Source organism: Cajanus cajan, chromosome 2, assembly GCF_000230855.2.
Source record: "Cajanus cajan strain Asha chromosome 2, NIPB_CcT2T_4, whole genome shotgun sequence".
NCBI classification, from domain to species: domain Eukaryota; kingdom Viridiplantae; phylum Streptophyta; class Magnoliopsida; order Fabales; family Fabaceae; genus Cajanus; species Cajanus cajan.
The window spans coordinates 69,541,456-69,613,544 of record NC_138518.1 but is presented as its reverse complement, the minus strand read 5'-3'; the positions used below and the strand labels follow the sequence as shown (position 1 = coordinate 69,613,544).

Below are 72,089 nucleotides of genomic sequence, written 5' to 3'. Positions count from 1 at the left end.
ATTCAAATCTTATTTTAAATTTAAATTTTTCTATCTTATTTAAAATTATTTTTATTTTTATTTTGTAAAAAAATACATAAAAAAATTACATGTTAAATGGTATATTAATACAAATTAAAAATATAAATAATATGTACATATATAATATGCTTGCAATTAATATCACAAAATAATATATGTAATATTTACATAGATATTGAATTATTAAATATATAATTTAAAAGTAATAATATACTATAAAAATTATTTAACCCCAAGCGTGTGGTTCAGCGGTAGGGGTTGATCCACGCTTAAGCAAGGTCAGGAGTTCGAATCCTGCCTTGTGTATGCAGCCGTGTTAAATCTTGGGGCCAGCTATCCCACCCTTTGAGGTGCCTCCAACGTAGCGAGGAGATTAGTCACTGCTGTCGGCGGTGGATACTCCAGGAACGAACCTAAAAATACTATAAAAATTATTTAAGTTGTATATATTGCAAACAAATATATTAGAACAAGTAGTCATTGTTATATTTAATAAGACTCCTTGCTTTTTCATTAAGAGATTTAATTTTCATTATTATTTTTGTGATTTATGGTCCCTTAAAAATTAAAAAAAAAAAAAAAAGTGGTTGAACCGGTTTGACCCACCGGTTCACCGGTTGAACCGGAAAATTGACCGGTTCAATCCGGTTTGAAACGGGTTGACTGCATAACCGATCCAACTTCAGATTCGGACCGGCTGGACCACTGGTTCCCGGTCCAACCGGTCCGACCGGCCGGTCGGTCCGGGTTTTAAAACACTGCTATTTACTGTTCACGTTCAGAATAAGTTGTTCCAGATTAAAAAATAACACATGGAGAATGGATTAAAACGAGCTGTTTCGGATTCAAAATTAGCACATAAAAAGTGGAACCAGAACGAGCCATTCTAAATCCGGAACGGGCCGTTCTGACCTATAGATTCAGACTTTTTTTTTTCGATTTTCACTTATCAAATATCAAAACTCAGATACTACCATCAAGTGATTAAATTTATTGAATATTAACATTATAAATATAACTAAATAAATTTATTGAAATTCATTACAACAATAAAGATCAATGGTGGCGGAAACCGAATTCATGACCAATATTTGGATATGTCTTCCTATTATGTTGTTCTCTAATGTCCATCTCTGTTCTAATCCTGCTGGACTTTGACCGACCCTTGAAAGTTCTCGAGTTTTGGATTTGGAAGAAACGCAACATATGAGAGAAGTTTGACCCGCCGGGAGATTTACAGTAAGGCTAAATGAAATGTGGTATCATTGCGGCAAGTTCTAGAAAGTTCATATCCCTTGCTCGCATGACCCGCTGGGATATTTATAGAGATAGACATTAGAGAACAACATAATCAGTTTCCGCCACCATTGATCTTTATTGTTGTATTAAATTTTAATAAATTTATTTAGTTATATTTATAATATTAATATTCAATAAATTTAATTATTTGATGTTAGTTTTTGAGTTTTGATATTTGATAAGTAAAAATCGAGAATTTTTTTTTTATTTATAGGCCAGAACGACTCATTCCGGATTCAGAACGACCTGTTCTGGTTTCATTTTTTATGTGCTAATTTTGAATTCGGAATAGTTTGTTCTGATCCATTCGTCATGTGTTATTTTTTAATTTGGAACGACCGGTTCTGAAATTAGAACGACCCATTCTGAACGTGAACAATAAACGGTACTAGTTGGAGAAATAAATTTGCACAGTTGCTATTTAGGTAAATTTTTTTAAAAATAATATTATTTGAGTAAATAACTCGATAATTTCATACAAAAACTTTATTTTTAATTACTTCGTTTGAAGCTCAATTTTAATTAAAATTAATTTTTTTATAGTTAAAAATATATAATTAAATTTATAAATAATCAACACAAGTATTATAACTCAAAGACAGCTGGATATTTAAACGGACTATGTCCACTCACATCACATCATTCATATATCTTAAATTGCACCTGCGACATTTCCAACAACTATTGTTGATAAAAACAAAATCAAAATCCACTAATAAAAATATTTGTTCACACGAAAGATATCAAACAAGTCTTGTATTCATTAATCAGAATGTTTAGGTTGAAATTTTGATCTTAGGTATAATAGATTGGGTTGGAAGAAAAATATTAATTTTGTATATCCTCACGGTCTCTTATAAACATTAATTATTATTTATAATTGGTATTAATATTATAATTACTCAAAAAAATCAACTCTGATTAATGAAAAAAAAAACTTTATTAGAAAAATAGACTTCACTAAAATTAATCGGTCAATATTTTTAATTAAACTTAAAAATTAATTATTAATAACATTGACAGATATTTCGCATCACTTAAAAAAAAATAATTTTAGGCATGTATATTTTATCTGGTTAAATTGAAAATGAGCAAAAACAAAATGAGCCAAGTAAAAAAAAAAAAAACTACTACTGTCTAATTCAGAAGAAAAATGAAAAAAAAAATTGAGTCATTTTTTCTCATATGAAATATAAAGAAAGTGAAAGAAGAAAAAAATTGTTGAAACAATAAATTTGTTCATCATTTCAAAATTTCAATTATTTGACATTGACAAAAGTTCTTAAGCATAATTATATTTTGTTCGCAACCAAGAGAAAAGAAAAATGATGGATTTCTTACCTTTTTATATTTTTCTTGATTCAAACAATAAACAGAACCATTTATTGATTTATTTCGATACATCCAAATATTGCAACAATGTAAAATGTCCATATCTGACGAGTGTCACGAAGTGTTTGGTAATTGACACCTTTACTACTGTTTTGTTGAAGAAGAAAAAAAAAACTCTCAATAAGTTTTAGAAAGAAAAAAAAACAATTATTTTGTTTCTTTGAACATATCCCCAACCAATTAGACGCTCAATTCCTGTGTTTCTGGACCCTCGGAGTCATAAAATAATTCATTGTTTCCTCTGCCTCAAAAGTCAAGAGAGAACACATCAATAACTGTATATATATGAAAAAAATCTTTCTTCTGTAACTATATCTTTTTAAAAGAAAATTTTAAATTAGAACGAAACATGTCGCATGTAAAATTAAAATTAACCATCAAATTCTTCCTTTAAAGATTTTCAGTGACATTAGATATAATCTATTACATCTTATACATAACTTCTCGTGAAAGGTCAAATTCCATCTCAAATTTTAAATTATAAGATTAAAAATATTTAACTAATTGTGTTACCTTAGTACACACTGTACGAAATTCTTTATAATTTTACAACGAAAAAGAATACACTGTCGTGATCATTCTTGATTCACCGACACTAAATTAATTTGTGTACTAAGTTGTGTTTGTAACTTGGCCCAGTGAAGAATTACATTCACTTATTCAATTTTATTTTGTCTTCTCTATCTCAAAATTGCATTTTATAATGTATTAAAAAAATTATTAGAGTTTGTTTACTCTCACTGCGCCAAAATTGCCGAGGATTAAAGAGTAAAGATGTTCCTGTATTAGGATACACACTCCAATTATCCTTGTTGTAACGGGTCGGGTCCGGGGTCTAGGTCTTATCGTCCTTCTCCGAGTAGTCCGAAATGAGGGGGGTGCCTGCAAAGACACTTCAACGCTCAAGTAAGTGCTCGGCGTATTAAATGCGGTAGTTGAAAAGTTAGTTACGTACCTCGTTGGGGTCTTATTTATAGTGATTCTTATTGGGCCGTAATTAAGGACTGGGCCCCGGGAAATTAGGGGGCTAATCCGGTGCATTACATAAATTAACCTCTCCATAATTATCCTGGCGTAAATCCGTGACTTGGCCGAGCACACCGACACGTTCCGTTCAGATTATGAGTGGTCGGTGGGCTCGGGTATTCGACCTGGTCGTCCACGAACTCGGGTATTCGGCCTAGTCGGCCACAAGCTCGGGTATTCGGCCTAGTCGACCACGAACTCGGGTATTCGGTCTAGTCGGCCACGAACTCGGGTATTCGGCCTATTCAGCTACCATACAGTATACAACCCCCGCAGCGTCGAGGATGGGAAAAACGAAGACGTTTTAATTGTATAGGGTTGTGGTTCTCGGCGTGGAATGGCAGATGTTGCTTCCGACCGCTAGTAATAGTGTGCATGTTCCTAGTGTAGTCGGTTTTGCTAACCTCGGTGGTCGTGGCCGGTTCGAATTTTCTTGTGCCAAACGTCCTCCCTAATTGCTAAGCATGTTATGATGAGGTCGGCTGTTTTCGAGGAGAGGTTGCAGGGGCGGCTTAAGGAGGCTGAGGCGACGTTGAAGGAGACATTGACCGCCAATGCAAAGGTCACCGAGTCGGTTGAAGAACTAAAGAGGGCAGCCGACGCCCATAGGAGAGAGGCCGACGACTTGAAGTTGACAGTCCAGAAAATGAAAGTCGAGGCCACCGCTGCAGCTGCCGAGATTGCTCGGCTAAATGAGGCCGCTACCAAGTTCGAAGCCGAGGCCACCGAGAAAATTCTCGACCAGCACGATGCCGGCTTCCAACATGCTATGCGACATGCCTTCTACTTTTGTGAGGTCCCGGCTAACTTCAATTTTGATGTTAGTCGGGATTTCTACGGTGAAAAGTTCATAAGTTACGCCAAGTCCCCTCAGGGTGCTCAGCCTGACAAAGAGGCCCCACCGACAAGGGAGGAGGAGCCGATCATTGATGTGGTCGGTGATGAGAATCCGGAGGACTCGGCCGCGGTGTAAGAGGTTGACTCTAGTGGTAGTAGGTTAGGGTTAGGATTTTTTGCTTGCTTGTAATCAGGCCATTAGTGCCTTTTGTGATCGGTCATTAGCGTCGTGGATAAAGATGATTTTTTGTGTATGTAGCCGTACTGATCGGCCATACTTTAATGAAATATTTTACTTTCCAATTTTTTTCCATATTCATTAACGCCTAGTAATATAAACACAACCGAATGGTATGCTCAGCCGAAGGGGGGTTAAATTCATGTTTGTCGCGAATTAATGCTTGGTGTGAGTTCGGCTCAGGAGTGCTCCGCCTAGGCGTGCTCGGCCTCAAAATGCTGGAGTACGTGAGAGTGCTCGGCTTGAGAGTGTTCGGCCGAAGCGTGCTCGACCTTGGAGTCAGATCATGCGATTTGATACGCGGAAGTGTATTTGATCCGCGAGAGTGCTCGTCTTGAGAGTGTTTGGCCGAAGCGTGCTCGGCCTCGGAGTCGGATCATGCAATTTGATACGCGGGTGTATTTGATCCGCGAGAGTGCTCGGCTGAAGCGTGTTCGGCCGAAGCGTGCTCGGCCTCGGAGTCGGATCATGCAATTTGATATGCGATGTATTTGATCCGCGAGAGTGCTCGGCTTGAGAGTGTTCGGCTGATAGGTGCTCGGCCTCGGAGTCGGATAACGCGATTTGATACATGGTGTATTTAATCCGTGAGAGTGCTCGGCTTGAGTGTGTTCGGCCTAAGCGTGGTCGGCCCCGGAATGTTGGGTTACGCGATTTGATACGCGATGTATTTAATCCGCGAGAGTGCTCAGCTTGAGCGTGTTCGACCGAAGCGTGCTCAGAGTCGGAGTCGAAGTCGGAGTCAGATCATGCGATTTGATATGCGATGTATTTGATCCGCGAGAGTGCTCGGCTCGAGAGTGTTTGGCCGAAGCGTGCTCGGCCTCGGAGTCGGATCACACGATTTGATACGCGATGTATTTAATCCGCGAGAGTGCTCGGCCCCGGAATGTTGGGTCACGCGATTTGATACGCGGTGTATTTAACCCGCGAGAGTGCTCGGCTTGAGCGTGTTCTGCCTAAGCGTGGTCGGCACCGGATTGTTGGGTCACGCAATTTGATTCGCGAAGTGTCTTGGAGCACGCGAGAGTGCTCGACTTGAGAGTGTTCGGCCGAAACGTGCTCGGCCTCGGAGTCGGATCATACGATTTGATACGCGAAGTGTATTTGATCCGCGAGAGTGCTCGTCTTGAGAGTGTTTGGCCAAGCGTGCTCGGCCTCGGAGTCAGATCATGTGATTTGATACGCGATGTATTTGATCCGCGAGAGTGCTCGTCTTGAGAGTGTTCGACCGAAGCGTGCTCAGCCTCGGAGTCGGATCACGCGATTTGATACGCGGGTGTATTTGATCCGCGAGAGTGCTCGGCTGGAGCGTGTTCGGCCGAAGCGTGCTCGGCCTCGGAGTCAGATCATGCAATTTGATATGCGATGTATTTGATCCGCGAGAGTGCTCGACTTGAAAGTGTTCGGCCGAAGCGTGCTCGGCCTCGGAGTCGGATCACGCTATTTGATACGTGGTGTATTTAATCCGTGAGAGTGCTCGGCTTGAGCGTGTTCGGCCTAAGCGTGGTCGGCCCCGAAATGTTGGGTTACGCGATTTGATACGCGGTGTATTTAATCTGCGAGAGTGCTCGGCTTGAGCTTGTTCGATCGAAGCGTGCTCGGAGTCGAAGTCAGATCATGCGATTTGATATGTGATGTATTTGATCCGCGAGAGTGCTCGGCTTGAGAGTATTCGGTCGAAGCGTGCTCGGCCTCGGAGTCGGATCACGCGATTTTATACGCGGTGTATTTAATCCGCGAGAGTGCTCAGCTTGAGCCTGTTCGGCCTAAGCGTGGTCGGCCCCGGAATGTTGGGTCACGGGATTTGATATGCAGTGTATTTAATCCACGAGAGTGCTCGGCTTGAGCGTGTTCGGCCTAAGCGTGGTCGGCACCGGAATGTTGGGTCACGCGATTTGATGCGCGAAGTGTGTTGGAGCACGCGAGAGTGCTCGACTTGAGAGTGTTCGGTCGAAACGTGCTCGGCCTCGGAGTCGGATCATGCGATTTGATACGCGAAATGTATTTGATTCGCGAGAGTGCTCGGCTTGAGCGTGTTCGGCCGAAGCGTGCTCGGCCTCGGAGTCGGATCATGCGATTTGATACGCGAAGTGTAGTTGATCCGCGAGAGTGCTCGTCTTGAGAGTGTTCGGCCAAGCGTGCTCGGCCTCGGCGCGTGTCGTAGTGCTCGGCCTAGGTACATCCTTAGCCGAGGAGGGTACTCGGGAGGGAAACTTGTCGGGCTAGAATGTATGATTTGAGTGATCGGTCGAGGATTGCTCGGCGTCGACGCATGTTCGTGCGTAGTGCTCGGTTAGGTACATCTTTAGCCGAGGAGGGTAGTCGAGAGGGAAACCTGTCAGGCTCGAGCACACTTTTTGAGTGATCGACCGAGGATTGCTTGGCGTCGGCGTATGTGCGTAATGCTCAACCTAGGTACATCCTTAGCCGATGAGGTTACTCGGGAGGGAAACCTGTCGGGCTCGAGCGCACTTTTTGAGTGATCAGTCGAGGATTGCTCGGTGTCGGCGTGTGCGTTATTCGAGATTGGACCTGCATGAGCGCGACCTAAACATATATATATATATATATATATATATATATTAAAATAAGGAACGGCATGACAAATATTTAAAAATTTCTTGTATACATTGTGTAATGTGGTCCTCTCGGGGGACGAGCATTTGAGGGCTCGGCATTCGCCTTTTTCATCGGGTCTCGACTCGGTTCTTTTCGTCCATATCCATCCTCGGCTCTGGCCTGATTTCTAGTCTTCGCCAATTCTTCCATTTGCATGTACTTCTCAGCTCGGTGTCGGAGATCGTTCATATCATCGGGCGGTTTCTTACACAAGCTATTCACAAATGGCCCCGGCCTGAGGGCAGTGCTCAGCCGATCCATTGCCACGGCTGGGTTAAGGTCGTCGATCTCCATGGCGATCTTATTGAATCGGTCCATGAAGCTTCTCAAACTTTCCTTCTTCTCCTGACGAACCCCCGCCAATGCTAGTGAGGTCGTCCTGTACGGTTTGCTCGTCGCGAACTGAAGAGCGAATTGGGACGACAGCTCGCTAAACGAGTCAATGGAAGCTCTCGACAATCGCGTGAACCAGCTCAGAGCCCTCCCTTTCAATGATGTGGGGAATATCCGACACAAGGCCGAGTCATCTTGAGTAGAGAGGGTCGCTTGTGTCAGGAAAACGTTCAAGTGCTCCTCGGGGTCGGTGGACCCGTCATAGTTCTCGATCGGCATGCTCTTCCAATGGTCTAACAGGGTTGCCTCCATTATCCTTCGGGAGAAGGGGTGTCTCATCCAGTGGGTGGTGGTGTCGATCTTGCCACCAATCAAAGAAGTAACCGGTGTTCGGGTTACATGGTCGGTGGGGGCATGATAGGCCGACTCCTCTGGGAGTGTGGGAGTTGACGGCACGTAGGTTTGGTTCAGACTTCGGAGCTCAGCGTTTTGTCGGCGCAGTTCGGCCAACTCCCTGGAATCGGCTTCTCTCTGTCTTCGGAAGGCTGCCATTTCCTCGCGCAATGCGCGCAAGTCACCGTGGAGGTCGGGCTGGGCTCCGTCGGCGTTCGGCCGGACCTCTTGTATCACAAGCTCCGGTTGTGTCTGAGGCATTCCATATGGGTATCGTTCTTGGCCGGTCATGACGGGATTGGGGATCGGTTGAGTCGATGTCGATGGTCCTTTGCGTGTTACTACCATATCTCGGTCTCAGTTGTAGAGTTAAAAGGGGCTGAAAACGTCTCTTCGGCCCCACGGTGGGCGCCAAATGTTCTTGTGTTAGGATACACACTCCAATTATCCTTGTTGTAGCGGGTCGGGTCCGGGGTCTAGGTCTTCTCGTCCTTCTCCGAGTAGTCCGAAATGAGGGGGGGTGCCTGCAAAGACACTCCAACGCTCAAGTAAGTGCTCGGCGTATTAAATGCGGTAGTTGAAAAGTTAGTTACGTACCTCGTTGGGGTCCTATTTATAGTGATTCTTATTGAACCGTAATTAAGGACTGAGCCCCGGGAAATTAGGGGGCTAATCCGGTGGATTACATAAATTAACCTCTCCATAATTATCCTGCCGTAAATCCGTGACTTGGCCGAGCACACCGACACGTTCCGTTCAGATTGTGAGTGGTCGGTGGGCTCGGGTATTCGACCTGGTCGTCCACGAACTCGGGTATTCGGCCTAGTCGGCCACGAACTCGGGTATTCGGCCTTGTCGACCACGAACTCGAGTATTCGATCTAGTCGGCCACAAACTCAGGTATTCGGCCTAGTCAACTACCATACAGTATAAAAGACAAGACAAGATTCTCCCACATTTTTTCTACATATGGTCGTTTGACTAGTTTCAAAAGTAGGGGTGTCCCACCTTAATTTAGATATGAACTCGCTTCTATAGTTTGACTTGTATACGCTTACCCGCAGGACTTGTATGAATGGATGCATGTTTTGTTGCCATGTGATGTAAGACTCTGTATAAACTTTAGTGTACTTTGTCATTAAATTTTTAAAAACTTATTTTAATTAAATCGGTCAAGCTAACACCATGTGGATGCATTCATACACATGTTAAGAGTTTTATTTGTTTCACATACATTGATAATTTTTTTTATATAAATTGTTAAATTTGGTAGAATAAGCAGGTATAGAAGTACTTAAGCAACCTTGTTGCCAGACGCAGGTCATAAAAGAAAAAGTTATTGATTTGTTAAATAAAACAATTAAGGTGAAAGGGAAAAAGTAGAAAGGAATTTGGAGGTTGTCCTTTTGGTTAGTGGACAAATTAACAAAAGACAAGGTGTTGGGGAAAATGTGAGTGTCCCTGCGATTGATGGATGATGCTTAAATGCATGTTTATCGCAAAACTGGACCTCTCAACTATTGGTTTGGAATTAGCGTAACATCAAGGGCACTCCTCGAGTCCTGAAGACCAGAACACTTCTCTTCTATGATTCTTTTTTTTTATTTAAATTTTTAAATTTCAACAGCAAATATGATTCGGGCAGTTACCTTTAGGTCAAATTGGTCGTCGCTATAGAATATTTTTAAAATATAAAAGTAAGATATTATAACAATATGATAACATAAAAAATTATCAAATATTTATTACAACAAATTAATTATATTATTATTATTACTATTACCTGTTTCTTAACGTCACTTCATCGTTTTTTTATTAAAATTTTGCATTGGAGATGATTCAAGTGATAAAGTGAGTTCCTTAAATCTTAACCACGTTTCTTGTAGAAGTTCCCTTGCTTAAGAAAAAATGAAGAAAAATTCATTTTCAAAATAGGTTCATTGAGGAGAAAAATGAATATTTCATCTCCCATAAAGAAAAGAAAATTATCAAATGAAAATGAAGATAAGAAGGAATCAACGAGCCTTTGTCCACCTCCGCGCACCTCTCTGTGTGTCGTCGGTCCCTGAGTCTGCCTCAATGTGTGCCTCTCCGTGCGTCGCCGGTCCTTGAGCCAGCCTCTGCCAGCCTCCACGCATGCCTCTCCCTGATTTCCCTCCTCCCTCACGCAACTTGAATGAAAGTGGTGAAAGTGGAGAATGAAAGAGAAAGAAGAGACGTTAAAGAAGGAGAAAGTAGAGAATGAAAGTGGAGTCTGAAAATGAAAATGAAAATGGAGACAAATAGAAGAGACATTGAAGTGATCGTTAATAATTTTATTAAAAATTACATTAATTGAATGTTGCAATATGAACGTTGGAAAATAATTGTTGCAATACGTTGAAAATTAACGTTGCAATATGAACACCGGATCCAACGACACCAAAGAACAATCTTCTCAATAAAAAGGTCACTATTCATTGAATTTTTTACACAATTTAGTACTCAAAATTGTCCCTCTTCTATTATTATCTTATCTCTAATTTTTTTTAGTGTTCCTGAACATGGATCCAAATCGATATAATTTACAAATTTACATTAACTATTTGTAAAATCAACCACTACCTCTGTCCATTTCTAGTGAAAATTCTCAAAATCCTTATATTTTTATGTATCCACCACTATCTTTATCAATGATAATTATCCAAATCCTCATTATTTTATATATCCACCACCACCAAACAATCCAGCTAGTTGGTATATAGGCCTCCAATATTTAGCAAAAAAGGAGTGGAGCAAGTAGATAAAGAAACAAAATCACCAATCGGTTTGATATCTGTGTAACATCCTAAAATTTTATTTTTATGTATTGGGATTGTTAAAAGGATTATCATATTTTTTTTATATGTATTTTACTATTTATGTATACGTATTTTACTATTCACGTATACGTATTTTTGAATAGTAATATATGTATTTTTGAACAGTAAATCCGTGGACGAACAGTAATCTCGTGAATGCACAGTATTTTACTATTAATATTATTTTAATGAATAGTGCATAGTAAATATAATATTATTTTAATCTGCATAGTAATTCCAGAATTTCTATAAATAGAGGCTAGGGGTTGAAGGAAATTCATAACTTGAGATAAGGAAATTCTGGAGGAAGAAAGAGAGAGAGAGAGAAGAATCTAGAAAGAGAGGAGGTTCTACTCTAGTTCCGGTCCTAGTTAATAAAAAAGAAGAGGAAGTTCTACTCAAATTTCTATTTAATCAGGTACGGGGGAAAAGAGGGTTATTTATATGTAAAATACATGAGGGTATTGGGTAGAATTTCTTAGAATAACGTTTGATTTATGTGAATGGACGGCCAAGCCTCCTATTGATTTAAAATTTGGAATTTATGTGAATGGACGGCCAAGCCTCCTATTAATTTCTAATTTGGAATAATTAGGAATTTTACTGTTATTCTATTAACTTTTATGTTAATGAAAGTTAATTGCTATATTACTTGTAAGAATGAAGAATATTGATATAATATGCTTGAGGGGTATGTAGATCTTACTTTGTTAAGTTTATTTGTTATATGGAATTATACATGTGTTATAAATTTGATGAGATGTTGTATGGTTGTGATATGATTGTGATTGTGATGTCTCACATCGATGGCTAGTATGGCACGGCTCTGTATAAGTGGTGTTACAGGGAAGGCGTGACCCTAGCATGGTGTGAGATGAGAAAAACAGTTAACACCACCACTTATGTCAGTTATGGCAGCCCTGACATAGGGTTAATTGCAAGAGATTGTATTGATTGTAATGTGATTGTTGTTACTCACACTAAAGGATTAAGGATGATACGAACCCTGTGTGGTGGATACTTCAGGGACGAGCGTACTCCTCGTAAATCAGGGATGATACGAACCTTGGGTAGGTGATGCTTCAGGGACGAGCGTACCCCTGGTATGGTGTGAGTAAGGGAGGCAATTAACCTGTATCACTTGTGTCAGATGTGGCGAGGTCTTGGCATAGTGTTAATTGTGATATTGATGGACATGAAAATGATTTTATGATTGTGAAAGTGACATGTATAATGGTTTGTGAAATGGTTGAATATTTGATAATTAAATCTATATACATTTATATGAAATAAACAAGTTGTTATAATAAATTATACTGTGATGTGTTTGTATGTGTTTTGCATATAGATAATTTTTCTTTTCTCACCGTATAAATTGTGGATATTTTTAGGTGGAGAGGATCCAGCTGCAATTGGTATATAGTATGTCAGCAGTTTTAATTGGGAAAATGCTCTGATAGTGTGACATCGGGGCAGAGGATTTCTAGTTTAAGATATTTATGAAAATTCTGTAATATTATTTTGAAAACAATTTTAGAAACTCTTGTATTTTAGGTTTGATATTTCTATTAATGTGGTGTATTGAATTTTTGTTATGTGAACCCTTTTACCAATTTCAAAAGTTTATTTTCTTTAATTTTGTTACATTATTTCGATATATGTTTTGGGGTAGTAAGGGTGTCACATTTAGTGGTATCAAAGCAGGTCGATTCAATCGGCCGTGAGTTATGAGTCTATTGTGCTTGTTTGATAAATGAATGTTGTAGTAAATTGATTGTTGAACATATTGATTTGTTAAAACGACAATTGATTAAAATTGTTGTTTTTAAAGCATAATTGTTAATTTTTCTGGGAGGACAGAAAAACAATGGCAGGAGGTAGAAATGATCTTGCAATCGCCGACGCTCTGCAAGCAATGGCTCAGGCTCTTGGTAATTTGAACCAACGACCAGAAGTTGATTGGCTAGAAAGATTCCAGCGAAACAATCCACCAAGTTTTCGTGGAGGCTATAATCCTGACGGAGCTGCTGACTGGATATTTGAAATTGAAAAGATATTCCAAGTCATGGGATGTCCTGTGACGCAGAAGGTGACTTTGGCTACCTTCATGCTCTCTGGAGAAGCTGGTATCTGGTGGCAAAGTACTTGGCAAAGAATAATAGCCATAGGAACCCAAGTAAGTTGGGATTCTTTCAAGCGGTTATTCTTGGAAAAATATTTTCCCCGAGATGTAAGACACAAGAAACAGGTAGAATTTCTTGAGTTAAAACAAGGAAAAGATTCGGTGGCCGAGTACGTGACTAAGTTTGAAGATTTGGTGAGATTCTGCCCTATGTACGACGGTGTGGGCAATGAGGAGGACAAATGCGTAAAGTTTGTGAGCGGTCTTCGCCCAGAGATTAAACAAGTGTTCAATTATCAAGGGATCACGCACTACCATGAATTGGTAAACAAGTGTAGAGTTTATGATGAGGACAACCAAGCTAGGGTAACTCATTATAAAAGTGGAGGACCAATGAGAAATAATAAGTTTGGTTCATCCAATAAAGGTAAACCTTATAACAAGCCTGCTGGAAATGCGAATACTAAAGTGAATAATCAGGACTTTGTGCAAGGAAACCAAGCTAGCCAACTTTCTGGAGGTGGAAATCGGAGTATTGTTCCACACAAAAACTGCTATAACTGTGGAAAGCCAGGTCATAGAGCAGCTGAGTGTCGGATGCAAAAGGTACTGATATGCTTCAAATGCAAAGCAGAAGGACACAAGGCTAGTGAATGTCCTCAGAATAGGAAAGAAACAACAGAGATTGAAGGGAACGCTAACAAACCTCGAACCACAGGAAGAGTATTTGCTTTGAGTGGTGCTGAAGCTACTCAATCCGAGGACTTAATTCAGGGTATGTGTTTCATTAATGGAACTCCTTTAACCGTTTTATATGATTCTGGTGCAACTCACTCTTTTATATCACACGCATGTGTGTCTAAGTTAAAATTACCTGTCTCTTCCTTATCTTTTGAGTTAATTGTCGAAACACCCACTAATGGTTCTGTAATTACTTCTGATGTCTGTCCAAAATGTCCTCTAACTATTGAAGGTAGAGATTTCCTGGTTGACTTAATTTGTTTACCTCTAAGTCAACTAGATGTTATTCTGGGTATGGACTGGTTATCTTCCAATCATGTCCTTTTGAACTGTGCTTGTAAATCTATTGTTTTTGGTGAACCTGTTGAAAAAGTGAGTAAGGATTATTTGACTGCCAACCAAGTTAAGGTGTCTATGCAAGCGGATGCCCAAGTGTACATGTTGTTAGCTTCTTTAAATTCTGAGAAAAATGTTTCAGTAAATGAACTGCCTGTTGTATGTGACTTTTCGGATGTCTTCTCTGAGGTGTCTAGCTTACCACCTAGAAGAGAAGTAGAATTTTCCATAGATTTAGTTCCAGGAGCAGGACCTATTTCTATTGCACCTTATAGGATGTCACCCATAGAGTTAGTGGAACTGAAAAAGCAAATAGAAGAATTGTTGGAGAAGGGGTTTGTGAGACCTAGTGTATCACCTTGGGGAGCACCCGTACTCTTAGTCAAAAAGAAAGACGGTAGCATGAGATTGTGTGTGGATTATCGCCAGTTGAACAAAGTGACCATTAAGAACAAATATCCATTGCCTAGGATAGATGATCTTATGGATCAGTTGGTAGGTGCTTGTGTGTTTAGTAAGATTGATCTTAGATCAGGATACCACCAGATTAGGGTTAAGGAAGAAGATGTACCTAAGACAGCCTTTAGAACTCGCTATGGACACTATGAGTATCTAGTAATGCCTTTCGGTGTGACAAATGCTCCTGCAATTTTTATGGACTACATGAACCGGATTCTTCATCCATACTTGGATAAATTTGTAGTTGTCTTTATAGATGACATACTAGTTTATTCCAAGACTAAAGAGGAGCATGAGGAACACTTAAGGGTAGTACTACAAACTCTCAGGGAGAAACAACTTTATGCTAAGTTGTCCAAGTGTGATTTTTGGCTAGAGGAGGTGAGTTTCTTAGGACATGTAATTTCAAGTGGGGGAATAGCAGTGGATCCATCTAAGGTTGAGGCTGTGCTTAATTGGGAGACACCTAAGTCAGTTAGTGAGATTAGGAGTTTCCTTGGATTAGCTGGATATTATAGGAGATTCATAGAGGGATTCTCTAAGTTAGCATTACCTTTGACAAATTTGACTAGGAAAGGGGTTGTGTTTGTTTGGGATAGTAAATGTGAAGATAGTTTCCGAACCCTTAAGGAAAAATTGACTAGTGCACCTGTTTTAGTATTGCCTGATCTTAGTAAGACTTTTGTGGTTTACTGTGACGCTTCTAAGATGGGTTTGGGTGGTGTATTAATGCAAGAGGGTAGGGTTGTATCTTATGCATCCAGACAATTGAAGGTACATGAGAGGAATTACCCCACCCATGATCTTGAATTAGCAGCTGTGGTATTCACACTTAAGATTTGGAGACATTATTTGTATGGTTCAAAATTTGAGGTGTTTAGTGATCATAAGAGTCTTAGGTATTTATTTGACCAAAAAGAATTAAATATGAGGCAAAGGAGATGGTTGGAATTCCTTAAAGACTATGATTTTGATCTTAATTATCATCCAGGAAAAGCTAATGTGGTAGCTGATGCCTTGAGTAGAAAATCTTTGCATTTGTCTTCTCTTATGATTAGAGAGATGGATCTTTTGACACAATTTAGAGACTTGAGTCTGACTTGTGAAGTGAACCATAATAGTGTAAGACTAGGTATGACTCGGGTGACTAGTGAGTTGTTGGGGGAAATTAGAGAAGCACAGTTAATGGATTCATTTCTAGAGGCTAGACGAAAGGATATAGGACAAGAGATTGGAGAAGAATTTACCTTGGGTGCAGATGGAGTGGTAAGATTTAAAGATCGAGTATGTGTGCCTAGTAACCCTACACTTAAACGACTGATACTAGAGGAAGGTCATAAGAGCAAGCTTAGTTTTCATCCAGGAGCAACTAAGATGTATCAAGACCTAAGGAAGATATTCTGGTGGCCTAGGATGAAGAAAGATATAGCTGAATTTGTGAGTGCCTGTCTAGTATGTCAGAAGGCTAAGATAGAGCATCAAAAACCTTCAGGACTACTTCAGCCTTTGAGTATACCCGAGTGGAAGTGGGATAGCATTTCTATGGACTTTGTAGTTGCTTTGCCTAGGACTAGGAAAGGGCATGATTCCATTTGGGTTATAGTTGATAGGTTGACCAAGAGTGCACATTTTCTACCTATTAACATTAGGCATTCTCTAGAGAAATTGGCTAGATTGTACATTGATGAAATTGTGAGATTGCATGGGATACCATCTAGCATAATTTCAGACAGAGACCCTAGATTCACCTCTAGATTTTGGGAGAGCCTACAACAAGCCTTGGGAACCCAACTGAGACTTAGTTCAGCATATCATCCTCAAACTGATGGTCAGACTGAGAGGACTATTCAGTCTTTAGAGGATTTGCTTAGAGCCTGTGTTTTGGAACAAGGAGGAAGTTGGGATAGCCTTTTACCTTTGATAGAGTTTACCTATAATAATAGTTACCACTCTAGCATAGGTATGGCACCCTATGAAGCCTTGTATGGTAGGAAGTGTAGAACTCCTTTGTGTTGGAGTGAGCCTGGAGACAATGTCATCTTAGGACCTGAGATTGTGCAACAAACTACTGAAAAAGTTAAATTGATACAGGATAGGATGAGGACAGCTCAGAGTAGACAGAAAAGTTATGCTGACAGAAGAAGAAAGGATTTAGAATTTCAAGAAGGTGACCATGTATTCTTGAAAGTCACTCCGTGGACTGGGGTTGGCAGAGCATTAAAATCCAGAAAACTTACTCCTCGATTTATTGGTCCTTTTCAAATTCTTAAAAGAGTCGGCAATGTTGCCTACCAAATTGCTTTGCCTCCTAATTTGTCAAATCTTCATGATGTCTTTCACATTTCTCAACTTCGAAAATATATCCACGATCCTTCGCATGTGATTGAGTCGGATCATATTGAGGTTAAGGAGAACTTGACGGTGGAAGCTACCCCGATAAGAGTCGAGGATCGAATGGTAAAGCAACTTAGGGGTAAAGAAATTCCTTTGGTAAAGGTTATTTGGGGAGGAGCTATACCTGAAAGTGCTACTTGGGAATTAGAGGAAAAGATGAAAGCTTCATATCCATTTTTATTTGCATCAGGTAATTTCGGGGACGAAATTTCTAAAAGGAGGGGAGTAATGTAACATCCTAAAATTTTATTTTTATGTATTGGGATTGTTAAAAGGATTATCATATTTTTTTTATATGTATTTTACTATTTATGTATACGTATTTTACTATTCACGTATACGTATTTTTGAATAGTAATATATGTATTTTTGAACAGTAAATCCGTGGACGAACAGTAATCTCGTGAATGCACAGTATTTTACTATTAATATTATTTTAATGAATAGTGCATAGTAAATATAATATTATTTTAATCTGCATAGTAATTCCAGAATTTCTATAAATAGAGGCTAGGGGTTGAAGGAAATTCATAACTTGAGATAAGGAAATTCTGGAGGAAGAAAGAGAGAGAGAGAGAAGAATCTAGAAAGAGAGGAGGTTCTACTCTAGTTCCGGTCCTAGTTAATAAAAAAGAAGAGGAAGTTCTACTCAAATTTCTATTTAATCAGGTACGGGGGAAAAGAGGGTTATTTATATGTAAAATACATGAGGGTATTGGGTAGAATTTCTTAGAATAACGTTTGATTTATGTGAATGGACGGCCAAGCCTCCTATTGATTTAAAATTTGGAATTTATGTGAATGGACGGCCAAGCCTCCTATTAATTTCTAATTTGGAATAATTAGGAATTTTACTGTTATTCTATTAACTTTTATGTTAATGAAAGTTAATTGCTATATTACTTGTAAGAATGAAGAATATTGATATAATATGCTTGAGGGGTATGTAGATCTTACTTTGTTAAGTTTATTTGTTATATGGAATTATACATGTGTTATAAATTTGATGAGATGTTGTATGGTTGTGATATGATTGTGATTGTGATGTCTCACATCGATGGCTAGTATGGCACGGCTCTGTATAAGTGGTGTTACAGGGAAGGCGTGACCCTAGCATGGTGTGAGATGAGAAAAACAGTTAACACCACCACTTATGTCAGTTATGGCAGCCCTGACATAGGGTTAATTGCAAGAGATTGTATTGATTGTAATGTGATTGTTGTTACTCACACTAAAGGATTAAGGATGATACGAACCCTGTGTGGTGGATACTTCAGGGACGAGCGTACTCCTCGTAAATCAGGGATGATACGAACCTTGGGTAGGTGATGCTTCAGGGACGAGCGTACCCCTGGTATGGTGTGAGTAAGGGAGGCAATTAACCTGTATCACTTGTGTCAGATGTGGCGAGGTCTTGGCATAGTGTTAATTGTGATATTGATGGACATGAAAATGATTTTATGATTGTGAAAGTGACATGTATAATGGTTTGTGAAATGGTTGAATATTTGATAATTAAATCTATATACATTTATATGAAATAAACAAGTTGTTATAATAAATTATACTGTGATGTGTTTGTATGTGTTTTGCATATAGATAATTTTTCTTTTCTCACCGTATAAATTGTGGATATTTTTAGGTGGAGAGGATCCAGCTGCAATTGGTATATAGTATGTCAGCAGTTTTAATTGGGAAAATGCTCTGATAGTGTGACATCGGGGCAGAGGATTTCTAGTTTAAGATATTTATGAAAATTCTGTAATATTATTTTGAAAACAATTTTAGAAACTCTTGTATTTTAGGTTTGATATTTCTATTAATGTGGTGTATTGAATTTTTGTTATGTGAACCCTTTTACCAATTTCAAAAGTTTATTTTCTTTAATTTTGTTACATTATTTCGATATATGTTTTGGGGTAGTAAGGGTGTCACAATCTGAATCTCAAGTTGGGCTAGACAACGTCACATTTGATGTAGAAGGTTTACAAGGATAATGGTGGTAACATGATTGTTGAAGATGAGAGACACACATACAACATTAATTTGGATTATGATAATGGTGGTAACAAAGTCTCTACTACCAATGAAACTTAAGGTCCCCATCCTATTTTTACTACAACATACTTACAAAGAAGGACACATCTTTGCGACAGACAACAACACTAACAACTTCAAAATGACTTGGTGGAGCATATTTGGAAACGTTTTGTATATGAGAATAATGAAAATTAGTGCATACTTATTATTGTTACATTTTATAATTTATTATGTTTTGTTTCTAATTAGTTTGTGTGTATTTCTCTTAAATATGTAATTTGTTTATTTTTTAATATATAATGTTTCTATATGCATTAAAATAAATGTGTGAAATTTTTAATTTTTTTTATCCATATTCGAATATTATATTTTACTAAATTAGTATTTAATTATAATAATTAAATTATTATTAAATTATAAGAGGTGATATGTAAATAAAAAATTATAAAAGTGCGGATGCTTATAAGAACCGCCATTGGAGCAAAATTTATAAAAATTTAGTATGAATTACTTAAATTGATGTGACATAGTGAACCCTACATAAAATGATGTAAGAACTCTAGTGTGGTTCTTATAAGAACCCACGTTGGAGATGCTCTTATTCCTCTTAGTAACCTTGAAACTTATATATGTTAATCACTCTTTCACTATTTTGATTATGATTAAATTTATTCAATAAAAATTTCTTGATAAAAAGATTCTAAGATTTCTCTATTAAATACCAATTTCTTGCATATTCAAGAGAGAAATTTGTATTAAACTACGGATCTAAGTTCTAATTCCTCCCATGTTGTATGTTGATATATGATCTTAATTTCTAATACATTGATTTAGGATAATCTATATTGATGACTAAATTGTTGAAAGTTGTACGTAGAATGAAAGTTGAGTTATATGTTTTGTAGAATTGAGGTGGTTGTGTTGAAGATGCTTAAGGAATTATGTTAAGCTGTGTTGATTGATATAAGATTAGAGAAGATGTGTTATTTTAAAAATTGAATATCTCATTATGAGGATATTGTGTTGAGTTGTTCAAAACTTGTTTTTAAATTCTATAAAAATTTTGACAAAGCCTGCTTTGTATTTGAATCTCTCTTAAAGATCAAATAAAGAAAGACAAGGAAAATAATAAACATGGATGCAAGATCTCCTCAATAGATTTCATCAAACAAAATTTCTAGCAAGATTTCAACACATGCATGACACATACAATGAAGAAACACATGCAATAAAGGCAGCCAACATTCCCATGGTTGAACCTTCCACAGACAACCATGGTTTTGAGTCCACCACAGAGGACACCCTTTACCTTAATAACTAAGCTTTTTAACAACCAAGCTTCACAAAATGTTTAGGAGAATGAGATATGGAGATGGAGTGGTGACTATTTTTCCTTTGCATGCACCAAAGAGAGGTGAGAATGAAGGTGATGTCTTGATGAGTTTCCAAGCTTGCATGCAACCACCTCTTCCTTCTCCTCCAAGCTCAAGACCATCAACTAACAATGAAGAGAAAATCTCTCCTAACTTGCATGCATCAAAGAATAACTTGCATGCATCAAAGAAAGTACAACAATTTTCTTCCTTCACTAGTATGTCTTGGCCAAGTGAAGTAAATTTGAAAGAGAAGGTGTTTTTAATTTGCTAGAGTTAGAGGGAATGAGAGAGTGTGCTAGTTTTTTCAGAAAAAAAGAGTAAGGGAGAGAATGAAAGTGTGAGTTGGTTATGGGTTTTTGGTCTTTGAGGAGGTTGGTTTTAAAGAGTAAAAAGTGTTGATTTTGGTGAGACGGTTCTGCATAATATTTTGAGAAGTTGAGTTGGTGACTATTGTACTAGGGATGTATCACATGATAATACTTTTTTTTAATTATTTAATAACGAGAATGATAACAATTCTTAAATTCAAACAAATAGAAAGTTGAGTTGAAAGAATAATTTAATTAAACAACTCATTTTTATTTTAATAAAATACCAAACTAAAATTAGTTTGGCCTTTCATTGACTATAATATAACTAACATGAGGGAATGAGTAATTACAAACATATATATTATTTTCTTAATTATAAAAATAAAGAATCAAATATTAATATTAAAGAGTTGAAACATTAACCATTAATAATTTTATAAATACTATTAAAAAATAATTATAAATTACTTACTATATTTAATTATTTAAAACACATATTATTCTATTTTATAATAATTAAATTCTAATTAAATTATAAGCGAATCACTCACATTTGTATTTATTGGATTATGATTTTGAGGTGTTACAACTCTCTACCCTTTTAGGAATTTCGTTTCTGAAATTTATTGAGTGGTAGGTAAACTAAGCTAAGACTATAATCTTCTTTGTCCATTCTTAGACTAATCTATCACTCCATAACTAGTCAGATAAAATTCTTATAAGGGTGTTTACGGTGAAATTCGTTTGTGGACTCTTTATATTCGAACTAGCACCAAAACAGTTTCAATTTAGGTATTTAATTTAAGGACAGAAAACGTAGGAGGAAGATTTAGTAGTTACTGGTTTTCAAATATTCGTCAATGATTACCAAGAAATAATGTTCATGCACGTAAACACTCAAATAAACAGAATGAACAATAGATATACTTCCTATACAAATATTGTTTGTGCATTATTTATTGACTATTCGTGACTATTGGAATATCCTAGAAGGTAATATAAGCATTTATTGACTATTCGTGACTAAAGAATAATTCCAATTTCATAGTTTGTGCAGTGAATGCAAAGTTGTGACTATTGGAATGAAAGCTGTAAATAAATATTGTTTTGTGAGTGGAAAAGGTAAGGAATGGTATTGTGGTATTGTGAGGTTGTGGGGGTCAGATTTCACCAAACGTAACACTAATGTATCCTTAATCTCTTGTTGAATTTATTGCTTAGTCAACCCATAAGTTTACTCAAACCTAATCCCTTAGAGCAAGAGCCTAGATGTGGATATTGAATATCAATCCCTTGAGTACCCAATATCTACATCCGCATTACGGGCTAGGGTTTAAGACTACTAATGGGCTAAGCTCCATTCCTAGATACATTTCCCACTAGGCATTTGTTTCAGAGCTAGTTTCAAGGGTTATTTTCCAATACCCAATGGAACCTATATCATGCAATGAGATTAAATCCAAAGCAAGCATTAAGAATAGAAACAAACACAACAACGAATAAAACAACATGTATATATATCATTAAAACCGTAAAGATTACAATAGAGTACGTTGGTTACATCTAACCCCACAAAATGGGTGAAACCACTCAACAAAGAGGGCAAATACAAAATAGAGATGGAAGAGGAAGTGAAGAACCGAAGGAAAGATCCGCACACGGACGATCCCAAGCCCTGGGAATCCCTTCCGCAGCTCCTGGAGGCGCCCAATGTGTGAATGGGGAGAAAGATCCCCGAAAATGGCTTCAAATACGAGCCTGGGAGATCAGATTAGGGTTCCGCGCCCGGCGCACAATTCTTCGCGCCCGGCGCAAGTTCTTCCAGAGAAGTCAAGCACTCTCTGTCTCAACACAAGCCCGGCGCAATTCCTTTTGCGCCCGACTTAATTCTTTTTGCGCCCGGCTTAATTCCTTTTGCGCCCGGCTTAATATAACTGGCAGAGATGAAATACTCTGTTTTTGTCACGCCCAGCGCAGGTTATATTGAGCCCGGCGCAGAACCTCTTCTCTGCTCCTTAGCTTCTTAGGTTTCCAATCCTAAGAGTCTTCAACTTTCCACTCTTCCTCAATACTTGCACAAAAAATGAGGTGGATTAAGGTATTGTTAGATGAATTTGGGTTAGTTATATCTGCACACAAAATGAACCAAAAAGAGAACAATTATATTGCAATGGTTCAAAGGATGAGTGGAATTTGTTCAATAAGCCTCATCCAAAAAGAGGTAAAATTGAGACTTAACAGTAGGTAAACTAAGCTAAGACTATAATCTTCTTTGTCCATTCTTAGACTAATCTATCACTCCATAACTAGTCAGATAAAATTCTTATAAGGGTGTTTACGGTGAAATTCGTTTGTGGACTCTTTATATTCGAACTAGCACCAAAACAGTTTCAATTTAGGTATTTAATTTAAGGACAGAAAACGTAGGAGGAAGATTTAGTAGTTACTGGTTTTCAAATATTCGTCAATGATTACCAAGAAATAATGTTCATGCACGTAAACACTCAAATAAACAGAATGAACAATAGATATACTTCCTATACAAATCATGGTTCATAATGTTCAAGCATTACAACATCATCAGAGTTTATGTAATTTAAAACTACGTGGTTACAAGAAGGAACAAGACTAAATTAATCCTAATCTAAAAAGAGAAAAGTAATGTGGTCAAGAAGCAACCATACCCAAAAACGATTCCTTGCACGAAAGCCATATGCGTAGGTGGAGAGTGCTTGAGAGCTCTATTCAAGTATGAGTTTTTCCGACCTTCGTAAATGACTACCTTTCGCAGATTTATAGCACCATTCAAGAGCAGTTAACTTCATGCATGTGTCATTATGGGGAATAACCGCTATCCACTATGTGGGTTTGAGGCATAACTTCTCGTAACCGTTTCTTCCCACGTGTCTTGTTGTTTTTTTTATCTGCAGTTTAATAACTACCTTGATGCAACTACGAGCAACCTCCAATAACTTCTCTGTTTTTCGAGCTCATCATTGTTCGACTCGAACCACTTCCCTTCGATTTCGAGCATGAACGAATAAGATTTCTACCATGTTCATAGTAGGTGTTTGACCATTTACCTACTTTTCGAGCAGTGTCATGCACGTAAATTTTGACTTATGCATTTTTCGAGTAAGCCTAACAAATGCCCCCTAGGAATTCAATCTGGTGAGTATTGCGATGAGAGATTTGAATTCTTATCGAAAACTATTTTCCGAACTTCGGTCGACTTGTTTAACTAGTGAATGACGTTATATTTCTTCAATGAAAACCTACATTCTGATCTGTATTAAATGCAAGTGATCGTTTTGATGGGACATTGATTTTTTCAATTTTTCTTTGGCTTGTACTGAACAACTATTTAATATTCTGCTCTCTCATGAAAGTGTTTCAAATATTTTCCATTTATAACTTTGTTCACATTTGAATCGATTTCTTTAATCACGTATGCGTTTTTCAAATATGTTTGCTCGATTATAAAGGGACCTTCCCAATTAGGAGACCACTTTCCAAAGTGTCGAGATTTTTGATCCATGGGAAGAATCACTTTTAATACTAAGTCACCAACTCGAAAACTACGTGCTTTGACTCTCTTATTGTATGTTTTTTTCGATTCTTTCCTTTTGTTGAACCATATTTTGTAATGCCAACAACCTTTCTTCCTCCAACGATATTAACTCGTCATACATTAAATTCCAATAATCCTCAATGGGCAAATCATTCTGTTTTTGCATATGAATTGATTGTAAATTAATATCTATAGGAAGAATAGTTTCATGCCCATACACTAATTTGTATGGAGTAGTCTTCGTGACATCTCTAGGTGAATTTCTATAAGCCCATAATACTTGAACAAGAGTTTCATGCCAATTTCGAGGCTTGCTCGAGATATGTTTCTTGATCAAGCCAATCATCACTTTATTAGCAGCTTCTACTTGACCATTTGCTTGTGCATAATATGGTGTTGAAGTTATTAACTTAATTCCTCTTGATTGAGCATATTGAGAAAATTTTCGACCTGTAAACACTGTGCCTTGATCTGTGGTGATTGTTTGAGGAATTTCAAACCTTGTTATAACATGATCTTCGACAAAATCAATTATGTCCTTTTGCTCGACTTCTTTTAAAGGAATAGCTTCAACCCATTTTGTGAAATAATCTATGGAAACCAATATATATTTATGATTTTTCGAGGAGGGTGGATGTATTTGCCCTATAATGTCAATTGCCCAACCTCGAAATGGCCAAGGCTTAATAATCGAATGCAATTCACTTGCAGGTACCTTGTGTATTGGTCCATGTCTTTGACATTCTTCACAACTTTTTGCGAATTCGATACAATCTTTGACCATCGTCGGCCAATAGAAACCTTTTCTCGACAAGGTCCATTTCATCTTTTCACCTGCTTGATGTGCTCCACAGATGCCTTCATGTATTTCTGCCATAGCTATATAACTTTCATGTCTCCCGAGACATTTGAACAAAACTCCATCGAAACCTCTTCGATATAATTCACTATTTAACAAGACATAATTGAGGGCTTGGAGTTTAATTTTTCTTTTGATTTTCAAATTGGGATTTTGCAAGTATTCGACCAATTTGCTTCTCCAATCCTGTTGACTTGAGGAACTAACACTTAGAATCTCTAGATGGCCTATCAATTCATTTTCTGTATGAATCAGAGACTCGAGACACTCCTTACTTACTTTATACCCTGATGCCACCTGAGCCAATTCATTTGCGATGGTATTCGCATGTCGAGAAACATGTTGTAATTCGACTGTATTGAATGCATTTAGTAACTGTACAGCGCGAGTTTTGAATTCGACTAATTTTTCATTCAAACATTTGTATTCCTGAGTTAGTTGTTTAATGACGAGTTGTGAATCTCCTCGGATTACCACATCCTTAACTCCTAACTTTTTAAGGATCTCGAGTCCAGTAATGAGCGCTTGATATTCAGTTTCATTATTCGAGTATCCTCCATTTGTTTTGAATGATAACTTAGTTGGAATTCCTTCAGGGAAAATGATTAACAAACCTATTCCTTCAACTTTGTACAAGCAACATAAAGACTTAAACATAATTTCTCTAAAGGAGTATATCTAGTTTCTGCTCCTACTAACATTCGACTTAAATAATAAATGACTCTCTCGATGCCATTATCATCATCTTGCGCCAGCATGCCCGCAATAGTCGAATCGCTAGCTGAGATGTACAACTTCAGTTACTTTCCTTTAGAGAGTGGTGCAAGCATTGGAGGATGAGCCAGATAAGCTTTGATTTCCTCGAACGCCTTCTGGTGCTCTTCATTCCATTGAAATTCTTGCTCCTTTTTCAGACGCAAAAGAGGAGAGAACACCTTAGTTTTGCCAGACAAGTTCGATATAAATCTTCTCAGAAAGTTTACTTTACCTAAGAGAGATTGAAATTCTTTTTTGTTCGATGGAGGTTTAGTCTCCATGATAGCTTTAGTCTTGTTTCTATCCACTTCGATTCCTTTCTGGTGTATGACAAATCCCAGAAACTCTCCCGCTATAACACCAAAAGCACATTTTAGTGGATTCATTTTTAGACCATGTTTTCTCATTCTCTCGAAAGATAATTTTAAATGGCATAAATGATCCTCTTTTTGCTTTGACCCAACGATTATATCATCAATATACACTTGTACAAACTTACCAATTAAATCATGGAATATTAAATTCATTGCCCTCTGATAAGTAGCACTTGTGTTCTTTAATCCAAAAGACATCATCACCCATTCATAGACGCCTAGAGCACCTGGACATCGGAAAGCGGTTTTCGAGACATCATTAGCTGCAATATAAATTTGGTTATATCCAGAATAACCATCAAGTAAACTCATAATTTCATTACCTACAGCAACATCTATCATAGTTTCAGCAATGGGCACAAGATACTCATCCTTGGGAGTTGCTGTGTTAAGATCTCGAAAATTAATGCATACCCTGAGTTTTCCATTCTTCTTTATAACAGGCACGACATTCGATATCCACTCAACATATCTTGAAGTTCTGATGAACTTTGCTTTCAGTAATCTTTCAATTTCTTCCCTGATCTTCTCGATTACTTCAAGAGCGAACCTTCGAGGGCTTTGCTTGACAGGTTTCTTTCCGGGAATCATGGGTAACCTATGTTCTACCAATCCTCGATCTAATCCCGGCATTTCATCATAATCCCATGCAAAGCAGTCTTTATAATCGTGCAGTACTCGAATTAATTCCTCTTTTAATTCTCCTTGCAAGAGCTTGCTAATATAAGTTACCTTTCTATTTTCGACAGTTCCCAAGTTAATTTCCTCAAGTAGATCCTGAGATTCTAACTTATGTTCTTCCTTGGTTGCTCTTTCGGCGAATCATCGAAAATACAATCTAACTTGAGTTCTGACTCTTGCTCTTTGTCCTCTTTTAGATTTTTGACCTCTTGGTCCATTTTAACTTTTATTTTTTCATTTTCTTTTCCCTTCGAGACCTCCTGGTCCCTTTGATATTTTCTTTTTTCTTTTTCTTCATTCTTTCCGACCTCGAAGTACATACCCTCTTTCTTTGTTTCTTGTTTTTCTTCGTTCTTTTCGACCTCGAAGTCCATACCCTCTTACTTTGTTTTTTGTTTTTCTTCGTCCAAAGTGGTCGTGCTATTTTTATCAATCTCGACTTCATTTGACATTACTTCCTTCTCTCGACCTTCCTCGGCCACGTTAGCCGTTCGATCGACCATGTAGGCCGATATTCGAGTTACGAAGCTCGAATAAGGATCTTCATCTTTCATTCCTCAATTGGAGCCGAATCTTTTTCGGCTCGAATCACAAAACCTCTCTTCACATCCCAACAGAAAATCTTTTTCACTCCCTCTTCCTCATCCATAACTCTAGCATTGTAGGCATCGAAAGGCTTGGTCTTCGCAAATGCCGTTAGTTGTTGATCAGCAAAGTACATACCTACCTCATAGGCCTTTTGGTCCGCGTCGAGGACTTCCAAACCTTCGTCATCATTCCAAAAGAAAATCTTTTGGTGTACTGTCGAAGGAACAACCCCGACCCCATGTATCCATTCTCGTCCTAACAAGACGTTAAAGTTTGCCTTTGATGGAGTTACTATAAACATAGTAGTCCTCTTAACACTTCCGATCTGAACATCAAGTAGAATCATACCCTCAGGGTGTGAAGACTTTCCTGCATAGTCTAAGATCAATATATTATGGGGCTTCAAGTCAGCCATGGACTTCCCAAACCTCTTCAGCATTGTCTTAGGTAGGATATTCACAGCTGCACCTCCGTCAACCAAAACCTTATTCACCTCATGCCCCTCGATAATCAAAGTTAGCAGCAAAGGCTTAAGGTGACCTTTCATCTCTTCAGTGGGAGAGTCGAACACAGCTGAATTAAATTTGGGGATAACCCTCGAGATTTGATTGACCCACACGATTTTGGACTCATAATTAGGATCATCAAAGAAATCTTCTCGATGAATATCCTCTTGTTCGTTTACAGATTCCATGGCCCCAACGTACTCGGAAGGCAGAATTAATACTATCCCACAGATATCCTCCAGGGAATCATCGAAACCGCTCTCGAATCAGTCAGTTATCAGATCATCATCATCTTCGATGCATTTTCAAGATGATTCTCCCTTTTGGGGTACCGGAATTGAAAAACGGTTTCCTCTAAAACCTTCAAAGGTAGCCTTCCGCATTCTTTGTTGTCTTCTCCACTGGGTTTTGGTCAAGTTATTAAAAGGATGTCGAAAACCACACCCATAACTTCCAGTCGAGAATCTACCAGGACCTGCAGATATATTTGAGAACTTTCCAAGAGTTCCTTGCATTGGATGTCCAGCATAATTCATTACTTGCTTTCCTCGACCTATTCCGCCAACCATTGGCCTTGGTGGGGCATTCCATTTCCCTACAGGAACGTTTGCATTCGGCACAAAAGTATTGCCGAATTTCGATGAATTATACATTTCCATCTTACCCACCGGAGCATTATACTGAGGCATGTGAACCTGCCTCATAGTTAACCCAACACTCGGTCCAGCATTAAGCTTAGGTTTTTCTCGAAGCTTCTCGGCTTTGTAGCTCCTCATCATTTCTGACTCCTCGAAAGCCTTAGCAGCAGCTCTGTCGAAGACAGCACTGCATCGAAGACACAGCATAACCTCCCTATCGGCTTCCTTTTTCTTCGACAGAAACTCAACTAAACTGTCTCCTTCCTTTGGATAAATCGGTTCTTCCTCTTTAGCAAAGTCATCCATCAGTTCTTCGAGTTTCTCATCAAAAATAGGCTCGATGTTTTCATCATCCTCGATATTGACTTCAACCATATTGATTCCCATCGAGACTGGTTCCACATATCCAGTGTGAGCAACAAATGGATTAGTGTCCACTTTCATTTCCTTTTCTTCAAAAAACAAGGTGACCATCAGTGATCGCTCTCTCGATCATATCCCTGAAACGTACACAATTATTAGTCCAATGACCATACATATTATGATATTTACAAAATTTCTTCCCTTTTCTTTGCTCGAATGGTGGAATTTTATGGTTTTCTGAGAGTACAATTTGTTTATCTTTTAATAAGATATCAAATATCTTATCAGCCTTAGTGACATCGAAACTGTATCTCTTGGTCGAATTCCCTTCTATATTGTCCCCTGGTTTTAACATTTGACACTGATAAGTAGGACCAGGGCGTAACTCTGCTAAGTTAACCTCAAATTCTTCACTCGAAATGTCATAGTTAACCTCCTCATTCATCTTTGCATTTTCTAAATAGGTGTTAAGTCTCAATTTTACCTCTTTTTGGATGAGACTTATTGAACAAATTCCACTCATCCTTTGAACCATTGCAATATAATTGTTCTCTTTTTGGTTCATTTTGTGTGCAGATATAACTAACCCAAATTCATCTAACAATACCTTAATCCACCTCATTTTTTGTGCAGGTATTGAGGAAGAGTGGAAAGTTGAAGACTCTTAGGATTGGAAATCTAAGAAGCTAAGGAGCAGAGAAGAGGTTCTGCGCCGGGCGCAAGGTGATCCGCGCCAGGCGAGCAAAACAGAGTATCTCACCTCTGGGAGCCATTGCGCCGGGCGTAATGTGAATTGCGCCGGGCTTGTCCTAAGGCAGAGAGTATCTGGAAGGCCCCGCGCCGGGCGCGAAGACTTATGCGCCGGGCGCGAAACCCTAATCTGACTCCCCAAGCTCGTATTTGAAGCCATTTTCGGGGGAGAAACCCCCATTCTCACATTGGGCGCCTCCAGGAGCTGCGGAAGGGATTCCCAGGGCTTGGGATCGTCCGTGTGCGGATCTTTCCTTCGGTTCTTCACTTCCTCTTCCATCTCTATTTTGTATTTGCCCTCTTTGTTGAGTGGTTTCACCCATTTTTGTGGGGTTAGATGTAACCAACGAATTCTATTGTAATCCTTACGGTTTTTATGATATATATACATGTTGTTTCATTCCTTGTTGTTTATGTTTCTATTCTTAATGCTTGCTTTGGATTGATCACCCTTTGCATGATTTAAGGTTCCATGGGTATTGGAAAATAACCTTTGAAACTAGTTCTGAAACATATGCCTAGTGGTGATTGTATCTAGGGATAGAGCTTGACCCATTAGTAGTCTTAAACCCTAGCCCGTAATGCGGGTGTAGATATTGGGTACTCAAGGGATTGATATTCAATATCCGCATCTAGGCTCTTTCTCTAAGGGATTAGGTTTGAGTAAACTTATGGGTTGACTAAGCAATGAATTCAACAAGAGATTAAGGATACATTAGTGTTACGTTTGGTGAAATCTGACCCCCACAACCTCACAATACCACAATACCATTCCTTACCTTTTCCACTCACAAAACAATATTTATTTATAGCTTTCATTCCAATAGTCACAACTTTGAATTCACTGCACAAACTATGAAATTGGAATTATTCTTTAGTCACGAATAGTCAATAAATGCTTATATTACCTTCTAATCCCTGTGGATACGATATTTTTACTACTTGAACGGCCGGTATACTTGCCGTGTTTGAGACCGTTGATAGAATTAAACGAATTTACAAATATTAACAAAAGTGTTTCAACGGAACTCTCAACAATAGGCTACCTTTTCTTTTCGAACAAACCTAACAAACTTTCTCAATCTTTCTTTTTCTAACTTCATTTGTTCAATCCTTCTAACCTTTTCTGCTAACTGAGCCATATCTCTCAACTGTTCATTTACCAATTTTTTACGTATTGAGAAATCTAATCCTGTTGCTGCAATCTTAACTAATTCATGCTCAGGTATATTAGTATAACATCTAGATTTCAATTGCCTGAACCTATTTAAATAGTCATCTAACGTTTCATGGCTTTGTCTTTTAACATTCATTATATCGATTATACTAACTTTCGTTTCTTCTCTAAAAAATGTTCATGAAAACTACCTTCCAATTGAACCCAAGTATTTATCGAATTAGGAGGTAAAGTTGTGAACCATGTGAAAGCGTGCTTAGTTAGCGAACTCGGAAAATACTTCATTTTTAAATACTCATTGTTCGCTATATCCCCATATTCGACTACATACCTAGCTATATGTTCGACTGTAGACTCATTTAATTCTCCCGTAAATTTCGAAAATTTTGGGACCTTTGTCCCCCTAGGCAATTCTACTTGAGTTACATGATCCGGAAAGGCTGACACAAAATAAGGACGTTCATTTCGACCTAACTCGAAACCATGCCTATTTAGTATCCGTTCTACCATTTGATCTAAATTATCATTAGGATACCTATTAGGTCGAATTACGTTTTGAGGAAAAATTCCATTCCCACCTAGATTCTCCGTCTCGTTCAAATTTGCACTCATGGCTCTTGAAGGTGGCCCATCACCCAATTTATCTCCTATTTTGTTTATTAATTCATACAAAGGCGTCATTATATTATGCATTTGGATTAACAACAGATTGACCATGTCATGATTACTATGGTCCATCTGTTGTCGAAGAGTCATCATGGCTTGATTACTAATACCAGTAGGTACATAACTACCCTGTCGAATCAGGGAACCTTCCTGACTTGTCCCTACATGTTGATATGGGTCTTGCATGACAAAACCCAAACCATTTGGTCCAGGATTGTATCCCTGTGGGGATACGTGCACTTGTGGATTTGGTCCTAAGAAAGGTACCGACATTTCGACATGTACAGGTTGAGTATTTTGCCAGTTCTGTGGCATATCCCAAGGATACTCTCTAACGACATTTGCTAGTTCTTGAGTCACATTAGTTTGTCTAGCCCCATTTTCAAGCCTAGGCACATTTTCGAGTACAACAGGGGAAGATGCTGCCCCCCTTGTCACACTAGTCGCATTATCGGGGTTAGGATTTCCTTGTTCTACATCTACTTGATTATCATTGTTCGTTTCCCTCCTACCATTAGACGTAGACATGGTTCTTCCACTCCTAAGTCTCATACAACATGCATACCTAAAACTAGTCCAATTATGTTCGCAATTTAAACGTGTCCCACCGGGCGTGCCAATTTATTTACGGTGAAATTCGTTTGTGGACTCTTTATATTCGAACTAGCACCAAAACAGTTTCAATTTAGGTATTTAATTTAAGGGTAGAAAACGTAGGAGGAAGATTTAGTAGTTACTGGTTTCCAAATATTCGTCAATGATTACCAAGAAATAATGTTCATGCACGTAAACACTCAAATAAACAGAATGAACAATAGATATACTTCCTATACAGATCATGGTTCATAATGTTCAAGCATTACAACATCATCAGAGTTTATGTAATTTAAAACTACGTGGTTACAAGAAGAAACAAGACTATACTAATCCTAATCTAAAAAGAGAAAAGTAATGTGGTCAAGAAGCAACCATACCCAAAAATGATTCCTTGCACAAAAGCCATATGCGCAGGCGGAGAGTGCTTGAGAGCTCTATTCAAGTATGAGTTTTTCCGACCTTCGTAAATGACTACCTTTCGCAGATTTATAGCACCATTCAAGAGCAGTTAACTTCATGCATGTATCATTATGGGGAACAACCGCTATGTGGGTTTGAGACATAACTTCTCGTAACCGTTTCTTCCCACGTGTCTTGTTGTTGTTTTTTTTTATCTGCAATTTAATAACTACCTTGATGCAACTACGAGCAACCTCCAATAATTTCTCTGTTTTTCAAGCTCATCATTATTCAACTCGAACCACTTCCCTTCGATTTCGAGCATGAAAGAATAAGATTTCTACCATGTTCATAGTAGGTGTTTGACTATTTACCTACTTTTCGAGCAGTGTCATGCACGTAAATTTCGACTTATGCATTTTTCGAGTAAGCCTAACAAAGGGATTATCTTCATCATCGAAGTTTATTATTAACTTACTGTCTTCTTCGACATAAGGATATATGTAAGGTCTATTCTCAATGGACATGAACAAGTTTTACTCATGCGAATTCATGCCAAGTTAACAACTAACTAGCATAGAGTAGATTTGATAGAAATTTATCTGAGTTACTACGTAGGCCATATGATTATCTTTACGACAAGACTAGCCCTACTCGACATTGAGGATTTACACTTATTGTACCCTAAATAAATGGTAGATAAGCTCGTAGGTGGGTCTTTAAGTCGAGAACATGTCCTTTGCTTATGGATTTTCCTTGAATTGGGCTTTTCAAGAGGCAATTTTGGTAATTAATGTCATAACACACTGACCCTTTCATCCAAAAACTCAAAAACAGATTTAGTTTACTTAAAAATAAGATCATGAGTTTTGGTTTCGTCTAAATCAGAGTTGCAGTTTGAAAACTATGCACATCACAAGTTTGAAGTTTTAAGGGGATCTATGAGACAGTTTTCTACACTAATTGAGCTCCAAGGCTCTAATCATCATGGAACCTCAAAACAGATTTGATATAGGTTAATGGTGATCTATTGGATTTGGTTTGACTCAAAAATGTTGAGCAGTTTGAAAATGGCGCGCTTCTGAATTTTTCAAAATGCTTAATTCTAGCAAACAAGTTTTTCTACCAAAACAAATCTACAAACCTCAAACTTTTGTGAGACCCTAAAACAAATTTAAGGAGTACTAAAACAAAGTTGTGGGTCTTGTGGTCTTACTTAAAAAACTCGAACAGTTTGAAAATGGTGTGTGTTTCAAGTGTCAGGTTAAAAAAAATTTTAGAAACTAGGGTTTTCAAGAATAAATATATAATGCACAGGAAGCAACATAAAAAGTATAGTTGTCAAAACGGGTCAATCTGACCCACCTCAACCAAGAGTGGATTGGCTTGGTCTGGCCCGCCAACTTTAATGCCCAAATTTTTTTAACCCAATCTGGCTCACTACGGGTTGGTGGATTAAACACGTTGGTCCACCATTTTATGTTGTTTAACATTGACTTTATTTTTATCTACAAAAAAATAATATCTTATTAAAATAATACATATATAATAATAAATAGTTAAATGAGTTGTTAATGAATTGAGTTGATGGAGGTATAAGTGAGTTAAGTGGATAATCCGACCCACCACAAATTCAATTTAAGTGTATTGAATTGAATTTTTTGAACCATTATAATTTTTTATTATTATTTTGACTCGTTCCGATCCATTTTTAAGGTGGATCCGGTTGACTCATGAATTAGAATCCCCTTCGGCAATTCTAATCAAAAGTCCTTAAAAACATATTTTATATACCTAAAAATAGAATTTTAGGGACTGTTTTCACACCTAAATTCATCCCGAGTCATAATCTAGGCTTATTGAGTCATTAACTCATTTAATTTTGGGCCAAAATGTACCTAGGGATACAAAATGAGTTATGTAACTCCAATGCCTATGAAATTTGGTAGAGAACTAGATTTTGGTAATATAAAACTGTAGAAAAAGGTTTCACTCCAAAAATAGTTTTATGCAGGGAGTTGTGCAGCGCCCAAGTTGGTCCTTTTTTGTTTTCCCATTTCGGGTCAAGTTCATGGAATCTAATTTTGACCCTTATCATTTTGTTTTAGTTCTGAGATTTTATACCCACTAATTCGAGTACACTATAATGCAAAAATACATGGCTTAGCAAAGGAGTAAGTATATTGGTGTTCTACTCCCTATTTAGGCTTATGAAGCACTTGTTAAAATAAGTTGAGATTTTGACCAAGTATTCATCCTACTCTTAGGAATTATCTAAATTAGACATGTACCCGCGCATTGCGCGCGATTTATTGAAATTTCATTTTTTTATATAATATTTTAATATATGTAAACTAAAATTTTGTAATATAACAACTATTTTTTTGAATATAAAGATATGAAATAAATATATGACAATTGTTATAAATTATTTTTTTATTGATTATATTAAATATATTCATGTGATTTGATAAAGAATGACAGTAAATCGTGAGATATTTTTCTATAAAATTCATAGAGAAATTGAAAATGTTTGGGGTAAAAATGAAGGAATATCTACGGTACCTGGATTGAATTAGATATAATTTAAAGAGTTTTGTAGGTTCATTGATCAGGGCTTAATAGAACGGCTTTTAAAGTTTTTAAAAATTGAGGATACAAATCAAGAAATTGAATGTCAATTATTTGTAGAAACATATCAATTATTAGAACCTTCAATAAATGAAAAAGATATTGTATATGAATTGCTTAAATATTCAACTCAATTATATATATCAGCGGGATTAATTTGGAAAAGTAGTAGAGACATACAAGAACAAACTATTTTTGTTGGAAACATTCCTCTAATGAATTCTCTAAGAACTTTTATAGTAAATGAAATATAGAGAATTATAATCAAGCAAATATTGGAAAGCCTCCATCAAAATGGTTAGTTGTTGTGGACTAACCATTTTAAGTTGTTAGATTTTCTTTTTTGCACTAGTATAATTGCATATAATCATAATTAAGAAATATAATTTGATTAAAATGTTAGTTATAGAAAATAATAAATAATAATTGATTATTATTTATTAAAATTAATAACATAGTAGGTGAGAATACCAATGACACATACCTACCTTTATTAAGGCATGACTTTTATATTATAAATTAGGATTTGTAGTTATATTTAGTTATATAATCAAAATAAGATAGGTAATTTTTTTTTTGGTAAATCATAAGATAGGTAATTTAAAATAACATGCAAACAATTTTGTTGACAAAACAATATTTTAGAGATATTTTAAGTTGACGAGTCAACATAATACAAAGTAGCTTGGCTTTAAAATAATAAATAATATTTAATTATTATCTATTAATATTAATAACATAATAGGTGAGAATACTAATAACACATACCTGCCTTTATTAAGGCGTGGTTTTTATATTATAAATTAAGATTTGTAATTATTATGTAGTTAAACTGACCTGTTAATATAATATAAAATATTTTGGCTTTTATATTATAAATTGACTTTTATATTATAAATTAGAATTTATAATTATATATAATTATATCATTAAAATAAGAAATATAATTTAAAATGATACCTAAACAATTTTATTAATATGATAATATTTTAAAAATATTTTAAATTAACGTGTCAACGTAATACAAAATAGTTTAAATTTTATATTATAAATAGCTGGCATCTTATCTTAATGGTGCATCTAACTCATTGACACATATCTAGTCCACAACTTCCTATACTTAAATAATTAAATACGTTTCTGTACCTTGTATTTTTGTTCCATCCTTCTATTGTTTTCAGCGCAGTATATTAACTTACTAATATTTTATTTTAGTTGCATTGTTTTCAATCTAATCTAACAGAAGTTGCATTTTGCTTAAAGCACAATCAAATATTCCAATCTGAAAGCAGCGTGTGATTTAAACAAACAAATAATATAACTATTTTTAGTTGTTTCTTAAACAACTATCTCAATCACAAGCTTTGAAAAATAAGAAAAAGGCAAAGTTATTATTTCCAAGCAGTATAAACAAACACTCACTTTTTTTTATATATATAATTACAAATGAATACATGTAGTATACAAGTGACTCAGCTTTTCCCCCTCAGAAATAAACAAACATGCAAAAGTTGAGAAAGAGAAAAGAGAGAGGCTAGTTACCTCAATCTTGACTCAAACCAAAAAATGACAAAACTAGTGGCCCTAATTCTGTCAGTCTAACAAACTAGTGCTATTTTACCTGGCACTGGAATCTTTTTGGTATCTCTCCAGCTTTGCAAGCCAGGTCTATGCTCACAAAATACAACTGACAGGGTGGCTTCACCTCACTAGCCTACACAAACATATACTCATCATCCTCCTTTTCCTACAAAAGGTGATGATGGAATTGGATGGACACAACCCACCAAAAATTTGGGCTTACTTGGACAAAAGAAACAACAAATTACAAAACAAGAACCAGAGATAATGGCAGACTTCAGTTTTGTTCTCCACCATTGGATCTCACCGGGATTCTCCCCTCTCCATCAGGGAACTCCCACTGAAACTTTTTGTTAAAATTGATGCATTGGTGTCCTCTATATGTGTAGACCACAGTGCTGCTCATACATGCTTCATTTGCACCTTCTAGATCAACTCCAATATAAAAAATCTACATAGCAAGTGCATAATTAAAGAGTTAAATTTCTATGGTCTAAAAAAATAGAAATCATCATTGATATGACACTTTTAAGATAAGAGTCAATCAAGTTACCATGACAAATTGTGATTGAATGAATTATAATATCATTGCACGTACTATTTACTCAAATAAAGAATATTATAATTGAAAAATATAAAGAGCAAGATCAGCATTATTTTTACCTATCATCTCTTTGGCACAGTCGAGCATGTGGACTTCTTACACCGCAAGATCTCCCATGTTCCTGACCCTGAGTTCCACATTCCTCAGATCACGAAGATGTTGTAAAATTTCTTGGAGAAGATATAAGCCTTTGTCCCCTTTTCTCAAGGAGCTGATACAATGCTTTAGAAACTCTCTATCTGCCTCCAGCACCTGTAGTCTCTCGTAAACATGATCCACCTCCTCTTCTAAAGCAACCCTTTTCTTATCCAAATTAACCTTTTCAACTGAATCATTTTCCAAGTGGGGGAAATCTAACTCGTCCCCACTCAACTCTACATCTTCTGCTTCTGAACTCATTGCATCAAAAAGTGGGAGAAGCCTCTTGGCTTTTGCACCCATGATTTTCCTTCCTTGATGATGCTTTCCATTTATTTCCTTTGCATGACCATTTGCAAATCCATTTACTTGACCTTTGTCATCTTCATCATGATCATGATGGTATCCATTCCCATTCTCTTCACAAAGATGTTCTATTGATTTAGCATCATCTGAGCAGTGTTCTTCCTCATAGTTCAATATAACTAGCTTTTCTTCCAGTACCTTCAGCTGTTCTAGAATTTGTATCCTTTCTTCCTCAAAGTTTGCCAATGATTCCTCCAAATATAAGACCGCATCCACGGGGGTGTTCTGGTTGCTGCATTCTTGGTGACTATAAAACCCGTTTTCTTCCTTTGCTTCATGATTCAAGTCAATGGACAATCCATCACTATCTTCAGCATTGCTACAAGAGGGAGATGAAGTTCTGCTTCTCATGCTACCATCTCTTCTTGACATCATCAGCTTTTCTCTTACCTCATATTCATGAACCTTTTTTCTATATACTTCAAGCTCCTTTTCTAGTTCCTGCTTCTCTTTCTCCCTCTTCATCATGAGCTCATTCAAGAGTTGCAAAGCCTCCTGGTCATACTCAGATTGTTCTTCCATCATTCTCTGATACTGCAAAGCTTCCATCTGCATGGCTGATTTCTCTTCCTGAAGCCTATTTATCATTGCCATTGTCTGATTGGCTGCTATAGCAGATGCACTTCTCTCTTCTTCTAGTTCTGCATATAGAGTACTCAAAGCTTTCCTTTCAGATTTCAATGCTGATTTTAACTTTTCAATGGTTACCTCACCACATTCAATATCACTCATGACACTTCCATCCAATGACTCTTCTGTTCCTGATTCTTTCCTCTCAAGCATAACTAATTTCTTGTGTAGCTGATGAAGACTCTCCACAGAAGTAGGTGTATCAGGAACTTTTTCTTCCTCATTCTCATTAAGGTCCAATAAGGATGGCAAATGGTTATTTACTGTTGGCATTCTCACTTCAAGTGACATGGTTTTAAATTCTACAAACTCTTCACCTTTGTCACGACCTAGTTATAAATTGTAAATAAAAATCAGAATTGAACTTTTTTCAGCTGAAGTTATTAAGGGTGGACTTGAGGAAAAAGGAAGATAAGAAGTTGAGACTTACCACAATCATCTTGCACATTGAATCTGACTGTGTTAGTAGATGAATCTTCTTGTACTTCTTGGTTGGTTTCCAATAGAACATCTTGGCTTTGATACTCATCCACTTGCTCCTGATCAGGAATTTCAGTCCCTATTGAGACTTCTGCTTCAAATTCCTCACCTTGCGTTTGTGATGCATCTTCGGAAGCTGCAGGAATACAGAAAACATTAGAGATCATTGCATATAGAAACTCAAGAAGAATAAAGGTGTAAGAACTGGAAAGTCTTATTGAGAAGGAAAATAATCAGTACCTAGTGAAGCATCTGAACATAGTTCTGCATCTCTTCTTTCCATGTTTGCTTCAACATTATCATCCTTGGTCAAGTCTTCAACAGTTTCAACAAATCTCACATCCTGACAATTTTGCTCCAAATTCTCTTCTTCTACTTGTAACAACACTGAGGACAGTCCTCTGGTCATTGATTGAACTGATTCAACCACATTGGCCTTGAAGACATTTTCATTCTCCTGGCATGAAAATTCTGCCACAATATCCCCAGAAATGTGCCAATTCTCAACAACCGGTTCAGCTTCTGTATCAGCACTCTTATCAAAGTCCAAAATAAAATCTTCACTGATGTTGAGCCCTTCACCTCCCACCTTATATCTGCTTTGATTCCTATTTTCTGTGGCGGGGGAGTCAACCAATTCAACAGGAATCAATCTGCAATCATCACCATGAATGAAAAATTCCAGATGTATGGGTGGAGTTTCCACAGGTATCTCTCTAGTGCAATCAACTTGAGAAGCAGATTTCTCACAAACTTGAACATCATCAACACCATCAGCATCATCATCCCTAGGCTGAGGGAAATTCAAACTTTCTTCTTCTAATGCTTCTTTCCCTATCTCCAAACCCAAATCCAACTTGCTAATTTCATCACACACAGTCTCCACACCACCATCACACACAGAACAATCACAACTCTTCTCTAACTCCTCATTTTTTCTATCCAAACCCTGATCAACCTCAAATACCATGTGGGTTCCCTTGTTTTCTTGACTCTGCTTTTCATCGTCAAGATGATCAAGCACAATATCCGATCTGATGTGATCTTCATCAATTTCTGCACCAACCCCGCGTTCTGTCACCAAATCATGCTTCTGGTCAAACTCCAAAACGTTGAGAGAAGGCTTGATCAGAATGCAAGGAGGGTAGCATCTGTTGTCCAAGTTGACACCACAACAAGAGCACTTCAAAGCCTCTTCCACTTTCACAATGGCCTTGTCATCAGCACCATCATCCTGAATCATACCTATTTGCTTCATCCATGGAAAGAAACCAAAACTCTGAGAGTGTTTAACATAATCTGGTTGGGATGAGGATGAACAATCCTCACACATGTCTTGTGACTCAGCCAGTTTATGATGATTGGAGCAGAAGCCGAGTTTTGAAATCTCAGAGGCATGAACTTCACACACAAGATCTCTGCAAGAACTCTTGCTCTTCCTGGGCTCCAAGACGTGATCGATTCTGGTGCACCATATGCAAGGCCTTTTGAGGCCAAAGTAATCGGCAAACTTCATGATTAGATAAGAGAACAGAGAATTGAGGAGGAGGAGGATGATCAAAATCCATTCGAGGAGGGCATAGACTAGAACAAGGGTGATTTTGTTGGTGTTTCTGTGCAGCATGGTTGCAAACTTGTTGGCAGCCATGGTTGGTGTTCTGTTTTTTGATATGTACAAAGAAAGGTTTACCTGGAATATCAGATTGGAACCTAAGCAAGTATTGGAATGAGAGACAGAAAAAGTTTTAAGGGGAAGAGTGTCAAAAACTGTATGTTGAGTGTGTAATGTATAAGAGAAAGGACAAGATGTCAAAACTGTATTTAGAGTTACGAGTTAGGCAATCCTATTTAAACCTTGAAAAAGAAAAGTGGCCTTAAGAAGCCGAAAACACCTACTAATGTTTAGTTGTTCGGCTGCACCGCCTCACCGACTAATTGCCATAGCACCCTATGTTTTGTAAAATAATGTGATATGCCAATTCAATATTTTGTTCCCATACGTTATCAATTCCATGTCTACTTTCCAAAATAATGTGAATAATGCTTTGGCCCTCCAACAAATTGCTTTTGCTTTAGTCAAGTCCACTGCACTACACTATAAGTTTTTCAGTGTCTCCTTTGGCCCTACTAGTTATAATTGAGCAGATACCTCTCCCTCCCCCACCCCCCACTGCTAATATAATTAACCTAATTGGGCTGCCATTATAAAATTTATTTAGTACATATATGCCAGCTCAAAGCAAATATCATCACACTTTCTGTAATATTTCAATGCAGATCGCATCCAAACACCCACAAACACTAATTTTAGATGCAAATTACGTTTGATGTATAAATTAATTTATTATCGACTATTATTTATATATACTTTCCTATAATATATTTTTGTTAATGGGTTACATTATAAGTATTTGTGTAATTGGAAAGTTAATGAGAAAGGTGTTAGAGTATATGGCAATTAAATGAAGGCTGGATGCGAAGATGGGACCATTTTTTATGTATTGTTGATTAGGCAAAAGCACAAAGAAGTAAACAAAACGAGAACAAAAATAAAAGGGTTTTAAATTCAAATTAGACTATCTTTCTTGGAAGGAACATCAAAGCAAAACTCACTTTTTAAAGTTAAATTACTGGTGGGAGCCCTTAATCGCTCTTCTAAATCCCAATTTCCCCTTTATCTGACCAAAGAGCCATAACCATTTGAAAATGCAAAACAAAAGAAGGGGTCGAAAAATACTTGTTTCTGTTGGAAGCCCTCACAATTGCTCCTACTTAATCTTAATTTCCCCCTTATTGTGATCAAAAGATTATCAACCATCTAAGATGTTTTTTTTTTTTTTTTTTTTTATAAAAAAAGTGGAGCTAGAAAAACATCATTGTTCAAGAGGCTAATTTGAGTTCCATACTTCGAACACATGACATGATCCCGAAATTTGATTAAAAAAATTTAAAAGAAAACCACGTGAATAAGAATATTGGTCCACTCATTGTTGAAATAGTCTAATTAATGGGGCAAATAGCTCCTAGTAAAAAAGTTGTATTGAAATTTTCAAGTTTGGCGACTTAAGCTAAAAATGAACCCATGGATTGCAATTGTTATCTAATTGCTCAATTAGAATGGGACCCGTTGGCCTCATCTAAACGGCTTGCGTGGGTACAAAGACATCACCCAACAAAATTTAAATTAATAAAACATAATAATGCTGAAGTTTTTTGCTTAATCTTACATATTAATCATAAAAATGGACCCTATTTTCCATTTTCAATGATAACCATTAAAACCTTGTTTAAGTTATATCATGAAAATGAAAATAACGTCCTTTCAGTAGACTCCACCTTTGGATTTTTTAATTCTTGGAGGGCTACCAGAAATCTAGCTAATTGCAATTTGCTTTTACCTTTTAAAAAAACTGTATATTGAAAGTGCTGAATATATAGTAGAAGATGATAGGTGACACAATAAAGGATTAAATGTCCAACACATTACTATTACATTCAAATCTTAGCTATTAGTGGAATAGATGGAATTGAGCTTCATTGCTTCAAGCTAATTACTGCTTTAAGTTAATTGACTGATACAAATATCAAATTCTAACTTATAAAATATAATGCTCTGTTGTCCTTAATTTGGAGTCGTAATAGTAAGAGTGACTTGGAAAGGTTAAATGGCCTACAAAGATTGGAATGCTACATATCTCATTCATTCTATTTAACTAGTTTTATGATAAAGTACCAGATCCTATAATAGATAAGATAGGAATGGATGATGGTTATATAGAATGTCTAAATCTTTGGTTCGTGGACAAGAATAGGAAAAAATATTAGTTTTTATTTTTTTATTTTTATTTTTATAAATGTCACACTTTAGAACTTCATTGTAAATAAATATTCTCACATTTTTATTCTTATTTAACCGGGATTGAGGTTTAGTTTTTCATAATATAATTCTTACAGATTATTAATTTTGAGATTTATGTATATATATAAAAAAAATTCACTAAAAACACTCTACTTTTATGTGTAAAATCTCTTATTTACCAACTAAGTGAGGAATAAAAAAATATTTTGAAAAATTAAAATAAAAACAGATTCAGTGATAAAAATAATGTTCATGCCATGCCACCTTAATCTTTCAAATCATAACGAAATATCCACATATTTAATGTATTATGGACTATGAACAAAGAACCCATAATAATTTTTGGTTTGGTTAGGGAAAGATGGCCTGCAGTTATCTGTGTTTATCCACAGTTTCAGTATATATCCCAACCAATAAAGTGAATAAACACAGAAAGCTTGTGGATATTTCTTTTATTTTTTTTATTTTGATTTTAGGCACCGAATATCATGGATTTGGATGACACAGACATCATGTCTATATAACATCGCAAAGGAGTGAAAGGACATCTGTTATTGATAGAGACTTCTTTCAATGTTTTGTATTTTATGAATTAATATCATTTTAACCCTTTTTAGAACTTATTCACTTGTCTGCAGAATTAAGTGAAATTAGAGTCCAACAAATTAATCAGACATCATTTCATTCCTTAATCATTTTAAAACAAAATTAACTCCTCAAAGCAACGATCACGCCAAGCATTTAAAAGTCAGATCACTAAAATGGAACAAAAATTGCCAAACCTAAAAGATATGATAATTGAGGTGTTTGGTGGTAGAAATGAAAATGCAATAAAAAAAATCTTAAAGCATTATGTCAGATTCAAAATAAACTGAATTTCAAATATGATCAAGTGATAAATAGAATATTCTATTAAATTTATCACATATTATTTTACTAAATCAAATTAATTAATGCGGGGGACTCTAAAATATTTAAGTGTATTAGCATTTAAATGATTACTTAAAAGAAAAAAAAAAGTCCAAAAAACAAGTATATGGAAACTTTAACTTCAAACCTAGAGAATCAAATAATGACAAAGATAGTTAAGGCATAGACTTCATTTTATTGTTCATGTGATTAGCTCCGGAATAATTCATGCAACGTGTTTTAATATTTAAGATAAATTTCACAGCCGATATAATTTATACCTAATTCCTTCGTATACAAATTCTTTTGAATTCATACACAAATATTCATTCCTTGATTTAAAATATATGAGAACAAGATATTAAAATTCAAGGAAAATAAAGAAATCAAATATTCAAAGATCTCTCTATTTCTACAAAATCAAATGATGAAGCTTATAAATCTGAGTAAATTAATTTTCAAATTACGGTTCTTATTTTCATCATTTTAATTTCATTCATACCTAATTTTTATAAAAATACTCTCAACATCAATCAAATGTTTTTTTTTCTTCCGAAATGTCCAAAAATGTCATTTTTGTTATTGTATTTTCGGGAATGTTATTTTCAGAAATAAGAATTCAAGTTCAAGCGCTTCCTAAAAGATGAATTTACATGCATTTCAAAAGAAAAAGAACTGCTTATCAATACAAATGCATTTTTTTTGCTTCAAAAAAAAAAATACAAATGCATTTTTTTTAGGCTTAATCAAATATTATTAATACAAATACATTCAAGAACTATGCACAAAAGCACGTGCTTACATTTTATTGAACTGGTGTAAAAAAAAGTATTTCATGTGTTTTAAAATAATAAAAAAATAAAATTAACGAAAATTAAATAATAGTTAGTGATTGATAATTGGAAAATTTGAACAGTTTTTAAGTAATTATAAATAAAAGATAAAATTAAATATAATATAAAATTAATAAAGATAAAATAGTTCTAAAATTGTGTTTATTATTAGTATAGATAAAAGTAAAAACTAAATAAATAATTGTAAAATAAAAAAAGCGGAAATCATACGTTGTATTATCACATACAATTTTCCATTAGATTCACTCAACATTTATTTCTATGATAAAGTATTTCCAAAATAAAACTTAAACTTGAGCTAAGAGCTAATTACATCACAATTCCATATAGCGTCCATGTCCATGAAATTATAACCTAAAAAAATTCAGCAACTCATTACAAAGATAGTAAATACAAAAACAAAAAAAGAAACAAAAAAATCCTTGAACCATTTGTTTTTTTCGAAGAAAATGAGTCTAAAATTATCCTTAAATTTTGCTCTCAAGATTCAAAGTATGGGTATTAATTTTAATCACTAGATTAATTTTAGTGATCATCATCCTTTTCAATCACTAGATTAATTTTAATGATCATCGGTTATTACTTTGTACTACAATATGATAATTTTAAAATGAAAATAAAAATCAACTCCTATAAATAAGCTTTATTAAATATTTCTACTCATATATGATATTTCAGTAAATTCATTAGCTACTTGCACTCAACCGTAACATTTGTTATAATTATAATAGAACATTCTTGATTAAAAAGCTTCTTATGTATCGCCTACAAGTAATAATTTAAATAGTCAAGATTTAATATAGAGGTAAGAATTTGAACTCGTGATAAAAAAAAAAACTTTATTAAATGTTCTTCTCATATCTATTATTAAATTCAACAGCTACTTGAATTCAACATTATCATTTGTTATAATTATAATAAAACATTCTTGAATAAAAAGCTTCTTATGTATCACTAACAAGTAATTTAAATAATCATTTTTTTAATTATATAGCGCGAGAGAAGACAAAATGACTTCAGATATTAAACATAGTAAAATGGTACATTTAATAGCTTTTTTATTTTTACTAAATTATAATTTTATTTTCTTTATTTTTCTTTCTATTTTAAAATAGAGATATTTAGTTAATCTATTTTTAAAAATATAAAATTATAGTTTCATCGTTAATTTAATATTTATTGATCGTTAAATTTTAATTTTTTTTTTCATTTATCTTACATCACTTAATAAAATAAAAATTTAAAATTAACATAAAAATATCTTTTTCTATATCTATTTTAACGAGTGATTGATATTTATTTTATTAATAAATTATATTTGGATGATTTTTTAGTCTTTTTTATTTTTAAATATGATGTTATTAAATGGTACATCACTTAAATAGGTGTAAATTTTAAATTTTAATGACTAATAGATGTTAATTTGACAGAAAAATTAAATTTCGTATTTTTAAAATTAGAGACTAAATATTTTTATTTTTAATCTTATTTTTTAACTATCAATTCAATTGTTGATTCATGTAATATATTCACGATGATTGTACAAATAAAATATTTACAATTTAGACATTCAAAATTATATAATTCGATAGTTTCAATTTGTTCTGTAAATAATTAATATATTTTACGCTAAAATAAGAATAATACAATAAAGTACTAGTTAAATTTTGAATTGTGTGAAATTTTGTAGATTAGATATATTTTATGAGAATTTAGTGAAAAGTAATTTTTTTAATATACAATACTATATTAAATATTTTTTTAAGATAAACTAAATTTTAATATTATTTTAATTTTAAGTAATCTTAATTTAAATTTAATTTAAAATTGTGATACAATATGTCAATAAAAAAATAATGTGTCGATTCAAATATTTTATTTTAATATTTTTTCTTAATTTTAAACATTAGTTCTCTTTAATTTATTTTTATCTAGTAAAAAAAGTTCACTATTCATTATTAAAATATATATACTCTTTTTTAATTATTCGTATTCAAAAATTTCAAGTAAATTTAAAATATTTCTAAAATACACAAGAAATTTATTATTTTATTCAAAATTCTTAATGGTTTTAGGCTTTTATAATAGTTAATATTGTAGTCTATGCATTAAAAATGTTAAATGTTTATTATATATAATTAAAATTTAAAATAAATTATGTATATACATAAATATCATGTTTAAATATATAAATTATATTTAAAATTTTAATAATAAATATATTAAATATATAAATTATATTTTAGATTTATGATAAATAATTTATATTATAAAAAATGATTTTTATTCATTGATAATTTATTTTAAAAATATTAAAATTTAATTCATTTATAATAAAATAAATAAAACTAAATTAAATATAAAATCAAAAAATTAAAATCCTCTTATGAAAAGAATTCCTAAAAATACTATGACATAAAATAATCGTTGTTATATTATAAGTAAGAGTTGATTGTTTGTTTATTCAAACCTTAAAATAAAATATGTCTATTTTTAAAATCCAAAACAGAGTAAGGTTCGTTATGGATATTTATGATCAATGATGATACAAAACATTGCATCTCAGATTAAGTTGCCTTGGCATTTAAATAATATTATGTTTCAAAACGTTCACCTTTTCAAAATGATTATACTGCATGTTTCTTTGCTTATCGATATTCAAATATTGCGTATTATTCTTTTTGGTGTTTTTTCTTTTCATTTATATTTTAAATGATATTATACTAACATATTCCTTTTAAATTTAAATTTCTAAACATAATAAGTGTTAAATTAAATTCAATATGAACTCATTAAATATCATATTAAATATGACCTTTAAAGATAAATATTGTACTTTATTAAAAAAATACTATAAAAGTCAATAAACTTATTATATATCACAATTTATGATTGGATAATGGTCTTTGATTTTTTGTACAGTCTGTATAATAATGTGATGTGCAACAACTGAGTGTAAGTCTTGAGATGAAAAGGGGAAGGTGTTATTTTCTTTCATTTTCAAGAAAACATTTCTCTTCTTCTTCTTCTCTCAATCACTCTGACGCATAAGCTCTTAGTGAGGAAGTTTGCTACTCGGAGCTTGGTGAGAAAACTTAAAACCTTGTAAGATTATTGTTGTGGCGTGGTGCAAAGCTGGTGGAGGTCGAAAGCTTAGAGTTCTTCTTTTCCCTTTTCTATCTTCTCCTTCTTCCTCTCCTTACTTCAAAAGCTTGGACTCCTGACTAAGTGGTTGTCTGGTCTCAATGTTGAGCATTACTTTTAATGCTGGGCTCACCAAGATTTTGAGGCTAAGCATTGCTTTCAATGCTGAGTATTTGGGCTCACCAAGATTTTGATGTTGAGCATTAAGCTCGTCAAGATTTTGATGTTGAGCATTAGGCTCATCAAGATTTCAATGTTGAACATTGCTCTCAATGCTAGTGACAAATTCTTTGTTGTAATTTTTTTTTTGTTGTGATTTTCAGCATAGTAGATGATGTAGTTAGGAATTGAAGTCTTCATAAGAATTATAGATAATCTTTTTATCTTTCATATGAGATAAAGATGAGTTTGATTGGATTAGTGAAACTCCAATTATGTTGATTTATGTGTAGGTTGTCTTTGTACGATGGTTGATTTTGATATATTGTATGTTGATACATGTTATAGAATGCGTGAATTTGATGAACATGAATAGAATACTTATGTTTATTGCATGTGGTATGATGTAGGATGATGATAATAATAAGTATTGTTATGTTGATTGGATTAGTGAAACTCCAATTATGTTGATTTATGTGTAGGTTGTCTTTGTACGATGGTTGATTTTGATATATTGTATGTTGATACATGTTATAGAATGTGTGAATTTGGTGAACATGAATAAAATACTTATGTTTATTGCATGTGGTATGATGTAGGATGATGATAATAAGTATTGTTATGCTATATTTGTATAGTTGAAATGTTGGATAAGCATTGGTATGCTTTTATGGAATGAATTGTTGAACATTCATATGCTATACTTGGATGAATTGTTAAGCATTGATATGCTAATTATCAATTGAGGTGTATAGGCATTGATATGTTATTATGATTAAGTTGTCTAGCATTGATATGCTATGTATGATTGATATACTATAAATTGCATGGTTGGAGTGTTGAATAAGCATTGGTATGCTATTATTGAATGAATTTTTGAGCATTGATATGATATACTTTGATGAATTGTTAAGCATTGATATATTATTATTGGTTGAGGTGTTAAACATTGGAATGCTATACATGATTGGTGTGATTTGATCTTTATATGCATTAACCTGGGGTAATGTATATAAAAGATGTATGTTAAGGTGTTGATGCTAAGAATGTTGCAAGCATTAAAATATATTGATTGACTTAGGATTAGAGGAGAAGATATTATTTAGAGAGTGAAGATTTCATATAAGGAATATTGTTTTAGCGCTCTGGGAGGCCAATTGTTGAAAATTCTCATTGGGTAGGTGTGAAACTCTTAGAGTGAATTTTGTTGAGTTTTCTCTAAGTCCTTAGTCAATATGGAGTAAGGTAAGTCAAGGAATATCACTCTTAACTAATTATTGGAAAAATTGTGTGATTCCTTACGAATAATTAGTAGGCTAACTCCATATATGACTTGATAATGCATGTCAACATTGTGATATGTCTATACCCAACTATACTATTCTTGACTGTGGAATTGAATTTTCCTAGTGTAAGTAGCAGCATCCAAGAAATTAGAGGAATGATTGATATCTCATTTTAGCTATGGGTCTAGTAGGCACATATGGCGTGAAAGTGATTAGGGTTGATTTAATAAGGTCAAGTTACTTAGACTGCTCAGGTGTATTAAGAAATCTCTGTATGTGAATGCATGATGACACATTAGTAGTGGTGTGTGTGCATGTGATGTGGATTGAGTTTATAGTTGTTCATATGTACTCAATGATTACCTTATTGTATGGTATGATGGTGATGAATGTTTGAATTTCTCTATGTATTATTTTCAAACAGGTTGATTTGATGATTGTTATATGCCATGAGGTGTTTATAGATGGTTTATATGTTGGTGAGTAGTATAGATGTTTTATTCTTATACTAGTATATTTTTAAAATCTAGCTTACTCTTACGTGTTTTTCATGTTGTTTGGATTGCGATTTTTCATAAGAGTAGGGCAAGGTTAGTTAGAGCAGACTTTTTGGAGATATTACAGGGCCATTTTGACATTGTACTCTTGTCTTAAACTACTTTTGATGATTTGTATAGTAGTGTTTATATACATGCTAAGTGTGCATATCTAGGTAGAGTGAGTATAAAATTTTAAACATGTGAATGATTCCGCTGTTAGTTGGTGATTTCACGAAATGTATCAACCATAACAAATTAATTGCTACAACCTATATATAAATTATTAACTTTTACTATAATCTCAATATTATATCTCTCTCACATTTATAATAAGTAGATAAAATATTAAGAATTAAATGAAGAGAAAGATATAATTGAAAATAATACATAAGTTTCTAAATAAGAGGAAAAAACTTTCTTTTTAAAAATAGACATATAAAAAAACTTTAAAGAATCATATTGTCCTCCCTCCTACTCTAATCCAAAGTTTAAAAGTTAAATGAATCCAACTTTATAATTATTTTGGTACATTATAAGTTTTTATGTATTATTTAAAGGGTACTAAATACATATTTGAATTACGTTATTGAAAAATATTTATCATGAAATCAATAAACAATTATTTCTCAAAAAAAGAAAAAAAGTCATTAACTCAAAGTATCTTCTGTCTGCGGAGCCATATAGATGCAATGATCCTACAGAAAGCAAATGGATATATTTTTGCAAGATTCCAAACAGATAAATTTCATCTTTAGGCAGCAAAGGTACTTTAGAAATATTGTCTTCCTTTCTCTTTTCTCTTATTTGAAAACTTAGGATTCTGTTATGATAAAAAAAATTAGAAAAACACATAGTAGATAGAAAGTAAGAATCATGGAAGTGTTGGCTAATGATAGGTACTACTCATGGTTCCTTAACCAAGAAATGTAAAGAATAAAGATTAATTAAACAATGAGAAATCTAAGTTACATGAAAGGATGTGGTAGCAATGATGATGGCTTCAAAGTGTTAGGATATGTGGGACAAGGTATCCTCTCTTTATCTTTTGAAATCATCTTTCTCACACTCTCTTCCCACTTCATCATGCCAAATATTCACACGCACGAGAGTAATATATATGCATCGTACTCATTTCTGTAAGTTCATGTGCTCAAGTACTTGTTAGACAGTAGCTAGTAAGCATGCTCAACCTGTTTCATCATTCAACTTCAGACAATACTTTCCTTTTATTTTTATTTTTCTTACATGCAGGGATACCCCTACATTAATTGTAGTTCTAGGGACACTTTCTTTTTAAGATGACGTATAATTTTATTATTATAACATATCTTACATTTCGTAAAGATTTTTTCTCACTACTTTGTAAATCTTGAGGGATTAAATTCTTCCAAAATTATATTAACATAATTCGTTTATAATAATATAAAAATAATTTGCAACGATAATATATATATATATATATATATATATATATATATATATGAGAAGGGAATAATTAAAAATAAGTCTACTTAAATTTATTTTATTCAATAATTTATGTTTTACATCAAATTTTAATAATTTAATTATTATATTAAAAGTTTTTAATATATAATCAATTTTTCAGATTTTTAAGAAAATTAAAAATTATAGATATTTTATTTCCTTAATTCAAATTGATGAATAACTATAAAATATTTTATATGTTGATTTGAATTTATATAAGTGTGTGTTTTTCATTAAATATAGGCAAACAAATATTATTCCATTTAATGTTGTCATCTCCAAAATACTTCTTTATTTAATTGAGATTATATTTTTATTATCTTTTTTTTTCTTCTATTCTTGATATCAAGTCTTAAGGGAGGATACTTTTTTTTTAAATAAAAGTTATATATTTAGATGAAATTAGCAATATTAATTATGTAAACAATCTTTCGTGAATTAATTTTCTTTCTTTTTTCGTTTATATTCAGAATCGAAAGAAGTATATATATATTGCCGATTATAATTAAACACCAACAATCATGTATCTAGATTTTGTTCATATAAACATTCAACATTATTTTGACGTTTGCATATTGTTAAGTCATCTAACCACCAACCTTCACTGGGCAGCACTTGATGTTTATTAATGGCTCATTTTGAGCTATTCATTCAATGACAATTTCAAAGAAGTCAGAACAGATTTTCTAGTGCTTTGTCGTGATCAAGAACTACAAAAATTCAAAGCAAGTGCTACTCTTCACCAACATGATTATATAACTTAACCTTATACTGATCATTGCCCATAATCCGGGAGTGCACAATATCAAAAGCCTGATGGAAATAGAATTTGGATCCTCCAACAGGAATTTAGGAATGTTGCATTTTAAAATGAGCAATGTTACATTCTCCTACAAATCTTCCCACAGTGTAATTTTTTAAAATAAGTATTAAACGTAAAAGTAGTTGCATTTAATGTCTTGAAAATATAAACACATTCAATATTCACAATATGAAGGAAGTAAGAGGATTAGTAAGAGAACATTGCAAGATTTATAATTATTCTTTTAAAAACAATGAAATACTAACTATATTAATTTTTAAATAAATAAATAAATAAATAAAACGTACATTCTCCAACATACAGTGCACCATCCAAAGATATGTATTTTGCATAACTTCAACCCATTATTTTTTATTTTCTCAACGGTATTACGAGTAATATTAATCCATGAAATCAAATATCAAATCTCACTTATACATTGGGTATTCAAATGTCTAACAAATCTGAATCATTTCCTGAAACAAGACACTTCTTTCCTAAATAAAAAATAAAACACGAAACTCCATATGCAGCAGTGAATGGTATGACATTATCTGATACAAGTATACGTAACCATACAATAGAAGATATATGAACATGTGTAAAAGTGTCCCAATTACTTGAGTTAGGAAATGTTCAAAGAAAGCGTTCCCACCATTATGTATACCATAAAATGATGAATACACTGTGTTATCTCGATTTTACAAGGCACAACTCTCATTCCAGAAAACATCTATATCTAGCAACAAAGGAGAAAATCATGCTACAATTTGCTCAAAACCAACTTGACAGATTAAATACATCCATCCTCATATGTCCAGAAAAGCATTCTTATAACAAGCCTGTGCTTCCAAATGGATTGTTGTTCTGTGGGTGAGAAACAGGATTGGGGGGAAATGCTCCAAATCCTGCATCCCCAAAGGGATTTGCTGGATTCATCAACATATGCTGCGGTTGCGGCTGCGGCTGCTGCTGAAATGGTTGGTAAGGACCAAATGGATTTACTTGTTGTTGCATTGCTGCCATTTGGACAGCAGGTGGGGGAGGAATGGTGGTTGATAAAGCAAATGGATCCTGCACTTCAAATGGATTTGGGGCTGGTGCTCCATATACTGGTTGTTGAGCAGATCTATATGCGGCTTCATCGTATAAGCTATTAAGAGTGAGAGAGTCCAATCCACCAGCCTGCCATTCAATGGTAAAAATATGACAAACACAGCTCAAGTTAGAGAGATTTATAAATTATTCTCATCAGTCACTTTTTTTTATCAGGCACATTGACATTAAATATTAACATATGCACCACCCTAATGGTATCAGAAAAAGCACATGTTCACAGATAAAATGAGTTGGAATAAAATATTAAGCGCAGATATAAACAATCAAATTACTTATAACCCTCGACTCCTGCATATAATGCAAATTTGTCTGTTGAAACAGTATATAAACACCAAATTTTATGCATCGTGAATTTCTGCAATACATTAATGTAATTGAACTATGTAATTTTCATTGTGTTAAATGAGGTAATGTTATGCTTATCCGAAGCAAATTGAATATTTGCCTGTATATAACCAAATTGTTAAAATATTATACTTCAGAAATCAGAGAATACATTAATTTTAGGAGTGAATAATGGACTGCAAACTACTTTTTTTTTTAATATGAAAGTTCCTGTGCAATCTACATCGACTAGATGTCAGCTTTTAGTCCAACAGTGAATTTTGTGCATGGTTTCAAGGGAAAAACTTTTAACAACCATATATCTATCAACAGATGTTTATATTAACAATCTAGAAAGGTCACATGAAGGACATACCAATTGTCTCTCATTGACAGAAGAAATATCAGTACTGGGGGTGCTGACCAGGGCAAGCTCCCAACCGGTTGGATCAAAGTCTTTTGTTTGACCGGTAGTTGAGTTAAAAGCTGATGTAGTGCCTATATGCCCAAAATATTCAGATTTCATAGATAAGCAAAACAATCCACTAAACCTTGCTAAGCAGCAAAGTTTGAGAAGAAGCCAAAAACAGAACTTACCGGTTTCAGTGGGGACTATGGCCAGGGCAAGAGCATTTCTTTCCTCTATGGATGATGCATCAGGTGCAGTGTCATTCAATCCCTGTAACAAGTACAGGATAAGGAAAATAAATCATAAAATAAATATTTCAAGATACCTTTGGAATCCAAACACCTACCAGCAAGTCTCCAGTTTCAAAATTGTTGTGCGGTGGTGGTGGTGGAGGAGGTGCAGGTTCAGAATCAGAGACAACATTATTATTATCAACAGGAACTGATGGCTCCTGTTCTTCTTCAACAGATGGTTTGGCATCTTCAATTGCAAGAACTTCTTCTGGTCTGTAAGTCAATTGAAGCTGTTGATACATCACAACAAATTAGTGGCTAGAACTTGACTGTAAAAGAAAACAAGCAAAAGTATACATTGTTGTCCTATCAATGTTCAACATAACCATAACAAAACCAATTTACAAAGGAACGATAACAGCTATGCTCTAAATAAACATAAGAAATGATGTACTAACCAATGGCTCACTTGGGACTGTAACCACTCGTGGTGCCTCCTTAATGTACTCTTCCATTGTTGTAAGAAAAGATTGTGGAGGCTAAAAAGATCAACAATGAAAACAATAGGAAGTTTGGAAACACATATTAAAGAACAGGAAGAATTTATTAAATCAATGCATGAAATTTCTGTATTGATAAAGACATACCTCTCTCAAGACAGGAAACTGAAAATTCCTAGCTAGTTCCAATCCTTTACAAACATCATAAAAATCAGATAGACTTGCTGCCTGCAACAATTCAGGTGTTTTAATACAAGCATCATGTCATAAAATTAAAATACAATGCCTAAGTGGTTAACTGAACCGAAATAAATACAAGTAGCAAAATATCACCTGCTGACCAGCACGTTTATATGCTTCAAGGGCTTTAATAGCTTCATGTCTGGGCATCTCAAAAAACTACAAGGAAGTTATCTTTTTTCAGTATAAAACACATTTTATTTAAACATGATACTCATCGCATAAATAATGATAGCCAATTTACCTTATCAACAAGATTGATAATGCCATCATTAATAGCACAATAAATCTTAAAGCTCTCTTTCAGTACCTAGAATGGACAAAAGAAGCACATCAATGTTAACTTGGTGATCAATTACATCAACTCCAGATCCACTATTTACTAACAGGAATCATTTAACCTGATGACAAATTGCACCCATGCTGTCCCTTCCTAAACAGTTTTAGATGGAGACAATTTGAAATAAATTCCAAATATCAACCTAATATGGAGGACAGTCCCAGTCCCACTTTAAATGGATGAAGCATCAACAAATGGTTGTGGAAGTTTGAAAGTTATTCCAATCAAAGTTCAATTTTTAATCCCACTATTCACATTTTAAATGTTTTAATCCAAATAAATAGAAATAAAAGATAAAATATTCCATAACCTCAGGATCAACCAGCACAGTTACAATCAAACCCTAGAATCTGCCCATCTTTCCCAACCATGTGCTATATGGTCTTTGCTAAGAATAATCTAAATTCTAAATCTAATATAGATGGTACAGTACCAAATGTTTATATAATAAATAAACTATATGTAAAATCTAAATCTCTATCTCAATACAAAGAGGTTCTTCAGATAAACAGACAACAATACATACCAGAGCCAAAGCATATTGTATCACATAATTGCCAACAGCAGCGCCTTCTGGCTGTAAAATTATGCATACAATCAGTTTGTATTATATACAAAGAAAAAACTACCAAAAAAAGCTAGTAAGATAAAAATCATTAATAAAAAGATAATGAATATACGCATTTCACAATATTACCCTGCAACCAACAAGTCGATACAGTAGCTGCTGCAAAGCAGGCAACTGCTCCAATAGCTCCTCACTATCCAAATCCCTGGTCTTGCCGTACCCCTGCTTGAAAACAAATAAACATGAAGACTTTCAGAATAAACACAATTTAAAATAAGAAAGCAACTTGCTTCAAAAAAGCAGATAATCAATAAGTAGTGAGTTCAATAAATCCACAACTAACCATTTAAAAGTTTTTAACAATGTCAACTAGCAATGCAAACAATTTTAAATAAAAAATATGGACAATTCAAATTATATAAATAAAAGTATTATATTGAATATCTTCCACCCTAATCAATTAATTTCCTTACAATACCTACAAACCATGGAAATCAGCAGAATTCTACTAGTAAGAGGTAAAATTTCAGGCTGATAAAAGGGTTAAGTTAATCCATAGGTCCCTGTACTGTTTGGAGATTTTAAAAAGAAATTGTAATATAGGATGAGCCCAGGTGCAATGATAAGGTTGTTCCCCTATGACTCAGAGGTCACAGATTCAAATCCTGCAAATAACCTCTCTTGCAGGGATAAGGCTGCATAAATCTGCCCTCCTGAAACCCTACTATTGGACCACCCCTGTAATCAGATTCTATGATTTTGAAAGTTTTAAATGGGTTGCTATTGTTAGAAAACCATTATGTTACCATGACAGCAGGAAGGATCCAATTTCAAATAAAAAACTTCTAATAGATTGTCCTACCAATAGAATGCTCCAACTCTAATAGTAGGGCAATCTTCAAGGACCCAACTAGAAAGTTTTATACTATAAAACCCAATTACAAACTTTTAAAATCTGAAGAGTTAATTGAAACTCCCCAGATGGTATAAGGACCTACAATTAAATTTAACTTGATAAACATTTAGTATAATTTAAGGATCAAGTGTCATAGCCATGCCAGGTCAAACTTTTCTTTGGATAACAATAAGAAGCAAGTCTTATCCCACTAGGAGGCATTGACTATTTTGATATAAAAAAAAAGTCAAAAACTATAAGCCGGAAGGGGGAACAAAGACTAAGTTCAATATCTTTCCATTAGCAACTCTTTTAAGGGGGAACAAGCATATGCACCAAGTTCAATATCAACAAGCAAAGCACCAAAGAGAAGCTAAATACACCCTAAATATACAAACATATGCACATACAAAAGGATGCATTCCTGCCAAAAAACCTTTAAAAGCTAAAAGATACCTTAAAATTTTGCTGGGAATCCCAAATAGATCACACCCATACATAGTTAGGAACACACAATAGAAAAAAGGAGGAAAAAGAGTGATTTTCTTGCTTGACTGAAAAAAAAACAGAAAAGGAGAAAAATCTTTCCTCCAGCGGTTTCCCCTTACTACTGAGCAAAAGTTCTGTTTACCCAAATCTAAAACATCTCAACACCACTCCCTTCAACCCCTCCTCCTATTTAAGCTGAATCTCTATCCTTCCAAGTTCCAACCTCTTTAACTAACAAGCGGCATGGGGATTGTCAGAGGGTGGCTGCTCCGATCACGTGGTTGTGGTGGCAGCCAGAGAGGTCCATTGTAGCAATGGGTACTTTTCACCCATGAAGGCCTGAGCTCAGAGGCAGATTAAGAGGGTAGAACCTAATTCACTGATACCATATATATAGGGTTTACAGAAAGTGTGTTTGTTAGCCACACACATAAGACTTTATTTATAATTATGATTAAGTAATGAAGAATACAATTAGGGATACAAAGAAAGAAAATCAAAGAAGATCCCAAACTTCTAGCTTTACATATTTCCATATTTACAGAGATTAAAACTATATATTTAACAAGCATTAATCCCATAAGCACAGTCCAAACCAAAAACTTGAGCTTATAGTGAAATACAGCAATGGGTTTGTCTAGGATAAATCTCTCACAAGTCACAAGTAGGGGAATGGATCTGAAACTGAAAAAAAGGTGTACAGGGAAAACATGTCAGAAGAATCGAAAGTCCAATTCTCCTGTCTGGAGTAGAAGAAAGAAAATTACTAGGTCCAAATTTGAATATCCATACTAGTTACTACCCGCCAATGACTAGAAATTAGTTTCTTAAAAGGTTAGTTGGATACATCAAAGGACTTTAGCACTCTAGCTTGGAGAATTCCTGTTTAATCATCAGATTTAATCAGGAAAGAAAATGGTACATTATGCACCGCATTTGGTACACAAAAAAGAATGAACCGCTAGGGTAATGGTATAAGACCTGAGCATGTAAGTTCCTATGATTCATATGAAATAGTATATTCCTCAACATGTGAAATGTCCTTGTTTATTTTAGTTGCACTTTGTATAGGCATATAACTCCAAATCTCCAAAAATACCCTTTCTTACTTCATAAATAATTTCATGTATACAAATACCTTTCTTAATTTAGCATGCATAAAGGTTATCAAACCAGGATACAAATCATGAATCCCCGAGCTAATTTTTGAATCATGAGTCATAATTTGTATCAAATCGTAAGATTTAGAGACAATGAAAAATTACTTCAAACATAACATTTGGATGATATATAGTGTTCAATGTAAAAACCTAAACTAGAAATAGATAAAAACAACTTAAGCAAAGTCTTGTAGAACAAAATAATTATAGTATTGGTTTATATGAGTTTGTGAAACATTTTTTTTTATAAGTAGAAATTACAATGATGACAACAAGGTTCGAACTTAAGACCCTGTGCATACTATTCCAACTCTCCCCCCAACCTCCACCACTAGGCCGACCCGAGTGGTTTTGTGAAACCTTTATTTTAGAAGAATGGAAACAAAGCAAGTAAATAGCTAAATAGGGTATATGCATTGAATGAGTAACGAATTAATGGAATAATCAAATAGGATAAGTTCAAAACTTTTCCTTCAATTCCTTTTCATTTAACAATTTAAGCATTTATATGACTTTTCAATTTTTTCATGAGAATTGGTTAAAGAGGTCAAAAAAGAAGAAAAAAAATAATGAATCGTTGAATCACATCAAAGATATGAAATTGCATAGATTCATTCATGCTTCGTAAGATACAAAGTCATTTTAGATTCATCTTATGATAAATAATTAGTGGGTTGCTGAATTGTATCGAATCATAAGATTTGAATCATGAATCATAAGATTCTGATAACTATAACTAGCAAAATTTTACATGTATATCGCTTTGGTGCCTGGACATCTTGGAACTTGTACTCATAGTTTGGAAGTTGTAAAAAACTTGGCATCAACTGTACATTAGATGAGAAGGACCATCCAAAACCTTATTCTAAGCTCCTAAAGACTTAAAAAGGAGAAGACTATTCCGCTAAATTAGTAAAAGACAAGATATCTTTGACAAGAGAAAATTCTTGTCAGAAGGAAGGGAAATCCTATTTCAGAAAGCACTTGAAGAAATACAACTGATGGCTTTCAACACCAGAATTCACATATTCAAAAATACCAAGCTTTTCACTCCTAATTGAATGAGCTCTTCCCAGGGAAGGGTGACAGTCAGAGACAATAGTATTCAGCTTAGGTCTTAGTATTCATTTTCAAAGAAACACTTCTCAATGACATCATCAAATGCTACACGTACATACTCAAAACTTGACCAGTTATCCCAAGAGACCGAACAAAGTAAAATAACTTTTTATTGAAATTACCTTCTCCTGCCCTTGGGCAGGTTTGGGTAGACGCTCAGCTTCAATATCATACTTCAGAATCCGAAAACATTCAAGTCTTTCTTCCAAAAATAATGCATATGTACGTACCCAGGCAGAGCAATCCCAAGCTGGAAGAAAATGAAATCATACAGGGAAAAAAAATATAATACAGTTAAAAACCTTAAACTTAAACCTATGTGGAAGTCAACAACAAAATATAAAGATGAAAAGGTCAAAAAATTAACCAATTGGGCTAGAATCGTCCTTAAAATTTGAAAGTTGGAGAATTCGTCCTCTCTGTGAGAAATTCAGAAGTTCTTCTCTAAAAGTAGGATCACCCTCCCTCAATAACCTATGAATGACTATAAGTGTTTTCAATGCCACCTGTGAACAAAACAAAGGGAAGTGAAACACAAGCATATCTACAGCTACGCATTATACAATTACGAGCTAGACAAGAAGAATTGAATTAGCAATTGATGCTAAATCACAGAAAAAAGAAAAAAAATTGAGACTCATAAAATTGAGATTGCAGAGGACCAGGCATAAATTCTTTATATATAATCCTTAGATATCCTGACCTAAGGAATAATGAGTAATATAAGATACTTGGTAGAGATATCGATAATCAAAACATCTTGAGCAATAACTAACACCGTGCTTAGTATGTAAGACTTCCATTCCATGAATGAGAAATTCCCATGTTTTGAACCATGATTTTTACAAAAATATTGAAGAAAAAAAGAAAAAGAAAAGAGAACAGTGATTTTGTTTCATGTAATCCTATTCCTTCCTACACAAGGATGGATCTAGAAATTAACAACTAAGGGGGCAAAAAAATGTTTTCAGCATTTTCTTCACAAAAGTTTAATAATAGGAAAAAAAAATTGAAAATAAGGTGGCATTTTTTTTAACTATTAGTGAAAACATATGAACTGAAAATGAAAATAAAAAACAAGCCGAACACCACCTGAGGAATTCTACCTAGGGTCCATTGAGGGCACAAGAATAAATAGGATGGCTGAGCATCAAAACACTAATTGATCTTGTAATAACTTTTGAAAAATGGAAACCTCATAACATGTTTGGAATTAATGAATTACAATTTCTTGGCATACAATAAACTTAAATGAAATAACTATCTAAACCAGTGTATAACAAATTAAACAAAATGTAAGGAAATGCAGCTTTTAGTAGTAATAAGATCTGGAATTATCAAATAATAACTGGATTCACTATCACATCCTCCATCAAAACGGATTTGAATTCTATCCTTCATAAAAGATTCATTTCACCAATAATGTCATCAAGGCCACATGCCACAAATTATTATCAAAATTCTGAAATAGCACAAAACCTAACACCAGCCCATTTGTGGGGTATCCAGATAGGTATTAGTTTCACATTCCTGAATCCAAATAAAAATTTGACAGTGAAGAACTACTTCGAAATTTGCATCAGATCATCTGACATCAACAAGTCAATTATCAATTTCAGACCATTCATCTCTATTTTCTCTTTCCCTCCTTATAGTATAGAAGAACAGAGAAATGCCACAAACCTAGCAACATCAATTCATAATGCAAGTCCAACAAAACACATACAAACAAATCATTGAATCCTCAAACAAAATCAAATTGTGCATCAATCAAGCGATCACATAAACTTTGTCATCATGAATCCTACCGTCCAATTCCGCGTCTTCGCCAACCGCCGCGAAAGCGCATGAATGCAGTAAGCAACATCAGCCCTAGGTCGAACAGCAGATGTGGCAAACAGAATCTCTGCAACAAAACCAAAAAAAGATTAAACTTCACACTATCTCTCCACAACAAGAAGAAGATCAAATTCGGATCCGAAAACGCAGAAATCACTCACTTCTGAGGTGCCTATCTTTGGGGGGGCACTCGACGTGGTTCGTGGCTTTGACTATGGCAACGTCCAAATCCTAAAATTGGGAACCAATCAAACCACCCCGCATAGGCAAAATTGAGCGAAAAGAAAGAAAGATTCTATCTTTGGAAAGAGGGAATTTACCGCATAATCGCTATTGACATGGGCAAGACCCACTTTGGTGGTGTCCTTGATGGCACCGTAAGCTCTTCTCCAAGACTGAAGCGTTCCCATTTCCGATCTCTCGGTTTTCTCTCTCTAACGCGTGGTGGGTGTCGATCAAGAGAGAGAAAGTGTGGAACTTTGATCGGAGAAATAGGTAATATTCGACGCAAGTGAAGAATCAAATCGAATTCCGACAACCTTGGCTTTTAGCGGCCCCTCCTTCGCTGTGTATCATCATCGGTTTTTTTTTCTTCTCTTTTTCTTTTATTTATTTATTTATAACTTCCTTATTTATTTTTTGTTGATGTGGTAAGGGTAAGGGTCAGTGTCTTATTATTGTAATAATTGGTAATTAGTGAATGTTAACTATTTGCAATCAAGGGCATTGAATGTGTATATCATGAAAGTGAATAATATTGGTTGATGAAAAGGGGAAAAATAAATTTTATGGTTGGCCTCACTCTCCAATCACAACTGAAGTGGTTATTAAGGAATGGCTGTCTAATGATTTAGATTATCCAACTATAGATGTAATTTGGTACTATCTAAATTTTTAGTTTCTTAAAAAATAAAAAAACTGCTTATCCTCCGTCAAGGATTATAATGTGTCTGCATTTTTGTAGTGTGACAGAGACATGATATTTACATTTTCAATTTTGTATTGCTACATTCTAGACTAATTAATTTAAGAAGGTATGAATATTAACTCTTAAGATTAGTTTTGAGTATTTAAGATGATAATTTTTTATTAAAAAGAAAATATGTATTGTAGTTTTATTTTTTAATGTTATAAAAAATAATTAAAAAATAGCATTTTAAGATGTTTAAAATTAATTCTAGAGATTAATGTACAAACTTGTATTTTTAATTATGATTTTTTAAATGTTTTTTTTTTTAAAAAACAACTTATCAACTGAGGGTGATTAGAAAGCTATGATAAAAAGTTATTAAAAAAAACCTTATTTTTAGTATTCCTTTAAAATAAGTAAGATAATTTTTTAAACAACCACCACTAGTTTTCATTTAAGCCATTAGTTCAGTACACTAGTTTTCCAATTTAAGCCATTAGTTCAGTTCACTAGTTTTCCAGTTTAATCCATTAGTTCAGTTCGGTTTTCAAATTGCTTGCATGATTAAAGGTTTTTCACATTTTTTTAGTTAACTATTCATTCTGCACGAGCTGACAAAGAATCAGACTGAAACTACTTTGACAGCTAGCAATCATGCCTCCCAATCTACGAAACCACCCGTAGCCAAATCAACACCATCATCATTCATGATTCATGCATATATATATATGTTCATTCCTTCATGTAAGAAATCCATGTGATGAGAGTTAGACCAAAAACTAACTCAAAAACAACTATCATAATTCATAAACATTACTCATCGTCTCATCCCAACTTTGATACTAACAATATAGAAAAGTTTTCTCAATTACTTCATATTGATTATGGGAAATTTAATATTTTAGAATTTCTAATTAATAACAAATATTTTGTGATCCAATTTATTAGTGTAAGTGAAAAAGAAATTTAAGCAAAAACAACAAAATTATTAAAGTGCATGAAATTCACACAAAAGCAATGAAGTGCGAGAGTTTCACATGAAAACGTTAAACAAAATCACGTGAAAGCGAGTAAACAGCAAAGAATCAAAACTACTCAAATCATTGGTACTACTAGTATACCTTATCATCTTGGGCTGCACTGTTATATTAAATTAAAAATGTAAATATATTAAATTATACATTTTTAAAATTTGATAGAGACGAAATTGTTATAAAAAAAATATATCTAATGAAACATGAAATACAGGCGTATTTATAATGGGAAAATAATTTAATAATGAATTAATCTATACTGGTAGAAAACTAAATGTTTTTACTGATATTAAATTTATAAGTTCTACTTCTTATAATTTTTAATCCATGGTGGGTAAACCAGATAAACTGGGTCAACTCAATTTTACAGTTCTAGAAGATTCATTGGTATGATCTCCACATTTCAAGAAGTGTAGCATCACCTCAAATTTAAAATGATGAAGGAAAGGTCAAACTTTTGATATCCTCCATTCAATTCAAAGGCAAAATTCTTAGTCTTCAACTTTGAAAATGTCCAGAAATGGGAAGGGCGTCGCGCGTTTGAAAAACTGTTGTGTTGACGAAATGTTAATGCTATTAGATTTAATGAAAAGAAAAATGTATCGTGTTGAATTTTGACTAACATTCAACTATAAAATGTTCTCGTATGTTTGAACAAGGAGGAATTAAATCAAGGGTCTGTTTACATGTGTTTTTATTCCGTTTTAGATTTTTCATATAGGAACTAAAACTTGATATGATAATAACTATAATGTAACATTTTACTTTTATTGCGAAACTGGGTATATAAAGATAAAGACAAAAATTTATTGACCTTGTGAATTTAAATAAATAGTATAAGATTCAGTTTGAAATTGTATTCTCTATAATGAAGTCAACACTTTTTACTTATTAATTATTGGATATCATCTTTTATTTATATTTTTTTTTATTAAAAAGACAAATTCAGTACATTTGTATTGACATGAAAGAATAAAAAGTGTAGGGAATTTGTGTTACCCTCATGAAAACTTGAATGGACAAGAAAAAAGTGGTGGTGGATGAGTTTGGTTTCCACGTGTCATCTCAATCTACATTTATTTTCCCTCAGAAAGGCCATTCACCCGTTTCCATGGAACTGAATTCAGGAAAAGGATAAGGAGCCAAAATGAGCTTCTCATTCGGCCTCCATGTTCCCAAAGCTTTGCCTCCTCTTCCTTCTTCACCACGTGGAACTGCTTCTCTCTTTATTGCTTCAAAACACAAACCATACCACAACAACAACAGTGTTTGCCGATCACTACGTGTACTTTGCTTTTCTTCTTTCAACCAATTCTCCAGTTAAGCTCATTTCATTGAAAAACTTACCTAACTTGAATCCAATTGCAGATAACATGCAGCAGCCACAAACCAAATGATGATCTCAGTCTAAAGCAAACAAGTTTGGCACTGCATATAGGAGCACTCCTGGCCTTGGTCAGATTCTTGTACAAATACATTCAACTCTTGTTACTCTAAAGATCCTAGTTAAATAATCAATGAATAGATAGTTTTTATTATAAGAGTGTATCGGTAAAATTATATGTTACACTTTTCTAAAAATAACTTCATAACTTTGATTCCTTAATATATAGGTACTATAATTTAGCATTTAGTTAGCATTATTCTCCTTTGTTTTATATATAATAGAAAAAGATTAGTGTGGCTATTTGAACAGGCCGAGCAGCCAGTATTAGCACTGACCGGAGAGAATAACAGGCCAGAACTCACCTGGGTTTTGACACAATGGGGGATTGTTCTCTTTGTCTATTTCCTTATTGTGCCAGTAAGTTCTTTATTTCACAACTTATGAAGTATCTAACAAGAGCATCTGAAATTGACTTCTTAAATGTGAGTGAGCATAACATAGTGAATTGCAGCCAATAATCATGTACTGGCTTTGGAAAAGATGGTACAGAAGAGGTTTGTTGGAGATGTATTTGCAATTCATGTTTGTCTTCATTTTCTTCCCAGGGTGAGCCCCTCTTCCTCTAAAACCAAAATATATGTACTCATGCTAGTACTATTATAGTATTATTATTGTGCTTGTCAAGAGTATTCGCATATTCAAATTTTTGCACGATTACAGTGTAACTCCATTTCATTCAGGTGTCAACTCGGAACATTTTCCATGTTATATTATGTAGGGACCAAGTAACTATTATAATTGTGCAGTGATAACAAATTAAGTTGGTTTCGTTACTCTATTGAAATTAGTTGTTCCAATACTTGGCAGAATATTTCTTAAAGCACACTAACGTGTGAATTCTTGCAGGGTTATACTTTGGGCACCATTTTTAAACTTCAGGAAATTCCCAAGGGACCCTTCCTTGCAGTACCCTTGGTCTATACCTGAGGATCCTTCAAAAATTAGAAGTTCATACTCGAAGTACCCATATGCCGAACCTGAAGATTATGATAATCTATGAAATCGAGACCAAAACTCAACAAATCAGATGTTACATAAATGCGCAGCTCTCCAAAACTACATTGTTGTAAATGTAGGGTTATACTTATTTTCCGCTTTTGATTACAAAATGAATTTATTGAATGCGATTTAGTTGCAAAAATGAAATGTAGACCATCAAATTTGCACTTTCACTGTCGAACAATTTCGATTCGAATCTGGAAAAGAAACCAGTAACTTTTTACACTAACCTAGTTATAGATTTGATCTTTTTATTTTGTTTACAGCAATAGGATTGATCTTCATGTAATGTCAAGCGACTCAAATTAATATGAGGGGGGAGTTTAATGGACATTTTGGCCACAAAAGGGACTTCGCCAAGGAGACGTGTTAGCTTTATTCTTGTTTAATAATGTGGTTGAGGGTCTAAGTGGGTTGGTAAGGGAAGCAACTAAGAAGATGTTGTATTCAGGATTCCAAATTGGTGATCATAGGGTTGAAGTGGACTTGTTATAGTATGCACACGAAACGGTATTCTTTGGGAAGGCGTCAATGCGTAATATAGTGACTTTAAAGGTCATTATGAGGTGTTTTGAGGTCATCTTTGTACATAATTAAAAGAGTTAATCACTTATACATTGTCAATGTAAAAAAAACTTTACACTGGCAGTGTATAAGTGATTAACTTTAATTAAAATTAATTTTTCTAAAAGTTGCTTTGTTGAGATTATGTTTGATTTAGTTATAACTTCATTACCACTATACAATGTCATTTTTCAAGATGCCAAGAGGGATTGTAAGAAAGATAAGTAGAGTTCAAAGAGGTTTCCTATGGGATTGAGGTGAGGAGGATAAGAAGATGGCATGGGTGAAATGGGAAAAGATAACTCAACTAAAGAATCATGGCAAACTAGGTATCAAAAAGGTGAATTTATTTAATGATGCTTTGTTAGCTAAATGGAGATGGGGAATGTTTCACAATTCATATGTTCTTTGGTGTAAGGTTTTGAAGTCTATATATGGAGAATGGAGAGGATTGATTCAAGAATATGGTTGTGCTAGATACTCATCAATATGGTGGAGGAACTTAAGGAAGGTTTGCGGGGAGAATAGTCAGGTAAAGTGATTTTATAATAATATGGTATGGAGTGTTGGAAGGGGGGATAAAACAAAATTCTAAGAGGATAGGTGGATAATAGAAGAGTGTTTAACAAACTTTTATGCTAGATTATTTGTCAATTCAAAACAAAAGGAATGCAATATTGCTAATATGGGTTTTTTGTTGGTTGATGAGTGGAAGTGGGAGTTGAAGTGGAGAAGAGAGTGGTTCAATTGGGAGGAGGAAATAGTGTAAAGCTTGGGACAACAATTGGTGGACAAAAATCTGAATAAGTTGGAATGCGACAAGTGAAGTTGGCCACATGATAATAGTGATTCTTACTCTGTTAATTCAACATATAGGTCGATTAATGAACTTGGTGAAATTCATCATCTTTAGGAGGTGTTTGCGATTTTGTGAAAATTAAAGGCTCTTGCTAAGGTTGCAATAGTGATATGGAGATGTTTTCTCGATAAGCTTCCATCACGCAACAATATGAGGGAAAGGAGCATTGATATTCAGAATAATGATTTTTCTTGTCCATTTTGTAATCTATAGGAGGAAACAAATTTCACATGTGTTGGTTAAATTGCAAGTATGCTATGAACATGTGGATATGTGGATGTAGTGGTACAAGTAGGAGGTGACAACAACTACTCTTCCATATTTTCCTGTAGAGCACTTTTGGTAGCATACTCTATTTTTAGGATCATGTAAGAAAATGGAGGTTAGGCAAATTATTTGGTGTGCTGTTATACATAATATTTGAGATTACAGGAATTTATTTGTTAGAAAAGAAGAGATATGATAAGGATATCATCATGCAAAATGTTATGTTTTCTGCATGGAATTGGATCAAAGCAATGATATCGAGCTTTGATTATTCTTCCTCTCAGTGGTTAGTTCATTGTTGTTAGATGTGAATGAGAGATGTATGACTTAAGTGACATTTATATTTTGATAGATTTAGTTATTGGTCATTTACTTGACAATATGCAAGTAAATATAAAATAACCACATTAGCCTAGAGAGGTGTTTGGTGTTAGTTGTTAATGGGTTAGTACCCTTGTACCTAAATTATATTATATTATATATATATATATATATATATATATATATATATATAGTTTGGTTAGTCATAAAAATAATATCATATAATGTGAGTTTTAGTAAATTTGATCAAAGTACGTGATTTAACATAGGGGTGGTCAACAGTCGAGTAGGTTTCAAGCTAATATAATTCAAATCGATATAATCTATGGATTGCATTATATAGACTCAAACTCAATCAAATGACTTGTCAATTTAGACAGATTTCGATTTGAGTAAATTTCAATTTTATCAAACGATCTTTTTTAAGTAAAGATCTATTGGACTTCGAATCATTTATTTGGTTCAAATAAAACTTTTATTCAACTTATTATCTCTTTCTTTTTAGTTCTTGTATCTTTTTTTATACATTCAACTATTTAAATATTATTTAGTTCGTTTTAACTTAAAATAAAAAAATTATTCAAGTTTCAAATAATTTAAGTATTATAATAATTCTTTTAGGCACATGATATAAAAAACAAAGTTACAAACTACAATCTCAACTAGAATTTTTTATATATTAGCAATAAAGATTAAAGATGAGTCAAAATAAATTTAACTTTTAGACTCAAACGATAATTATTTTAATCTTTATTTTGTTTGGACAATTAGATCCTAAACACTGATGAGTTCAAGAACTCGAAACAGACTCAACCAAAATGATAATAATTTTAATCTTTGTTTTATTTAGAGAATTAAATTCGAAGTACGGATAAGTTCAAGAATTAAAAACAAATCCAACCAAAATTAACCATTTTAAACCAATTTTTTAAACGTCTAAACCGATAATCCATTCAAATCCACCCATTTTACCTAGTTTTTTCAGTTTCAGATTGAGTCTTGGGTTGGTACTCGGTTTAACAATTATAAATTAGTGTCTCTAAATAGAAAAGATTGTACTTGGCATCAACATGCTAGAATGTTGCGAGCCTTAAAATGTAAACGCTTTTCCACTAGAAATATACTGAAAGCAATTATCCACTTCTCCCCTTCGCACACTCAAAACAGTCACATTCATTGCTTTACATCACCATTAGATAAGTTCAACAATGTTGTACAATTAAAGGAAAAGCGAAAGAAAGCATTCGAACCCATGATAACAGAGAAAAAGGTATAGAAAAATTTCGCAATGTACCACCAAAATTCCTTTGATTAAACTAAATTAACTTCAGAATACAGCTGTTGTTACCTCATTGGCATTTTGCCAGCATAGTTAATGTAAAGGCATAAGATAACTAAAATTAAGACTCAACAGAAACAAGAACAAAAATAAATTATAAAATGGTCAAACTAAAGTAAACCTCAAAGCATTGTTGACCTCAACTATTCTGTGTCATCCGGACAGGATTTGAACTAAGTGTACAATCTTCGCATTAAGCACTTTATTATGAGGCTATTGGTTTACTGTACCCATTGTGAACGAGATGGGCTGAAACGAAAATTGCTGTTTGAAGCAACCAACTGCCAATAATGCGGAGTACTCACTGCTGAATGTTGAAAACTTCGGAAAGCTTCTTAAAATCCAGAGATTCCATATTGGGGGACAAAAAAACAGCAGCACCCACAGCCAAAGCAAGAACTGTAATGGTTAAACAAGTGCGCCCATGGCTTCGCGAAACTCTTCCTAAGATTATCTTACAATATTTATCGGCATCCTTGAAGTGTGCATGATGAGCAGCATCAGTCTCAGCAGCCAATACTTTCTCATTCTGCAGCCAAAAATAGTTAATCCATTATATACCAAGTTCAAACATGCTGCTACTTCAGTACAATAAAACACAATTCAATAGTCCATGCCAGGGTGTGATTGGAAAGCAATCTAACAGATGCAATAAACTGAAAGTATAGTTCTTTTGCCCGAGAAGCTACCTTTTGCTTAAAGTTATTTATGGCATCCCTCAGTGGCTCGTGAGGAGACAATTTTGTTGATAGCTCCTTCCAATCATCAGAAAGCTTCTTCAGAACAGAAACACTTGCTTCAATGTTGTCCTGATAAACTTTTTCCTGTATACAATAAGGAATAAGACAAAATAAGTAAAACAAGTTTTATGATTGTATTATATAAGCCCCAAGTGCTGGTTTCTGTTAATCGAGGGGGTTAACAGTTTAGTTATTGTTAGTAGAATTCTATCAGAAATTAGCAGAGATAGGCAGAGATGATTAAGGGTATTGGGGTTCGTTAGAGATTGGTTTTGGGGAAAAATCTCAGGCTGACTGGCTCTTGAAATCCTGAGAGAAACAATTTGAATTTATTCTCTCTTCCTAACATGGGTTCATCACTTATCCAGGGCTAAGGGAGACCTCATCAACAAATTCCTATCTTTACTTTCATTCTTTCTCTAATATCAGAACCATTATATATCAGATTGCCATATATATTATAGAAAAATGAAAAGAAATTTTTATAATAATTTTTCTTGCTCTAACAAAAAAAATAATAATAATAACTAGCATAAACTCGAAAAGATAAGCTTCTGGACAAAAATACTCACCCACTGCTTGTAGCATTCATTGTTTTGACTCAAACACCATATAAAAATACCAGCTGCTTCTTTTGATAACTCAGGATTGTCTGAAAAATACAGCATATTTCAGAATACCCTCAAACATTTATATCATCAAATAAGAAAAAGAAGCACAAAAGAAATAATAAAATCAGGTCTCCATACTTTCCCCAGCTGCTTTGATAGCAAAACTGAATATCTGCAGTGAAACTTGTTTCATTGCTTTACTTCCAACAGAACCTCCAAGAGCCACCTCTTTAAGAGTAGGATATATGGCCTCAAATCTTTCAGTAGCCTGTATAAAAGCAGAGCATATTGACACAAAATTTTAAAGATTTGAAGCTACGATACACTCAAATACAAAAATAAGAAACCAGCTGAACATCTACCTTTACTCTAGTTGATGATGGAGGGAAAGTAACACGTATCAAAATTTCAAATGCAGAAGGAGGAATTAATCGTTCCCCTTTTCTCACAGCACTATTTACTAAAACAGGCCGGGCTTTTGGGGTAGACAAAATTCTGCCACCAAATCACAAAAAACACAATGGTGATGACACTAGCAATGATGAGATAGGGATATTAAAAAAAAATCTATATTTACGTACTTTTCCACTAGCTGCAAAACCAAATCCCTGGATTGGGGATTACCACTTTTGCCAATCACTATAGGTAGAAGATTCCGAGCCCAAGCGTACAAACCTACTGAGAGATCTCCTACAGAAGCCTACACAGAAAAATTAAGCATTAACAAAATGAAGGGAAAAAATGAAATACTGTTCTCCTTTTAAAAGAGTCAAACAACTTATTCTTTTAGGATTTCTCATAAGACCTTAGTTGTTTTGGAATCTACCCCTCACCTGAGTTATCATCCATACAATCACTGGAAGCTTATCTTGCCCTTGATACTTTGTATTCTCCCTCAATGTGGGCAATACAGATATAAGAGCATCAGGCTTCCGACGCAATACCATTGCTAAAACAATGAACATTGCAACCTGCAGGTCATGTGAACCGAATGTCAGTCTACAGCTGAAAAGAAGAGCAAAGCAGACAAGTATATATGCATTTGGAAACCTACAAATAATCATCTAAGGGTTGAATGTGATTTAGAATCGAAAGTTATAATCAACTTTTACAATTAAATATTCACAACACCAAGATAATGAAATCAGAAGATACACAAGCTACAATGAACCAAAAAAACTGTCTAAAATCAAACATAACCTAATGGATATTCAAAGCGAAGCATTTGTTTTATTTTCACTTCTTTAAAATTTCAAGTGCATTTTTTCTAGAGGAAAAAAAATATTGAATAATGAATGCAATCTAACTCCTTTTGCTAACACAGAACAAGCAAAAATGACAACTGCAATCTAAGAACATGGATATTTGACTTCCTAAATCACTGAATGCACATTCCCAAAGAAAATTGATGTATACATACTATATACTAGTATGTTAGCTTGTACAATGCTCAGACATATTTATTATATATAATTAAAATTTTTCATAAATTATATATAAATAAATATTATGTTTGAATATATAAATTATATTTAAAATTCGTATATATAAATATTTTTTTGATTTAATATACATAAATATTTTTTTGATT

The 72,089-nt window shown here is 34.4% G+C and overlaps 5 protein-coding genes across 5 annotated transcripts in view; 2 read left to right on the top strand and 3 right to left on the bottom strand.

Moving 5' to 3' along the window:
• The first annotated feature begins 12,868 nt into the window (after positions 1–12,868).
• LOC145955161 (uncharacterized) lies at positions 12,869–19,150 on the top strand. Its single transcript, XM_083069870.1, has 6 exons — positions 12,869–13,898; positions 14,451–14,535; positions 14,671–14,815; positions 14,939–15,133; positions 15,368–15,433; positions 19,034–19,150. The coding sequence occupies exons 1-6, from the start codon at positions 12,869–12,871 to the stop codon at positions 19,148–19,150; spliced, it is 1,638 nt and encodes a 545-aa protein (XP_082925996.1).
• A 17,593-nt stretch (positions 19,151–36,743) lies between these two features.
• LOC109804877 (myosin-binding protein (Protein of unknown function, DUF593)) lies at positions 36,744–41,078 on the bottom strand. Its single transcript, XM_020366777.3, has 4 exons — positions 39,376–41,078; positions 39,086–39,271; positions 37,581–38,984; positions 36,744–37,368 (listed from the first exon to the last, which is right to left on the bottom strand). The coding sequence occupies exons 1-3, from the start codon at positions 40,781–40,783 to the stop codon at positions 37,618–37,620; spliced, it is 2,961 nt and encodes a 986-aa protein (XP_020222366.1). The 5' UTR covers positions 40,784–41,078; the 3' UTR covers positions 36,744–37,368; positions 37,581–37,617.
• Positions 41,079–52,805: 11,727 nt separating this feature from the next.
• On the bottom strand, positions 52,806–62,021 carry LOC109805036 (putative clathrin assembly protein At2g01600). The gene is made up of 15 exons (XM_020366970.3): positions 61,728–62,021; positions 61,569–61,638; positions 61,377–61,474; positions 59,936–60,074; positions 59,691–59,818; positions 56,035–56,127; positions 55,864–55,914; positions 55,242–55,307; positions 55,091–55,156; positions 54,905–54,985; positions 54,716–54,796; positions 54,371–54,547; positions 54,213–54,294; positions 53,992–54,113; positions 52,806–53,357 (listed from the first exon to the last, which is right to left on the bottom strand). The coding sequence occupies exons 1-15, from the start codon at positions 61,815–61,817 to the stop codon at positions 53,004–53,006; spliced, it is 1,698 nt and encodes a 565-aa protein (XP_020222559.2). The 5' UTR covers positions 61,818–62,021; the 3' UTR covers positions 52,806–53,003.
• A 2,422-nt stretch (positions 62,022–64,443) lies between these two features.
• NDHL (inorganic carbon transport protein-like protein) lies at positions 64,444–66,026 on the top strand. The gene is made up of 5 exons (XM_020367192.3): positions 64,444–64,636; positions 64,720–64,806; positions 65,048–65,155; positions 65,250–65,344; positions 65,645–66,026. The coding sequence occupies exons 1-5, from the start codon at positions 64,499–64,501 to the stop codon at positions 65,796–65,798; spliced, it is 582 nt and encodes a 193-aa protein (XP_020222781.1). The 5' UTR covers positions 64,444–64,498; the 3' UTR covers positions 65,799–66,026.
• Positions 66,027–69,099: 3,073 nt separating this feature from the next.
• LOC109804938 (uncharacterized) overlaps positions 69,100–72,089 on the bottom strand; it is a 6,982-nt gene continuing 3,992 nt past the window's right edge. The window contains exons 4-10 of the mRNA XM_020366865.3: positions 71,332–71,469; positions 71,080–71,198; positions 70,861–70,993; positions 70,637–70,766; positions 70,460–70,539; positions 69,837–69,971; positions 69,100–69,676 (exon numbers count right to left, since the gene is read on the bottom strand). Of these exons, the coding sequence (XP_020222454.1) occupies positions 69,449–69,676; positions 69,837–69,971; positions 70,460–70,539; positions 70,637–70,766; positions 70,861–70,993; positions 71,080–71,198; positions 71,332–71,469 (963 nt within the window). The 3' untranslated portion in view covers positions 69,100–69,448. The remainder of the gene's footprint in view (positions 69,677–69,836; positions 69,972–70,459; positions 70,540–70,636; positions 70,767–70,860; positions 70,994–71,079; positions 71,199–71,331; positions 71,470–72,089) is intronic.

Coding starts and splice junctions, on each gene's coding strand:
- LOC145955161 (XM_083069870.1), top strand. CDS start 12,869: ATGGCAGGAGGTAGAAATGATCTTGCAATCGCCGACGCTCTGCAAGCA. Junction 14,816..14,938: donor ATGGACACTATGAGTATCTA/GTAATGCCTTTC, acceptor GTTTATTCCAAG/ACTAAAGAGGAGCATGAGGA. Junction 15,434..19,033: donor ATGCATCCAGACAATTGAAG/GTACATGAGAGG, acceptor CATTTGATGTAG/AAGGTTTACAAGGATAATGG.
- LOC109804877 (XM_020366777.3), bottom strand. CDS start 40,783: ATGGCTGCCAACAAGTTTGCAACCATGCTGCACAGAAACACCAACAAA. Junction 39,272..39,375: donor ATGTTCAGATGCTTCACTAG/GTACTGATTATT, acceptor GTATTCCTGCAG/CTTCCGAAGATGCATCACAA. Junction 38,985..39,085: donor CAATGTGCAAGATGATTGTG/GTAAGTCTCAAC, acceptor ATTTATAACTAG/GTCGTGACAAAGGTGAAGAG.
- LOC109805036 (XM_020366970.3), bottom strand. CDS start 61,817: ATGGGAACGCTTCAGTCTTGGAGAAGAGCTTACGGTGCCATCAAGGAC. Junction 61,639..61,727: donor ATGTCAATAGCGATTATGCG/GTAAATTCCCTC, acceptor TCCCAATTTTAG/GATTTGGACGTTGCCATAGT. Junction 53,358..53,991: donor CTGTCAATGAGAGACAATTG/GTATGTCCTTCA, acceptor ATTGAATGGCAG/GCTGGTGGATTGGACTCTCT.
- NDHL (XM_020367192.3), top strand. CDS start 64,499: ATGAGCTTCTCATTCGGCCTCCATGTTCCCAAAGCTTTGCCTCCTCTT. Junction 64,637..64,719: donor GTGTTTGCCGATCACTACGT/GTACTTTGCTTT, acceptor ATCCAATTGCAG/ATAACATGCAGCAGCCACAA. Junction 65,156..65,249: donor TCTATTTCCTTATTGTGCCA/GTAAGTTCTTTA, acceptor AGTGAATTGCAG/CCAATAATCATGTACTGGCT.